This window comes from Scomber japonicus, chromosome 2 (genome assembly GCF_027409825.1).
Source record: "Scomber japonicus isolate fScoJap1 chromosome 2, fScoJap1.pri, whole genome shotgun sequence".
NCBI lineage: Eukaryota > Metazoa > Chordata > Actinopteri > Scombriformes > Scombridae > Scomber > Scomber japonicus.
Window position 1 is genome coordinate 28,536,741 of NC_070579.1, and position 59,311 is coordinate 28,596,051.

General features: G+C 39.4%; 4 protein-coding genes across 5 annotated transcripts; 1 reads left to right on the plus strand and 3 right to left on the minus strand.

The window, feature by feature from the left end:
- Positions 1 to 1,820: 1,820 nt before the first annotated feature.
- On the minus strand, positions 1,821 to 17,977 carry wu:fb80c09 (translation initiation factor IF-2). Its single transcript, XM_053326873.1, has 9 exons — positions 17,848 to 17,977; positions 8,084 to 9,424; positions 7,347 to 7,409; positions 6,876 to 6,971; positions 6,111 to 6,206; positions 4,842 to 4,958; positions 4,166 to 4,399; positions 3,203 to 3,552; positions 1,821 to 2,838 (listed from the first exon to the last, which is right to left on the minus strand). Exons 1-9 carry the CDS (start codon positions 17,975 to 17,977, stop codon positions 2,338 to 2,340), a joined length of 2,928 nt encoding a protein of 975 aa, XP_053182848.1. The 3' UTR covers positions 1,821 to 2,337.
- A 799-nt stretch (positions 17,978 to 18,776) lies between these two features.
- LOC128380938 (transcription factor AP-4-like) lies at positions 18,777 to 27,919 on the minus strand. The gene is made up of 7 exons (XM_053340833.1): positions 27,780 to 27,919; positions 24,769 to 24,934; positions 24,416 to 24,514; positions 22,808 to 22,978; positions 22,154 to 22,300; positions 21,856 to 22,023; positions 18,777 to 21,742 (listed from the first exon to the last, which is right to left on the minus strand). The coding sequence occupies exons 1-7, from the start codon at positions 27,866 to 27,868 to the stop codon at positions 21,587 to 21,589; spliced, it is 996 nt and encodes a 331-aa protein (XP_053196808.1). The 5' UTR covers positions 27,869 to 27,919; the 3' UTR covers positions 18,777 to 21,586.
- Positions 27,920 to 30,096: 2,177 nt separating this feature from the next.
- Positions 30,097 to 37,364, minus strand: mvb12a (multivesicular body subunit 12A). Of its 2 annotated transcripts, none has more exons than XM_053340855.1 (10): positions 37,248 to 37,364; positions 35,460 to 35,549; positions 34,251 to 34,334; positions 33,932 to 34,031; positions 33,709 to 33,838; positions 33,381 to 33,521; positions 31,664 to 31,773; positions 31,525 to 31,583; positions 31,350 to 31,415; positions 30,097 to 31,238 (listed from the first exon to the last, which is right to left on the minus strand). In XM_053340855.1, the coding sequence occupies exons 2-10, from the start codon at positions 35,547 to 35,549 to the stop codon at positions 31,203 to 31,205; spliced, it is 816 nt and encodes a 271-aa protein (XP_053196830.1). In that variant the 5' UTR covers positions 37,248 to 37,364; the 3' UTR covers positions 30,097 to 31,202. The 2 variants fall into 2 exon arrangements, with proteins under 2 accessions (XP_053196830.1, XP_053196820.1); XM_053340845.1 differs by having other exon boundaries at positions 30,097 to 31,260.
- Positions 37,365 to 41,864: 4,500 nt separating this feature from the next.
- LOC128380927 (basement membrane-specific heparan sulfate proteoglycan core protein-like) lies at positions 41,865 to 45,530 on the plus strand. The gene is made up of 8 exons (XM_053340821.1): positions 41,865 to 42,004; positions 42,724 to 42,867; positions 42,960 to 43,094; positions 43,833 to 44,005; positions 44,090 to 44,276; positions 44,398 to 44,577; positions 44,670 to 44,936; positions 45,020 to 45,530. Exons 1-8 carry the CDS (start codon positions 41,956 to 41,958, stop codon positions 45,022 to 45,024), a joined length of 1,140 nt encoding a protein of 379 aa, XP_053196796.1. The 5' UTR covers positions 41,865 to 41,955; the 3' UTR covers positions 45,025 to 45,530.
- The last annotated feature ends 13,781 nt before the right edge of the window (positions 45,531 to 59,311 follow it).

The window sequence follows — 59,311 nt, forward strand, 5'->3', positions numbered from 1 at the left end:
AAGAAGGTAATGCTCTTTTTCTTTCATTACAAACTACTGCGTGCAAATACAGATTTAGATCATTTGATTTATAATTCTAATGAGATTTTTATCTACTGTCTACTGTCCTGGAATGTCTTGGGGCCATTTTTAAAAATATATTTTGTGATCAGTATGACATTCCAATCATGTGACCAAGACAAAATCCTGTGTATGTACTTTATTTGGTACTTTAAAGTAGACCTTGGTGAGTCCTTGTCACAGTCATACTGGCTCTGCCATGTCACTAGGTGACTGTTTTTATGATTCAATACCAAACTGACTTCAGACACACTGTTGGGTTTCACATACATACACTTCTCTTGACAAACAAAAAGTATTCACTGCTTTGAATGAACACATTTTTAACTCAATAATACAGGAATTATAACAAGATTCAGCCATGACAAACAATCAGCAGAGATCAGTTTAGGAATATTCACATGCTACCTAACTAGATTATCACTGAATGGATTAAAGACAGAACTGTGTCCTGTTTTGATAAAATACCAAGTAAGAAAGTACGGTAAAGTTGATTAAAACTTTGGTAATGTTTACTTTCTTTTTTTTCTTTCCAATTAGCAATTGTCTCCCTTGAGTGTCCCTGCATTAAAGGTGAAGCTTTAGCAGCTGATAAAAAGACATCAAGCTTCTTTTTACCCTTCTCTCTGTGAAGGAGTCAGTCGATTAACACACTGAATGGAGGCGCCTCCTGGTGGCTTTTTTCAGTCACTGCATGGATAATTAACCAGCAGCTATCAAAAAACAGCATTTTTATTTTATTGTTAATGGGGTTTGGGGCTGATGTGTGCTCACCCAGCTGCTACATAGTTCCATTCCATACAATGTGTGTGCTTGCTATGTGTGAACAAATAAGTGTGACATATTTTACTCTAAGGTCCAAACTGCTGAATGTTGTCACGATAAGAGTTGATGTTTGTTGCTTGTCTTTGGCTCATATTTCCCAAACTTTCCTTAATTGCATTTTGCAGTTAAACAACAAAATGGTACGAATAATAAAAATTTCAGTGGATGTGCTCTTATCAGTAATGTCTGTGTACCCTCACAAAGGAAACAAGCCTGAAAATGTTTTCGCAGTTTACTTGAAAGAAATCACACAAAAGAGGAACAATTACAAACAGACCCAAAAGAACACGGAAGATTACATTTTTAAAGAAAATGCCCTATATGGCATGTAGCCAGGTTGAGGTAAAACTAGCAATAGTTCAGAGGGCTGAAAAGGCCACACTGGCATTAAGTTTACTTGAATAGAAATCTCCAAATAAATGATGGAGTTTTGAGGAGAACACAAGCACTGATATGGCAAAATGTGACTTATTTCAATGATGAAAAGAGTATAGAACAATACAAAGAAAAATTACAGTACAGTATAGTGACACATTGGCTGAATGTGTTTGAACTACTGCTAAAATAAACACAAGAGCACCATTCTGTCCTGCACTGATTTTGAGGATATTAACATGGCGATTAGGTGGATAGAGAGTAAAAACACAGCACAGCAGATTTGACTGAATCAGACATAAGAGTGGCATGCATTTAGTTTCTCTGGAAGAGGAGTCACTGCCAGCATCTTTCTCTGAAGATGTGAATAAATAATGTACAAACTTGAAAACTGGGAGAAACAAGAAAAACAACTGTGCTCTGATTTCACTTATCATAAGAGATTATGTAGAAAAGAGAGGTCTTTTTATACTAATTTCCATCTTTTGGAAATATTTTCTGCTGCAGACTCATAGCAAGTTTAGTCAGACAGCAATGCTTCTGATGGAAGTTGACAACACAACTTTTTATTTACACTTTCTAGCAAACTGCAGTCAAATATGCAACTCATTTTTATTGTTATTTTTTAGAGGACTTAAGTAACAGATACTGAGGGTGTCATTCAGGACCATGTGTAGTAATAAGTTGTTATAGATTAATTTACTATCTGAAAATCAATTGAAAATCAATATTTCAGTGTTTTACAACTTTAGTCTGAGACTATTTGAACTATTCTGATGGAGTAAATTATTTCCATTTTGTACTTCATGCAGAAAAAAACAGGCACTATGAATAGTATTGGTTCGGTTGGATAGTATTTTTTAAGTACAATCCGACCCAGGTCTGCCTGGTACATCTTTGAACATTTTCTATTCTCTTTATCTCTCAGTTCCCCCACATCACAGTCCTGAGAATAACAGCAGTGGGGATTATTTTAGGAACGCCTCTGGCTGCTGCTGCTGCTGCTGCTGTCGCCGCCATCTGCCTCCTCTGTTCTTCCTCCTCCACCATTCCCCTCTCACTGCCTCCTCCTCCAGCTCACTGCTTCCTCCAACGGTTTTTGGGTTTCTCCTCACACCCAGGACCCTCGCAGGTGCCAGGGAGTGGGGGTGGAGGTGTAGGGGCAGCCTTCGCAGGGGCAGGTGTGCCCACGGCCTTGCTGACACTGCTGAGCAGAGCTGGCAGCTCATGTGAGATGGCCTTCTCTATCCTGTCCAGCAGGCAGCCACCGGACCAGCTGCAGTGGTGGGAGAGCTGCTTGAAGCTGGACACTGGGTTCACTCCGAAGAAGTCCTGATAGGCCTCCTTGTCAGGCAGATCGAACTTGCTGACGTTGGTCTTGGCCAGAATGGATTTGAAGATGTAGTACTTGTCCGGGTCAGTGACAATGTCGTGGAACACCTCGTAGGGGTCGCTAAACCAGCCCAGCTTGTCATAGTAGGTCTGGAGGTAGCGGTCCACAAGGAGGGCATGGATGCGCACACGGATACCATGCTGGCGGATGAAAGCAATCTTGTTCTCTATCTGGTTCTCGATCACCTGCAGGGGAGAAGACAGAGAAATAAGAAAGGAGAGAAAAAAGATAAATACACAGAAGAGGGAGACAGAAAATCTGAATGATGGGAATATAGAGAGGTTTACTGTTTCTCTGGCTCTGAAAATTAGACATTAAGACTTGGCTAGCATCCTTACATCAAGTGCTTCTTACACAAAGATAAATCAGAGATGTGTATTGCAAGCAATTCATGACTTTAGTCACAATAAAGCCTCTCAAATCTTAAGAATTATTGTCAGTCATTTGAAAATGTGGTGAGAGTGAACATAACAGGTGCTTAATGGAGCAATTACCACATAGAGTGTGTCTAAACTCAAGGAATCATATTGTCAATGAAAATAAGTTTACCTGGTTGAGGTCCTCCAGCAGAGAAGTCTCCTCCTTCATGAACAGTTGTCGACTTGTGTCTGCAGTGTAGTCCTGAGGCCAGAAGGAGCTGACGTACACGCGAGGAGGCTCTGTGACATTGATCAGGGGTGCCATGCTCCAGAACAGGGCTCCATAGACCCTCATCAGGTTCTGGGTGGAGAGACTGTCAGCCTTGTTGAGAATGAGGCGGATCTGGGACTCACGGCCCTTCATCTGCCTGAAGAGCATCTCCAGCTCTCCACCCACATCCAGTTTGGTGGGGTCGAACACCAGGAAGATCAGATCAGCCCGATCGATGAACCACTGGCACACCTCGCTGTAGGGGTAACCTGAGAGAGGGAGGGGATTCATTTTATGAAAAGGTTCCTGCCCTGTGATATGTCCCAAAGCAACATGATGGGCTCAAAAATACTGAACTTTTCATGCAAGTATTATTGTAACAGAAGCACGGGTTAGCTCATGGTTAACATTAGTTTCACTGTTCATTACCCTACAATGAAACCTTCCCTTTTAAAGTAAATTTCTCACATATAGTGTTGTAACTCAACAGACACAACTCTGTTAAAATGCATAGTAAATAAACCTGACTCACTGTGCAACTAAAATATTTCATTGATTCCTTATTGCCGTTGTGGTATGTGTGTTTTTGTCTGTGTGTGTGTATTTATGAGTGCCTATGATAATGACGCCAATCAAACAAGCTAATCTAATATGGTACTTATGTCTGTTGCTGATGTCTGTTGCCTCCACAGATTTCAGTCATTGATTGATTAATTGAGCTTCCACTCTGATCACAGCTACATAAATGTCTGTGTAAGCCTGTGGGAAATCTTGGTATAACATGGTAGAGAACAATTTTGGCAAGACAGTGGGAAAAAAAGTCAAATTAGTATTTTGTACCTGCAGCTGTGATATGAACTTAATTCCATTAGTAATGCTCACCCCTCTCCTGCTGCTTGCGGTTCTCGATGACACCAGGCGTATCCACAAAGGTGACCCTCTCCAGCAGCTTGTGGGGCATCTCGATGCCCACCAGCCGCTCCAAAAAGCCTTGGCCAAACTTCTCCAGTGGGGACAAGGACCGTGAGCTGTCAGCTGCCATAACAATGCCTTCTATGGACCGAAACTTCTCGCCATGCATTATGACGGTGTACTCAGAGGTGGTTGGTTCAGCACCTGGTGGAGGGATGAGGATGGAACGATTTAACAGGGAACAATTTATGGACTTTTTTTATTGCATGTCTTTGTGATTGTAAAGCAGCACTTTAGATTTTGCATTAAAAATAATCCTCAATTCACATGTTAGCTAATTTATAGTTAATGTTAATATTAATAAATGCGTACAGTTTATGACAATGAAGATATAAATCATGATTAGTGTTTTAGATTATGTTATAGATCATTATTACATATTTCTAGATTAACAAACACATTTATTGCAATATTTCACTTAAGTAGTAGTCATCACAGAAGAGTGGGTAACCCTACTGTATATAAACCTTATATATAACTGTATTTGGATTGTTATCACTACTTTCGATTATTATGACTACTTTTGAATAATGGCTTTGTCACTTATAAGCTACCTCACAAACAATCAAATTTTTTCAGCATGAACCTGTGTAGAGTTCTTGCGAGGTGCCGTGAAGACCCAGCAGGTAGTTGATCATGGAGGACTTGCCGACACTCCAGGGTCCAAGGAACAAAACCATTGGTTTAGAGGTGACCTCCCCATCTGCAGTGGGGACATAGCATGAGGGATTGAGAGAGGAGGAACACAGAAAATCTGCTTCACAAAAATAAAATTGTGATCATTAAGCTTTTTTTTGGTTTATATTATTTAAGGAGGATGTGTTTTTTTAATCTCTTTGTCCATTCAATACTTTTGTACAGAGCAAAATATCTGTAAAAGGGATGGATAGAATGATACATTTTTTTGCATGAACATTCATACTCTGCTGAGGATGATCACTAAAAATGTCTTCTGATCTCTTGATCAAAGTTTGTTCTTGTACACAGGAAATATCAAATCAAATGTGCAGGCTGACATTAAATGTGCAAATCGACTACACAACTACATAGATCCATTAGCTCTCCGTTAGTGCCACCCTCAGGACACAATATCAAACTTACATACAAGAAAAGGCATTATTTAATGGATGGAAACTGCAATGTTATTGTTAAGAACATTCATGGTCCAAAAAAGAGCATGTCCTTTTGGATTTAATGAAGCACACAGTGATGCATATATTGATGTTAAAAAGACACCAAAATTAAACATTCTTATTGTGTACATGTCCTTCTATTCTGCACCACAAGGGGTCCCAGAGTCACATGGCACAGCATGAAGTCTTCATCCGGCTTCTTAGCATAAATTATACTCCCTGCCCTCAAGTGCCATGGAACAAAGTTGTAGGGAGGCTGGCCCACACAATGTTTCCCTTAATTATCAACAGACAGAGTTCTTATTGTGCTTCTCTGAGAGGTTTGAACAACTTCAAGTCGGGCTTCGTTTCATCTGAACTGGGACTTAAGTTACGTCTTATTCTTTCTGTGCAGCTACAGTTTCATAAAACATGTGCCACTACATGTGCTGTGCGGTTAACTGTGGTGAACTGATACAGGTGGTTAAAACTAGTGAGTGGATATGGTGCCTTTCTGTTGGATTTCCAATGAGTCAGTTATGGTTTTAGGTATATCAGATGATTAATGCCATTGGTGCCAAAGTTGTGGTGTCTTACTCACGTGCCCAACAAGATGCATCATTACAGTCTACTTTATGCAAACTGAATTGCAGTTGAAGTCATAAACAGATGATTTTGTGGTTGCTGGGGTCTGTAGAGCCTATTTCAGACAGTGCATGTGATACAAATGCAAATGTTTTTACCTGTGACTTCATGCTGCCTGAGCTCATTGTACTTGTAGGCTTGCTCCACCGGCTTGATGGCCTTGTGGTAGATGTTCAACAGCTTCTTCATTGCAGCTAGAGAAAGAAAGAGAGAGAGTGTGTAATGGCGCCATTTTGGACAGGATTTTTATTAATGCTCTTGCTATCATTACTGATTGCAACAATTGCTTTGGCAGTGTGTGATGAATTGCCTTCGTAAAGTTTATTGAATTGAGCCGAGGTGATTAAGAGACCGGCTTCTCTGCAGAACTTTTCTGAAATGAACCAGTCTGATTTAAGAGAACAAAGAGGCCTTCATGCAGAGGACAGAGTTATACATTTAAACTGATTAATCACCTGCCTCGAGACATGTCTGCACGCACACGCACACTCAGTTCATGCACTCACACAGTACACACACTCGCACATGAAAGCCCCAGGATCTAGACATCATGAAACAATTTTGAGAATAGTTTCAGCCCCCAAAATTGACTCAAACTTCCTTTAGTTCACATGCAAACACATCTGTTTTTCTTTTTCCATTGACAAAGTAGCTGTAAACAGTGTGCTGTATTTTCATTTCAAGCTCTCCACACAGAACTTCAACAGCAAAGACCCAGTTTTTGATCAAGAGGATTCACTGTCAGGAATGTGTATGCATGTTTGGATATATATGTGCTGTGGTACTGGTGGTTGGTGGGTTTAAATTTTACCCTTTCACTGCAAGCATGATGTCAGTAATTTTGAGATGTCTTTGTCCCTTACCTGAGTACTCTTCTGAGGGTTCGGCAGAACCCAGTCTCAGTGTGTCCTCAATGTGGGAGCGGTCTCTCAGTGTCTGGCCCTTTGCCTCATCCCCACCTGCTGATTGGAAGAACAGACTCTCAGTCGACTGGTGAGTTATAAACCTTAACACTGCCAAATGTATTAAATTACTCTTAATGCTCTGACAAATAAGGCATTGGAAACCAATTTGCAGTTTTCTATAGTGTGCAATAACTGATACTGATCATGTTTTATCTCTGAAGTCAACCACATTCTCTTATCTGTTGACAAAGACAATTCATGAAAATTCAATTGACATGGTTACAGAGAAAAATGTAATCGCCAGGTGGATGACTTCCTGAGCTGTGAGTGACCAGACCATCTGAGCTGAGTACACTGTTATATCATGCTGTTGTCCTATGTATCTGTCTATTCCTTTCCTCTGCTATTTTGGTCTGTTTATTTCTGTACCAGAGGTTGTTGCTAATTCCCCTTTAGCTACACTCAGTGTCATATTCAGGGGGCTTGGCATGCCTGAGAGAGAAAGAGAGGAAACGAGAAAGATAAAGATCTTTGCTGTCATTTTATGACCCATCTGAGCAAAATCCCCACCGCATTGCCAAATATATTTTTCCATAAGGTTCCATAAGGCATACTTTATGTAGATTTTATAAGTTGTAAGTAATGTTTTTAAAACATCTTTTGTGAAACTCTCTCCTTATAAATGACCAATAAATGACCAACATTAAGCATTAAATGTTTAATTGATCATTAATAAAGCTGTCTCTTTTCAAATAGAAGAATGTTCTGTGATCACAAAAAAGCTGATATTGAACCAGATGGAATTCAGCAGATCACAAAATAACAAAACTACCATTTTAACACAAGCTTTTTGTATCCTACTTGTCAATATACAAAATATGTGTGTGTGTGTCTCAGCCATCACCTTTTATAGCAGGTGTCAACACGCGGTCACCAGATAGTGGCATGCTTCTTTAATTACTGAAGCTGTGACCATGGAGAGAGGTTTACTCTAATATTATCCCAACCTTCTCTAGGTGTAGATGCTCAGGCTGTCAGCTAGGCAAGATATAGGCCTCCAACGACAGGAAGAATTAAGTTACCTCCCGGGTACAGCTTTACTCTACTACTTAAGATGAAAGGAGATGCACAAGTACTTCATAGTATTGGTATTTTTCTTTCTGTACCTTTGGACTGTGCAGGCTCCTCTGCTGCCACCTCCTCCACTGTCGCTTCCTCAACATCATCAGGTGTCTCTTCCACCACAGGAGCCTCCTCCACTGTTTTTACCATGGGTACGTCTTCCACAGCCACCACCTCAACAGACTCTGATGTGTCTGCCTTTATCTCAGCCTCTGGAATCACCTCTGGCTGTGAAATGACTTCAGGTTCTGATTCTAGTTCTGCAATCTCTTCTATCTCAGGCTCTGCAGCCAGCTCTGGTTCTGAAATCACCTGTGGTTCAGCCTCAGGTTCTGCCTCAGGCTCTGCAGCCACCTGTGGTTCAGCCTCAGGTTCTGCTTCATGCTCTGCAGCCACCTCTGGTTCAGCCTCAGGCTCTGCTTCAGGCTCTGCAGCCACATCTGGTTCAGCCTCAGGTTCTGCTTCATGCTCTGCAGCCACCTCTGGTTCAGCCTCAGGTTCTGCTTCAAGCTCTGCAGCCACCTCTGGTTCAGCCTCAGGTTCTGCTTCATGCTCTGCGACCACCTTTGGTTCAGCCTCAGGTTCTGCCTCATGCTCTGCAGCCACCTCCGGTTCAGCCTCAGGTTCTGCCTCATGCTCTGCTTCATGCTCTGCAGCCACCTCTGGTTCAGCCTCAGATTCTGCAGTGACCTCTGCCTCCACAGGGTCAGATTCAGTTTTAGGAACCTCTGCTTGTTCTGCTTCTAATTCTGTTTCGACCACTGCAGCCTCTTCCTCCTCTGCATCTTCAGCAATGTTAGCGTCCTCCTCAACAGCAGGTTCTTCCTCATCTCCCTGAGGTATGTCCTCTTCTTCTTCCTCCTCATGAGTCAATTCCTCATTTGCTTCCTCTCCTCCTTCCTTTATGTTCTCCTCCTCTACCTCTGCCTCTGCTACCTTCTCCTCGTCTTCAGATGATGCAACCTCCTCAGCTACTTCCTCCTCCTCTACACTTTGACCCTCCTCCACAGGCTCTGCATCAGCTACTTCATCAGAAATCTCCTCTCCTTCTACATTCTTCTCCTGGGGGACTGCCTCTTCCTGTTCTTCTTCACTTGTCACCTCAACAGTGGGAGCATCCTCTTCAGCAGCGGCTGCTTCCTCCTCCGCCTCCTCTTCATGCTCTGAACGCAATGCTGGCTCTTCAGTGGCAGCACCTAAAGCTGACGGGGGTGTGCAGGGCTGACACATGGTCCTCTCTGGGGCCGGGGTGTCGTTGGAGGAGCTCTGGCTCGCGTTCTCCTCTGTTGTGTCACATCCACAGGAGAAGAGGTCTCCCTCTGGCTGCTGAAGCTGCAGGCGCACCAAAGGCTCATCATCATGGATGGAGGACTCTGCCAAGAGATCTATGAGGTGAGGAGAGGAGAGAATGCATTTAGATGAGGGTGAGGTCAGAGGATGCAAATTGTAATACACAAAAGTGACAATCAACTGACATCATACATTCATCTCATACATGCTAATATAGCGTACACCGTACAGCATAATATGTTCTGCCTTGTTATCAGGTGGAGCTCTTATTTGGCTTATTGTGAGGCCGTTGATGGTTGTCTTAAAAGCAATATGCATAATCATCTGTATATTCCCTATAGAAATGCTATTCTGACCAATCAGATTACATGTAGCCAAATTAACATTTGGTTACAAATGTTAATTTGTAACCAAATGTAACCAAATAATTCAACTACACTTCTGCTGACCAGTCACTTTTGTGTTTTATGTCAGTGCGCGACCAGTGCTTAGTCAATGATTAAGTACAGAGCAGGTCAAATGTTCAGCACCTTCCAGATTTAAGACTCAGATTTCATCTCCTTGAATGGTGACAAGAGGACTATTTGAGGCACTCATATAGTGGACAGTTGCAGTGGGTTAGTTGTTTAGAGAATCTAAAAGAAGAAGCTGAGTGGACAGGATGGACTGCATCTATTTACTGTCATTGTATACAGTACATTAATTACTGTAGTCACGTTTCTGTTTAGTCCATAGTAATTTTATTCATGTAATAATTACACATAAGATTTAGAACTTCCTTTATTAGTTTATTGCTATTTTGATTTGAGAACTTGGTGTCATCTTCATGTCTATTAATATGGTAGGTCTTCTCAAGAGCAAAGCCAAAGATTGTTTGAGTGTTTCTCTCAGATCAATTAAAGACAGTAGCAGACATTTTCATGAACAAATTGCTAGCACTCAGCATTATATAGTAAACAATAGTTAGTATGACTTCAAAACAATCACATCTAAGCTGGGGACTCCCTCTCTGTTACACCTCCCACCACATGCTTGTACATGAGATACTCCACAATGTACAAAGAGCACAAGGCCATGACCTCTATTTAATTATAACTGCCTGTAAGGTCGTCAGACTGAGGAACACACAGTGGTACACAGTGTGATATTAGTAGGGCAGCTAAATGTATGTCTACAGTTCATATTACATGATGGGGGTTAGTGTGGAGGAGGAGGACTAATGGCTGACAGCAGCTGTCGTTTACATGTTCGTAAGGCTTCTGGATATTTGCCCATAATGAGGAACCAGGCTAATGCTAAAGGAAGAAGCTGACATATGTGATGGTAGTTTTAATGTATTATAGGAGTTTTACTTTGTAAAGTGTTCAACCTGCCACGTCTACATCAATTAGCAGTAAAAGCACAGCTGATGGCTCCTTGTTACTGTGCTACAGTGTTACAGTAACAGCATTACAGTTCTAGGGTCCTGTGGGAGAACTGTGCCATTGTTAATGTCATTAGTAGCACCTGCTGATTTTCATGCTATGACAGTTCAAAATACCTGTGGTAAAAGGATCCATAGCGGGAGCATAAAAACTGACGATCATGCCATTAAAGGATAGGCTCACAATTTTTCAAGTTTGTTTTAAAATAACAGTCAGGTGCCTATATGAACATTGAAACAGGATTTGGTAGCTGTAATCATTCCTCTGTTCTATACTGGCCATTTAAAGGTCCCTTCCTAATCCGCTTTTAAATTTATGAAATGATTGGGAGATAAAATCCCCCATCAAGTCCTCCAAATTAAACAACCACATAGGTCGTTTGACTATACACTACCGAATGAACCATAGGAGTATTTAATCACTGTTAAAAAATAATGGTGTTTTATGGTGTGATAATGTGGTTAAGGTCTGGTTAGGTTTAGACACAATAACACTCCTTCCTTAAAGGTTAGGCAACCTTTGTCATCATATCAACACCATGACAATGCTAGGTTCATTTAAAAATAAAAAACTGTACTAACTTGTGATTAGAAACAGGAGGCGAACAGCAGTGTCCTGTAGCAACATCCACTAAGACCACTTTTGGCAAGTAAGGATCTAGCCATCCACCCAAATTCGTGGCCTATATATATACTCAAAAGTGACTGTTGGTCAGTTTTGGCAACTAATGTTACATCCCTATGTGTCGTCTTTCTCAGGAGTCTCAAATCCACAGTCTTTATTTTGTGAAAAAATATATTTAAACTTTATTTGAAGCTCATGTATTTTAGTAGTCTAAGTTAGGCAAATCAAGTGGATAGCTTAAAGATTATCCTCTTTTTAGTGCAAAATTCCCTTTTTTTGTTACTATCCCTCCACTGCAGCTCAACAAGGGAACTCTGTCTAGGGAAACAGAAGACTGTTACACTTGATTTGATTTCGTCACACTGCTGAAGCCTCATATTATCTTCAAACTTTGGAACTTGATCTAATAACATGTTAGCATGATCTCATATTGTCTGAAGTGCCCAAAACAACTAACTGGACAAAAAGAGTATCACTCAACTGCAGTCTGTTTTAAAAGTGGATGTGAAAGTGTAAATTCTTGGAGGTGAGATGAAGGTAAGATCAGCTGCCTGTGAATCAGTCTAGTCAAATCACAAGTTGGTAGTGGTGAATAGGTCAGTGCCCATCCTAAACACTGACTACAGTCAGTGGTCCTAAATGATGCAAGCAGGACTTCATGTTCTCTCCCTCTCCATCACTGATCCATGACAATTTCATGTTCCTATTTTAACACCCTGAATCACATTTAGTGCTCATGATGTCGCTTGTCACCTCTTGTATCTGGAAGCTTTGTGCACTTATCACCTGCTGAGGGGGATTGTCAGCATTAGTGACCAGAGAACATCAAGCTCATATATTCAGAGCAACCACACTGCATGCAATCATATGTGAATTCAATTTTGGTCAACAGTGTTTTCTGCATTGTGCTATTAGCTGTTATCTGCCAACAGTGACAATCTTTTTGCAAGTTTTGTCTGGCAGATAATTGGGTATAATAATACAAACCAGTGGATTTCCAGTGTTTGGCCTGGCCATCACTGATTACAATGGTAATGCATTCTAATTGGTTAAAATACAGTGGCCCTGAGGTGTAAAACACTTGACGAAATGAAAAAACCCCCCACAAAAACAAAACTGAAAACACATCTCATTGGTTGATTTGTTTTCTAAAATGTTATGCTTTTACATTTCTCAATGGTTTTGTTATGTTTTCGGATTTGTCAGTGTTTACAAGAAGGTTGCTATGTATTTTGATTTTTTTTAATGCGTTTTCTGAAATGTTGTGTTTTGCACTTCAGCACCCCCATGTGGTGGTAAAGATTCACCTGACTTCAGCTGATTGGGAAGAAGCCTGAAATGAGAACCAGTTCCCAACCACCTAAAATTACAAAATACATTTACTTGGAAAAACAAATCTCCCAGCTTCCTTCACAATGACAAATTTATCCTTAATAATAATGGCCTTTGACACTAAGGAAATAAAAACAAGTATATAAGGCTGGATTCAATTAAAATAAACAAAATAAAGCCAGCAGGTTATCATTAGGCAAGCAAACATTTTTGTACGAATAGCACTAGATCTAACCAAATGCAAGTAACCATATTGAAAGGTGTGTCACTGTATTCATTCAAACTGGGCCCCAGAATACAGCAAAATACAGCAAAAAGTCTCAAAAAGGCCTAAAACACAGACAAGTTTCTGGCTGACAATATCTGCTAAATCAAGGTCTGCAGGAAGTTGGGGAAGGATAAAAAAGTCACGTGTGGGCAATTCCCAACCTCTCTTTAGCCCCAAAGAGAGAGCGTTGTCACAACCCTAACCCTAACTCAAGAGGGGAATGCCCCGGCCCTGCTTTCAGTTATTATTTAGCCAATCCCAACACCCTTCACCACAGGTGATCTGAATAACTCTTCAATTAGCTCAGAGGAATGTCTACATTCAACTACAATGAATTGGGAAAGAGAAATACCAGCAAATACCTAAGAATGGGTGACTGCTACAAGCAGTCTAATAACATTTGGTCCAAGCCCCAAATCAAAATCCTGCAAAGGTCTACTGATATTTATTAAACAAGATTTGTTCTTTGTGGTAACTTTTTAACAGCAGTTTCAGGGCGATAGTGAGTTGATGTGAGAAAGAGAAGCTACCACTGACGATTAAATAACAGTCACATATTCCCTCACTGTCACTGACAAAGGTCGAGGTATGAGGCTTGCCTGTCCAACCTCTGGCATTCAGTGTGGACCAGGATGTGTAAAACATGTCTTGGCCAGACTTAAGTGTACCGTAGGTGTCAGTAATTGAGTGAAACAAATAAGTGAGGGAGGAGGGGCAGGGTGGTGGGGTAGCGAGGGGTAACCTGAGGAGGGTGCTTGGATGCTGCCCTGATGGAACCACAGAGGTTTGGACACTGCCCACAGACAGTGCTGAAGCATTGTCTGTCGTGACATGAACAGCAGCAGTAGCCAAGATCCTGAAGTGCCAAAGGTACTTGACATTACATAACAAGGTCAGTTCCAAATGACCATAGACTGGTTTGTTTATGTTATATTGAATATAGGGTATGTAAAAGATAATAAAGTAAAAAGAGCATGCAACACATATATACAGCTGTTTGCATGTATGATGTAAACCCATGTAAAGGCCTCTGCTGAGTTTGTGGGCCACTTCATGCTGCATGCCTTTAAGAGAGTTATGAAGATAAAGTGGAAAGATCATTTTCTGCTGCTGAGCTGGTCTGCAGCAGTGGTCAAATTGAATTAAAGTTAACATAGTTAGGACGATGGTGGAACATATTAGTGACAGAAGACATGTGAAAATAATAAAGTCAGATCATATTTTCTTCAAATTACCATTATGCAGAGGGAACATGTTAGTTCGGGGGAATCAAAGAGTTTTCTGTTTTTAGCTTTTTCCCACAAGGCTATGCATACCAGTCAAACTGTTCCCTTGTCATTCTTGGACACTCAAGGATGCACATTCATAGCAGGTGTACTATGCACATTCATAGAAGTGAAGTATAACCTGGACCCCAGTGGATTCCCTGTGGACGCCCAGATGTATAGTCACTAACCTGGTGACAACTTTTAGTGATTTATTCAGCATGATGGTATGCATGTATTTGCAGGCACAGACTGAAATGTCTCAACAGTTACTGGATGGAATGCCATTAAATTTTGTCACACATGGTCCTCAGAAGATACATCCTAATGACCATTGTGATACCATGACTCTCTCTGTACTGCTACCATGAAACTGTTAGTTTTGCTTTAAATAATATGACCTCCGAAAGGATTTCTATTAAAGCTGATATGAATATGCATCCAAGATGAACTGTAATAACTTTGAGCATCCCTTAATTTTTCATGTATTGTCATCTTCAGATTCAATTTTCATTTTAGCTGATGACCATATATCTGCAAATCATTTTCATTAGCCTCAGTTGTATGTTTCTGTTTTGTCCTAATTAGTGTGCTAACATGTTAAACTAAGATGGTGAACATGGTAAACATGCTGCCTGCTACATTTGAGCATTTTAGCAGCGATTCTGGTACATTCAATACATATTGACACAAAATGAACCTCTGGACTGAATGCTTGTAGATTGTTCTTTTGCTTCCCTACGGAGCAAATTTAAAACACAACACTCATATATTATCATTTTATAAAGTTAATATGTTGAATATGCCATGATGCCAAAATACAGAGTAATGTTAGCAATCATTTTTGGGAATTACGTTTCTTTCCACCTGATGAATATAACTCAAATAATACTCTCTTTTTAGTTCTGTTTTGGTCTCCACAAACTCTTGAGAAAAGAATCTGGGTCTTTAGCAGTTAAATGCATCACTGTATTCACTAGTGCATTGCTAACTGTCTGTCTGTCTGCTGTCTGGTGCTGGGAAGGTAGCATACAGTGTTTTCTGTAAAGCCGCCCGCTGTGAATGGAGACAGACTGGATGAGAATAATGAGACTGAGCCAATAAAATATGAGTCAATCTGAGTCTCTTTTGCACATCACACATAGTCATTGTCATGTTATAAATAATTATATGGATTGGAGCAACTTTAAAATGAGATATTTGATGGTATTGCAATGCTCCTATTATCATGTTGCCTCAAGAACATTCAAGAACCAGTGTGCTACAGTGTATAGTTGCTACAACTGAGTGCGCCGCTTTGTGCCACTATGTACTGGTCATTTCCAGGATTTCCTTACTCACAGGATCCTTCCGCTGCTGCACTGAAGCCTGAGCAGAGCACAGTGCCATGGGGATAGAGAGCGACAGGTGCCTGGGTGCTGTATGGTACCTCCCAGAGACAGAAATAGTCCCACAATGAGTCAGAGGGTGAAAAGAAGGAGGGATAATTCCATTCCTATTTTCAGGAAGTGTGACACTCTTTTCTTCCCTGTGATTGTCATGAGGCTGGCCTACAAGTCCACTGCACTGTTGCTCACACTCCCCACAACAGTGCGCAGGTGGCAGAGCATGACTCAGACTCTTTTCAAAGACCAAAGACCAAATAAATGCATCAGCGGTACTAATGTGAGCATAAAAAGCACAATGAATGATCAGTTAATTCAGCAGCATTTTTAGACATCAGTGGCAAAAACTAAAGTGCCCAGGAACAGGAACATGCAACTAGTGATAGTTTTGATCATTTTAAAAACATTCTGAATCTTTCTCAGCATGATGATGATATGAATTCTATTGTTGAATTTCTCCATCTACACAACTGGTTTGAACCTTTCTTTTACCACTTCCTCAGCACTACTTCTTTGTTGGTACAGCATGGAAAAGAATGTTCAGTGCACTGTGTCAACAGTACTTTACATAGGCAGACATGACGACAATAAATAATAATCCTGACAGGCAATAAAGGGCTGCATGTAACACAATGCAAGATGCAGGAATGACAATCACCTTGCTGAGAAGCCATATTCCCCTATTTTATCTCATTATGCCATTTGTGTCAAATCTCACCTTTCATTAAAAAGTAATCACTAATAATAATAATACAGAGAGGAAGGACACTGCCATGTCAGCGTTGTTGCTACTACTTAACTTTTCATAGAACTCTTATTATCTAGTCATGTAACTCTAAACAGCTCAACTGTTCGACTACTGCACTATGGTCCTAGAACGCACTCTGCTCTACTCTCTTATGTCTCTTTTAGCTGGGACATCCCCTGGACCTGGACCCTGATGCCTGGAATGACAGATTATCAGCTCTGCAGACAGATCAGAGCAGAGACATACAGGAGTGAAGAGGCTTTAATGAGACATTAAACACACTGCGCTGATTTTAGATGCAGACATGGAGTCTATCTGCACTCATGGATGTCTTTTTTAGATTATTTTGTTTGCATGTAACATCAAGCAGGGAATCTGTATCCATACGTATGTGATAAAGATATGTGTGCTTGCCCAGGAGTGTTAAAGAGATGCGTATCAGTCTGGGGTGACCACAGTATCTGGTGACGACTTTGTCTGACTGATGCCTGACACCTGACTACGGCTGCATGTGGAGGCCAAAATGAACCAGTGCAAGGACAGACAAGGGTATCCTATGCCTCGACGTCAACTGTGCATGACAAGTCAGCAACTGCAAAACTTGAATAAAACAAGTAAAGTAATGTATAAACCACAATAGTTCATAGTGGATTTCTGATTTGCTCATTTAAAAAAAACAACATAAATTTGATGAAGAATGAGGGTAAAACATCAAGTGTCTCTAAAATGTCAAACTCATCACTTAAGCACTGACTGGCCAAACAACATGTGACCAGCTGTGAAAAGACAATCAAACTGAAATAGATCCAGTAGGGGAAACTAATAATTTCAGCCAGTTTTTTTCTTTGGCTGCAGTAGAGAATGCGACTCTTTGTAGTGAGTCCAAGTCACTCAGTCAGTGCTGTCACTGTGTTTCTCTCCAGAGTGGTGGGAATAAGCAGCCGGCAGGACAGTTTCCATCAGCTGGTGTCACACCTCAGCCCTGACATTTCCATGTGCAACCGCAAAGCTCCACACTGCACCACGTAACATACTGCAACACTTTTCCTGCCTGATTAACTGAGTTTACATATACTGTGGTTTACACAGATGTGCGTTAAAATTAGATACAAATTTCCAATGGGAAACAGAGAAGAGGGAGTTTTGTGTGAGGGAATGCAAGCTGTATGACACACCTAAAAGACTTAATCAGCATTTCTTACTGCCTCACACCAGTAGAAAGCTTGAGAAATGTAGTGACAGTTAAAATGTGCAACCACTTTCAATCATAAAAGCATTTAGTTGTGCATTTACACACATTATGTAAAAAAACTTGAGAAATGGAGCTTTCATTTTTACCTTTGTTACTGAACTAAGAAGTCATTGTCACATCCACTCTAAGTCTCATCAATACTTGCTTAAATAACTCCCAGAGAATCCAAATGCATCCAACAACAAACTGAAATGTTTTACACCAAAACCGTCGGCCATACCTGCAGCAGACAGAGCCAGCAGAGACAGCAAACAGCACACAGACACCAGAGACTTCATTTTGGCTGCCAGGGGCCTTCTCCTCATCCCCCCCAGATATATATACTGCTCCGGCTGAAGGTCAGAGGGCATGCCAGGGGAGGCGGGGCGCAGCAACGGCAACTGCACCCATATCAGCCATTGTGTGTCTGAACAGCTGCCTAGTCCAATCGGAAATGTTGAGAGGAGATTGAAGTGGGAAGAGATTGGCTGGTCATGCTGCGTTCTTGTAGTTTTAACATTAATCCCATAATAAGTGCTTCAGTTAAGAGTATTCAGAAACCTTTTAACTCCTAAAACCATGAATGCACTTAGTGCTAGAGCTGCAATGATTAGTCATTTGAGAGACAATAGACTATTTAGACTATAATCAATTGGCAAGTACTTCAATTAGTGAACAGAAATTCTAATCATTTGATGTGTGTGTGTGTTCTTATACATTGTAAGTTGAATATTTGAAGGTTTTCACTGTTGGTCAGAGTAAGACCTTTAAAGATGTCACATTGGGCTGTGGAAGATGACACTAGGGATTTTTCACTTTTACGTGATTGATAAAACAATGAAATCGATAATGAAAATAATTAGCATTAGCCCTACTAATTTCTACTGTAGAGCATGTATGTTACACCTGAAGGTCTCAAGTAACTGCATGCCAACTAAAAAGATCAAAATGAGGCCTGTGTGCCACCTGTGTTTATCAAAAATGTGATCAGGCTGCAGAGCAACTCCTCTGCTGCTGCCAAAGTTGGAGTTGCTCAATATCACCACCTGGTGGACAGAAGGGGTCATATGATGTACAATTGAACAGCAGGCAACGGGGTGTAATAAAAAAAGTACAAATTTTATTTTTTTACTCTTTACAAAGGCCTGTTTACCCAAGTTTTTTATAAACAAAATATAACAGCTTCTCATCGACCTGGACTGATGAAAAAAAAACAAAAAAAACATAATTCACACAAAAATATAAAAAAGATGCTTGTCACCAAAAATGGAAAACAGAACAAGAAAGACAGATGAAAAGACAGGAAAGCAGAACACAATAAACAGTTGTTAATTGTGTCACAGCAAAAAGAGCTTACAAAATATAATAAATGGAGAAAAAAAATCTTCCTCATCATTGATTCAGGCAGTACAGAACAGCAAGTGCTTCATATCAAATATCTCAAAATCCACCAAAAGACAACAGTGCTGCAACACAATGTACAGAAACATTATGGGGGGGGAAGTTTCTCCTTGACCAATAAAAAAAACCTCCGCCAAAGTACAGATCAATTAGTTTGACTTCAGGCTGTGGTTTTAACATTTGCCAGTAAAAACACCCGACCCTTCAACAAAGTTTCACAAACAAACTATGACAATCTGCCCCTCCCCAACCCTCCCCCCTTGTTTGGCATGAAATACTAGTCTAACCAGATATAAAACTGATGTCAGTGAGTGAAAAGTGTCCACACATCTCACACAAGATAGTTTCACACTGAACCCATTAGTCACGTATTCATGAAGAAGAAAAAAAGAAACCATAAAAAAATAAACAAACTGTCAAAATGAAAGCCTGCTTTAGACAAGAGAAAACAGTAATTAGTAAAATGCATTCAATTGGCAACAGAACATATAAGTTCAAAAGATACAAATCCAAAGACATGGAATGTTTACAGCATCAAGTCAGCATATCCAATCGAGTATGACAGGAGAGAGGCTCGGAGGAGGGATTTCCAGTCAAATTCCCGAGACAAATGTAAGCATCGTAACATGAGGTGGACAGACTCGGTGTGTTTTATTGAGACGGGCGGAGATCTGCAATTCAGTTTGGAGCATTTCATCTGAGTTCCAGAGTACTGATTTAGCACTTTTTGTAGCATTTGATGAATGGAAAATGTACAGCAATGTCAGCTTACTTTTTCAACTAAATCCACTCATCCTTCTGAAAAATGTCTTTATCCAACCATTTTTTTTAACATTAAGTTTGGGTTCAAAGTAATGAGTATGTTCTGAGGGTCATTTATAGCAAGTATCACAATATGAAATGGCAGAAATATCACTGCCACGTGTAACCAAACAGAACTACTCCCTGCTCCCCTACACTCAAAGCAATTCCAACATGTGGAAATGACTCATTTCATTTCCCTGAAAAAAATTTCAGACGCACGTAAGAAACGTGATCAACTGTGAAGTCACGTCCAGAGTTTTGGCCTCGGCCCACTGCTCGTCAGCAGAGTGCCAGGTTGACAAAGAGCACCTTGCAAGTAGACACTACATTCTTTGATACAAGCATGTCAAGTTTCATACATATACTGTAGGTGTAATGTACACACCTATCAACGGTGCATAGATAACTTCACCTCATGTATAAATGACGCCAACATATGTTCTGAAGATGGAATTGCATAAATACCAAAAACTCTAGTGCATAGTCACTAAAATCAACAAAGCAAGACCAGAAGATAGACCGGAAGTCTTAGGAGGAAAACCGGAAGCCTTTGTGTTAACTGTCAATCATCTCAATCTGTTTCAGATTTGCACATCAGCCAAACTTCTTGACTTTTTTTTGGCAATGATTAATTTTGATTGGCTCAAAATGTCTAAGATTGATAAAAAATGAACATCAGCCATTAACAACGTGCTGATAAATGTTTGATTTCAGGTAATGAACCAACATTTGGTTCTTTTAAGTTAACAGTGGATTAAAAAAAAACATAAAAGGAGTCTACTTTAGTTGCCTTAAATCCACCTCAAGGCCTCCGGTTCCTTGTGAAAACCTGACAAACCTCTGATTTTAAGTTGCTAATCTCAATAGAAGAAAATGTTCACCTTCAACATTCAGTAACCCTGACAGAAAGTATGACAAAAAAAAAAAAAAAAAAAACTAAACAAAAACATGAAAAACATTGAAGCTAAAAGTTAAATGTCAATTGTTCAACAGCATATTTTTAAGGGCTTTATCAGATGTAAGGAAACAACCTTTCAAGTAAAATCAGACATTGTTTCAATCAATGTCAATACTCAGATTAACTAAGTTTGAATTTTTTCCAAACTTTTTAATTTAGGAATGCGCTTCAGTTGTAGTTTTAGTTGGGTTTCATGGCTATTTCTTGCCCATAGAACATCACCTGGCTAACTGAAGGACATAAAAAAACAAACAAACAAAAAAAAGAAATTAAGACTGGGGAAGAAATAACTGCAACTCCATTTCCCTTTTCAGAACCAAAAAGTCAAGAGCTGCTTGCTTATTGTGTTGTTACATTCAAACTCTCCATTAAACTGACATCTACGAATTTATAGCACAAATAATACTGTCAGCGCGCCAGTGACGACAGGTAACTGTGATACTGTGACTGTATGTAGCACTTATAAACATGCATGAGGGACGCATGAAGGACGGACTGATGCGGATAGCTTTTACGTGAGAAAACCCCTCAAGTTTTCAAGTAGTCACGGACATTGAAAACCAGCCTCTAGGAATCCTGCTGGGTTTCTTCTGCACGCTGACCATCCTATGTTTTCGATCTTCGGAGATTTTTTTTTTTTTTTTACAGTACAAGACTGACAGAGCTTAACTACTGGATTTAGGAGTTTGGATAATGCCAAAGAAAGGTTTTTAGTTTTTTTTGTTTTTTTTAAAAAGTAGTCAAGCTCCTGGAGGGAATCTTACAGTGAGTAGGTGTTTTAAGTGTTTGTGTGTGTGTATGTGAGTTCATGGGACGATCAGTTCATTGAGCAGTCCTCTCCCTCCGTGTCTGTGTCTGTGTCTGAGCAGGCGGTGTCCATGGCGACGTGGGCGGGGCTGACGATGACGGCTCGTCTCTGCTCCTCCTCGGCACTTGCTCTCCTCTCCTGAGTGCGTTCGATGTGCTGGATTGCCTGAAGAGGAGAGGATGAAAAAAAACTCTTGAGGGCTGCTGCAAATATTTGGCCGACTCAGGAGCTCGATCTCAGTGAGGATTCTGTACATGAAGTAAAACAAACACACATACCTGCACAATGGTGTCCAGGTTCTGTCTGGACGTGGACACGGTGCTGGTGTGGACAGACGGGCTCATGGTCACCACAGTGACGTGGTGGGGCTGCTGGGTTAGTGTCGGAGCCGGGACGATGACTGTTGGGTGGTGTGTTGGTGCAGGGGGAGTGGGAGGAGCCAGCACCTGGAGGACAGACAAAATATTATTAAAATACAAACAGAGACGTGTTTTATCATTTTCAAGGCTGCTGTGTATATCAGCATATGACTACGATAAGAGAGAGAGTGTGTGTGTGTGTGTGTGTGTTTCTGACCTGTGGACTGTGTGTCTGCCTGTCAGCAGCGTGGATCTGCTGCAGCCTTAACAACGTCTTGCTCTGGATGAGCGCCTGTTCCTCCTCCACCTGCTGGGTGATCACCTTCAGACGCTCTGGGTGCAGTTGACCGTCCAGAGAGCGCACCTACACACAACCAGAAGACAGAAAATTCTAATTAAACAACAACGAATTACTGCCTCACTCAGTTCACATTATTTAGAAATATCTAACTCCTGCATATCCCCTGATGTTTACTTTCTTTCAGTCGACTGTTTGAGTTCCTGTTTGTCTTAACCTGCTGTTCAGGTAGATCCAGGATGTGAGCTTATCAGAAAATGACTGCTGTACAGGTAACTTTCATCACCACCAGCCACCCCCCACGTTAGATGACTGATAGTGTGGAGGACATTAAATGGTAGGTAAAACATAAAAGTTAGTTCTCAGTATTTTGTTATTTAGTATCCACTGTGACAAGAAGACCATTGCAGTCTAGTGTGGAGATCTGGATAACTTTTTTTAGTGTAGGAAGGACAATTACTTATAATAGCATTTCCATTAGAGACTGAGAGGCTTGAATGTCTGAGAATCATACAGCCAGCTATTGTCAGATCAGGTGAAGAAAGACTATTTTCACAAGCGCTGACGCCTCACCTGCTCCTCCAGCTGCATACGAGCAGAACGCTCCCTGTCCAGTTGCTGCCGCAGCTCTAACATCTCCCTTCGCACCTCCTCCACCTTCTCCTCCTCCAGGTTGTCTGGAGACCCAATCCCTTCGTCCTTCTCTTCTGCCCGCCTCCTCTTTGGTGACGACCCACTGAACTCCTGCATTGACATGGGGATGCCGCGGAAAGTTAAACATACAACAGTGAATGTGCATATTACTGTCCTGTTCCAGAAACAAACTTTCATGAACTCTGACTTCAAACCGGAACTCTGAGTTAACTCAGATGAGAGAAACTGAAGCCCAGATGATTTGAGTTAGATCATCAACTCTGGGTGAAATGTGTGTAGTGAACGACAAAAAAAAGCAAGATGAAGTCTAATACTATAGTATAATTCACCATGGCAACGGGAAAATAAAGGCAGATCCTCAGAATGCCAACTATGCATATTTAAGTTTGAAAACAAAGCAGTGACAGAGCCTGAGTTTTATTTAGTGTAGTCCCATTATTCATCATTTACCAGACCTGTCAAAACAAGTTCAGACTACATGCAGACTATATTCCAAAAACTCACTTTTGAACTGCACTTAGTTCAGCTGTAATATATTTAGCGTCTAACATATAAGTATAAAAATATGCATAGCACATGTTTCACTCTGAGCTGAAACTACTGTGTGTAATATATGAATGTGAGAGCAGAGATCACTGTTCAGAGAAATGACAGACCGTGCATAAAATGTGTAGCATTAACAAAAGGTAATTCTCAGGTAACAAACTGATATTCAGCAGGGATTTGGATCGCTCCCTCTAGATATAAACCTCTGCAGATATATGTGTTTCCAGCTCGACTGTCAACTGTAGCTTTTCAAAGAGGAAATGAAACAGTGTGTTCAACAGCAGCGTCAGGCTCGGCAGGAGGGGAAGAGATGGAGAATAAAACCTGCCATCAAGCAGGTTAAGTTTACAAAGCCAGTTAAAGGGATCTCTGTTTCTGGCACACAACACCCAGGATTTCCTGTGACTAAATGCTTAAAAAAAAAACCTCAAAGGTTTTCACGAAGTCAGTTTTCTGGAACAAACGACTGGCGTGGCAAGAAAATGAACAACATCATGACAAACAGATCATTGGCATACATCGATTGAGACGGTACTGCACTTTCTCTGCCAACACTTGCAAGCTGTTCAAATATTAAAATTAAGCTGTATTGATACTTGCATAGGTTGCAGCAGATCTCAACAAGAAGCCTCTAACACATTACCTGCTGCTGTCTGATAATCAAACCTGTGACCTGAACCCTTCAGAACAGGTAGCACAGCGGCATGGCAAAATGAGGGACAGCCACTGGAAAGCAACTTTTCCATCAAACTACCACTGCCTTCTCTAGTTGTTGTTTTGCATCATAACTTCTGAACTATCCATCACATAAAGTAAATGCCTGTATTAGCTTATGTCTAAGTTATGTCAAAGCATGGAAAAGTGTATTTGTATGATAGGCTCAAACAACCATTATGGTCCTTTAAGCAACTTTAAAGAGTGACTAGAAAAACTTCTGCTAATGACTTTATTCATGAGTTGAAAAGAGACATTCAGGTATACCTGGATAAAGCGTTTGAGCTGGTTGTTCTGTGCCAGAAGCTGTGTCTTTTCTTGCTCCAAGGCGAAGATGTAGTCCGCTGTCTGCTGCAAAATGGCCGCCTGGTAAGGATCGATAGATAATAGATCAATATGAGACCAGCACATGGACTAATAGTGAAACAATCTGACAGAACTGTTGCTGAAGCAGAGAAAACTGCAACACACACCATGGAACACAAATTAAAATTTCTGCTGTACAATTTAACAACTGTGCCAAACCATTTCTAATCTTGATTATCAAAACAGAGATCATCCAAAAAAAAAAACTGAATAAAAAGCAGCTGTATGTGTCAGTGTTTGCGTGCTCACTGCACCTTGCTGAGTTTCTCTCCATCTGTGTGGGGCAGGAGTGTTTTGAGGGACTGGAAACCCGCATTGATGCTCTGCATGCGCCGGCGTTCATTGCTGTTGGCGATCTCGCGGCGGATTCGTCTCTCCTGGTCTTGGGCTGTCTCTGGACTGAGGGGGATATTAGCCAGGCTGAGGGAGAGAGGACAGAGATGGTTATTTTTCTGTCCATGCGGGCTCTGTGAGCAGTAATACAGTATTAGGTGCTCTCTGGTGCACATTTCATCCCCCTCTCCTATTCTGAGTTTAAGTTAGAAAAGTTCTTCTTACTAACTACTTTAATAAACAATTAGCATCACATGCATCTAGATACGATCTCAAAGACAAATCTGAAACTCTGGGCTGGATAAATAAAACCAACACACAGCCACAGTAAACACTGCAATCGGCTCCAATCTCTGACCCTTTAAACAGGGGAACTTTCAACCTAGGAGACATAACCAGGCTTTAGTCTTGACCTCTTTGCATTCCAGTCTAAATGGCTGGAGGTCTTTGAGTTTGACTGAACTCTGTTTCCCCACCTCACACACCTTCAACCCATGAGTGTCGATGTTATGGTGGCAAAATCTTCTTGGTCATATTTACTCAGGGGGAGAAATATGTGACCCATTAAGACTAAAGATGACCACAGTGCCAAGAAGACAAACTAGAGGAACCAGATAGGGGATGTTTACGAAAGTGAAAAAAAGGTCAGGCAGAGGACCTCGCTCGCATAGCTCTAAACAGATTTCTTTTATTCTATAAAAGACGAGGAGTATAGTTGTGAGTTTGCTGCTACAATTTAACAATCTTACATTATTTTAAACTTTGCAGTTACAAGCCAGCAATGTCAGCTAAAGTAAAAAGAGAGAAAAGATGCCTTTAAAAAAAGAGCATAAATACACCCTCATTAATTCATGCATCTGGTGTATGTAAAATAAAGTTCTGAGCACTTAAAGTACTGAATTGCACACCACAAGTTTATCCCTACATAAATGAAAGATGTGTAAGGGGGCTTTAAGAAATAATGTTCTCTTGAGCTATTTAAATACGAAATCATGTATTAAAAACAGTGGTCCACTTCGGTCCATCATCATTATCAAGTAATATAAGTATTTGCTGGTTACATCTAACTTTAAACATGGACTTGTCACTATTGCTGAGATTATAGAGTAAATTGAAGTACAGAGAAACTAACATCTGTTGCACCATACCATGTGATCAATGATAATCAAATGAAATGAAAGTATGTTTGGGGGATAAATGTTTCGCAGAGGAGTAATGATGCGCCCGAGAAGAATTTCCCTATGGGTACAAGTTGCCTTATCTTAGTTTGCCATCACAGTGATTCACTCTGAATCTGTGGTTTCTTTTTTGTTTCAGTAATCCAAATTTGTGACCCTATCTAAATACTATGTAGGTGCCTGAAAGTCAGTATCATGAATTATATTGGATATTTGTATTCTTGCACTTAACCTACGCCCCTCCACTATATATAGTAACAAATACACCTTTTAGGTTAAATGCTTGTTATTTTGAACACTCATTTGCAGCTCCATTCGTTTACTTTTTCCTGCTTTAGTTTTTATTTTATTCTGTGTTATTTATTAAGTATATGTGCATAAAAATCTACAACATTACAACTAAATAGGTTAACTGTTCTCTTACCAAACTGGACTTTACAGTTCACATCTCTGGTCACTTTAATACATTTCATAACACTGGACTGCACATTGTACATTATCTATTTATTGTCACATTTAATTGTCGCACTTGTCACCACTCCTTTGTCAGTAGTGCAGTCCGTATTTAATATCCATTTTCAAAACGTGTATTATTTCATTATATAAAGAGAGTTTACGTTATCCATTTGATTTTACTATTATTTTGTTTATTTTATTTCATTACTTTATTCGTGTTGTTTTTATTCTTCTATATTGTGTTTGTGTGCACAAACAGACAACAAAGACACATTCGTTGTATGCTGCACACTTGGCTAATAAACAGACGCTATTCTGTTTTATTATGAATGTGTATATATAGTTGTTATATTAATACTACACATTTCTACCACTGTGTACATTTGTGCGTCTTGTGCGCAATTGTTTACTTATTCTCACAACACTGCTAGCCGAGGAAAATCTATAGTATATTGGACCAGAAACAGCAGAGAGTCACGCTGCTGAAGCGTGTCGGTGTTGTTGAAGAGATGAAATCAGCTGTTCGGACCTCCAACATGGCCGCCGGAGGCAGCAGCAGGGCCAGAGAACAATGCTTTCACATGTTAGCATGCGGCTAACACGCCCCACATCTGCATTATAACAACCCCCGCAATTATTATGCACGTGTACGACGTGTTTAACTTACAGAAGCTAATGTATGTAAATCCAGATAGGTCAAAACAATCACAGCGCTGCAACTAAACGAGTGCGTTGTGATAAGCTAAGTTAGCCAGGCTAAGCTAACTGTAGCACGGCACGGGTTGTTATTAAGCACGCGGACGCTGTACCCATGACGCCGTTTTAAATACTCATATTTAATACACATACGAGCAAGCTATACATTTATAATAAGCATGTGCCACGGAAAGGGTGTGTTAGAAAGTGCGTGTTTGCAAACATGTGATTTGGTGTGTAACTAACAGCGAGGCGGAGAGCACGTTAACTACCACGTGGTTGGTGCTCTACTGGACCGATTTTACCTCACAGATTTACATATATCAGAGCTGAACGGCTGTAAAACAAGCCGTGTGTGTTCACACGTGAAATTCAGTCGGCGAATGTAACAACAGGGGTCAGACCGTCCGTCTATATCCTCCTATCCTAAAAAAGCAGCAGCTGGCACTACAAGCTGCTAATTTCTACAACCACGCTCTCGCTGCCAACAGCTAGCAATGCTAACTGAAGTGAGGCACCGTCACGCACACACTCAGCACACACACATGAAGAAAAGATTGGTGAAAGCAGTTTCTTATCTGCACAGGTAGCTAGTTACACACCTGCAGAGACCCCCGATAACATCCTTCTCCGTCTTCTTGAACTGCTGTAAAGACGGTATCTTCTCAGTCGGCATCATGAAATATTCCATGCTTTCAAAGCCACCTTGTGAAGTCCCGTGTTTTTTGTTTTTTTTCCTCCCTCCACTGGCTCTCCTTGATACGTTTTTTTCCTTTACCGCAGAGTTTCTCGTTATTGTGCTCCTTAATGTCGCATATCCAGTAAACAGCTTCCAAATCGGTTAATATCAAAGATAGAGTAGGAAAAATAAAAAGTTGAGGCTGTGTTGCTTTCCACAGCTGATGGGGTTCCCTCCAATGTATGTGTGTGTGTGTGTGTGTGTGGCTTCTTGCCTCCGCCTACTACTACGTGTGTGTGTGTGTGTGTCTCTGCTACCTCCGCCTACTGTGTGTGTGTGTGTGTGTGTGCAGCTGATCCGTCTGAGGCGGGAAACAGCTGGTAGGAATCAGAGCCCCCCTTTTCCGGAAAGAAGAACAAACAGAGCAGCAAGTCACTACTGTGTAAACGCAGCGCTTTAAACCAAGAGGCTCCTACAGAAAATGAACATGAAACCCAGTAGAGAACAGAAATAGTAATGAGTATAGTTATGTAAGAACTAACTATCACCCAGAGGAAGAAAACAGGAGGAAAACATACTAGAACTAGACACATTAATGGATGTAATAACATCAAGTCTTCATAATAATGTGTCAGTAAGGTGACACCTATTCGCTGAAATACACACATGGTTTACTGTAGTCACAGTTAATACATACGGTTATTGTCCGTATCATGATTTATTAATTCCAATGACTGACTTGGGCTGCAATTAACAATTATTTTAATTAATAATTAATTTTTTTGTCTATGAAGTGTCTAAAAAATCCCTTTAAAATTTCCCAAAGCCGAAGTTTATGTCTTCATAGTTTGTTTTGTTTGATCAGCTGTCCATAACCCATAAACTAAAGATAAACTATTCCAACTGAGAATTACAAGTACAAGGAAGTATTTGGTATGTTGGCTTAAAAACAGACTAAAATTATTTTTTAAAATCTTTTAGCAGTTATGGTTTTACAACGTAAGTGATCCCTTTATTTTTCTATTACCTTATTCCTGTGGGCATCATTGTATTTTGTTTTAATGCTTTAATTAAAAAATCATTGAGTTTCCACTCTTCAGCGTTCAATGCACTTTGAAAACAATGTTTTAAAATTATTATTATTATTATTAAAAATAAGTAGGCTAGTTGGCAATTAAGTCTTAGAGTGGTGCTGAGTTGAATATTGAGTTTATATGAGGCCCTTTACAAGTAAACTTGTGCTTAATAGTAAACACATCTCTGTAAGGATATATTTTACCATACTTGCAAAGACACCAACTCCACCAAGTGTGAAAAGTGGCAATATAAATTGTCTCACACATTATAATGTATGTTAAAGGATTATGGATCATAGTCCATTAAATAAGTTATCTGTGTTAAGTCAGCTAATTAGTTTTTGTATTGTAAATGTGTTTCCAGTCAGTGTTTTGAGTATGGTTCAGAGGAAATGAGCAATTTTAATACAATGCCTGATATCTGTCATTTGTTTTGTAAAATATATAATTGATTGATAACAGATAATTAAAGTAATATACAGTCTTAAATATGCAACATTTTCTGCCGCTGCAGTTTATTTTTGTATGACAAAAGTTTCAAACTGAAAAGTAAAAAAAAAAAGAAAAGAATCACAATAAATGTCTAAGATTCCACCTGACAGGTTGTGCAACAACTCACTGTGTAAGGAGTTATATAAAAGTCAATGCATACATAACTTCCCCAGAACAGCAGGTGGCAGTAATGCACCATGAAATTGGTTTCCAGTACACTATCAAACACAGCTGGATCATCTACCTGAGCTGTCACATTTATAAGGAAAGTAAGTAACAGTAAGTAACACAAAAACAGTCAGGCTGTTGTGCATCCATGTGTGAAATGTAATGGCACAAAAATGTCCTGTTTACCAAGACATTAGCCTCCACATACTGGAGCTCCTCTTTGTTCCTAAATAGAATATTGTGAATTGAGTTTTGTAAAACTATAGCAATTCAATGCAAGGCATAGCCAAAAAAAAAAAAAAAAAAGAAAAGAAAAAGAAAAGAAAAGAAAAAGTACTTCCAAAACTATCACCGCTCTCCGATAAACAAATTCATGTTCAGACTATAAATATTGCTTCCTTAACACCACATATCCAGTACCTCCTGTACTATATGTGTACTCAACTTATATCCTTGAGCTCGGTGCATGTCACTGTAATGAAACTCCAATCTACAATCTGTCATATAGGATAGTTTATTCTTTAATATAGTCCAATATCTAAAAACAACGTAGTGTTTCCTTAAGTTGTTTGGGTTTTTTCCATGCAGTAATAGTTTAATACAGACCATAAAAGCAACAAAAGCAAAACATATCTTTATATATTGTACAATGACATAGATAAATATTTGGTCCTTACAACACCAGGCAGTTAAAAAAAAAGATTCTTATTCCCACATAACTAATCTTTCTTTGAGTAACAAACAGAGCAAAATATACAACCTTCCTCCATTGACCTTAAAATAGGATATATTATCTTTTGGAAAAATACCAACCTGATAATGGGCTACTCTTAATACATGACCTAAACTATATCCTACATTTAGATATATGATTGTATGTACTGAGTTCAGCTTACAACTTCTCAATGATCCAAACAATTCAAGATGCTTAGCACTCAATATTAGATGACATACAAACACCATACAGAGCAAGTAGCAGGCAACGTTCAACTGCAAGTGCATCTTCATGATATATCAAAGCATTGTTTAACACATAATTCGTCTACAATTTGAAATTAAGCGCACAAAATAAAAAATGATGGGATTAATGCTGCAGATGAGCAGTCCCTAAAACAGCAGACTCTCTAAAGATTCAATGTATCTTTAACCCTGTTATGCCTTTATTCTCACAAAAGGTGAGCCATATAAAAGACATGTGAAAAAAACATAATTACATATATGATCCCACTTAAACCGACCTTTACTTTGGCAAATAGAAATGTGGAATGCTTTAAGATCATAATTTTAAATGCAAATAAGATTAATAGAGAAATAGGATTGAAAAAAAAAAAAGTGTAACATGACATCCAGCTCTGAGGCATGATTATCAGTCTCATATAGAGGGGGAGCGCTTCGAGGATGAGCTTTTCAGTGACCATGTTATTATAAAACCTTTCCACCTGGAGCTTCATATTATAAACCTACATGCAGGTATGATCATCCTTCATCTGTACCATCATGTGAGATGTCGTTCTAAACGCCTTCTTGGGACAGAATGAAAAAACTGAGGTCTGATACGTTTGTTCTGGCAAAGTGCAAAGATTACTGAGCTGACGAAGCAGCTCCTGTTGTCATTGTTGGCCTGGTCCTCTTGGCAGCAGATTCCTCTACAATGAAAGGGTAGTTATACTGGGGAAAAAAAGAGATAAAATTCAGATATTCATTATTCAAAAAATGTTTATGTACCCAGTACTTAAATAACAATGATGTGACCCTACCTCATTTTCAATGTCCTGGAGAGACTTGATTCGAATATTGCTTAACTGAGAGTTCAGCTGAGGAGCCTACGAGAGACACAAAGACACTGAAATCTTAATACATGTTTTTTTGTGGATGTTTGGAATGCAAAGGGTGTAGCTGCGTGTTGCTGTGAATGGAATCCATCGAACATACCGCGCCGTTTGCCTGGGCATCAAACTTTGGGTGAAGGCTGAAGGGAACTCCATCTAGAGCTGAAGAGAATGAAGGTAGAGATAGGTGAGCAGAAAGTGACACCTCAGTGATACTGTGTATGAGGAGAGACTTGGAGTACCTGTGATTCCCTGCATACTGCTGTCAGCAGGTTTGTCCAGGTTGTCCTTGCTGTGGAGGCTGCTGCGTCTCTGACTGAGCTTGCTATGTTGTAAAGGAGGAGGAGGGTTGCTGCAGGAACAAACAGTAAGACATTTCAACTTAAGGTTCTACATTTTCAGGTTATATTCTTCCTCATTTTGACTAGTTTTGAATAGTTTTAACCACAGAGACATAAAATGATGATGATGGTGTACCAATGTATAATTAGCCACAACTGTCAGTTAGGGATGTCACGATTAACCGGTTTATGATTAACCGTGATTATAAATGTCACGGTAAATTAACCACAAGGATTTGATAAATTAATTGGCTACTTAAAAATAAGTTATAATGGTTCATATAAGTCTAATCATTATTTAACTGTATTAAGATTATATCTATATATATATATACACACACAAATATATAACTACAATTCCAGTGCGTTACAGTCTAATTCAAAATGTGCCTAATATTCAACCATCCAACTGTATTTTTTTATTTTCTATAGTGATTTAAAAATATATATATTTATTTACTATAAAGTAGGCTTAAAGTCTTTTATTTGCAGGACCAAAAGAAAGTGTGTGAATAAAACATTTAAAAATTAGCTGTGTTTCCTTCCATGGTGTAAATAATCGTGATAATCGTATAATTGTGATTTTTTAATCTCACAATAATCGTGACACTAAAATCTGACATCATGACATCTTGACAGTGTCAGTTGAATCACCTGTATCCCCTCACTGTAAATGGTATAAAAAGATCTGGGGCGAGATGCATAAAACTCTGTAGATTCAAGCCAGAAATATGCATACATATTCTTTTCATCAGACTTATAAAGCCTTGTGTATGCATGGTTCTGTTTTATAAGTCAGTCATTGTGGAACTAGATGCATGTGCACGAGCCTCATTATCACAATGAGCCATAAACAGATGGAGACACGGCCTGAACCCGCCATTTTTAATCAGTATGCTGCCTGCGCCACCAGTCTGTGTACCTGTTTAATAGATTGAGTTGGACCAGCAGCGTTCTCCAGCCACAGCAGCTGTCATTACACACAATTTCACACAGCTGTGTGGCTATTTATTGAGTTCATAATATTAATTCAGCATCCATCCAATCATCATCAACTGTGATATCTCAGTTTTCATTATTGAATGTCAGAATATAATCAGGGATTAGTTTGTAGCACTCATATAGAAATGGACTTTACATGAGTGTCACAATAAAGAATAAATAATTATTAAACTAGAAATAATGTTAACAGCAAAACAAAATTACACCTGAATGTGATCAAATTGATCATACAAAAGTAATTTAACAATCAAGCCTTTGACTGGTATTTAAGAGATCACTGTGTAGACTGACTAAACAATGTTTGTCAGTTGAGATCCTGTCTTTTGACCTATTTTTCCATCTCCACCACATCATATTACCCACTGACTCACTGCTGGCTCTGGAAAAACATGTGTATGCCTGGTCTGAAAAATGTGTGAAATGCACATTCTGCTTTCATAAATACCAGTTTATGTGTGGGAAATGACATAAGCATTATTGTGTGAACCCATCATTTATAAATCTGTCCACAGGAGTCTGAATATGTCTACTAATCCACTAATACATGAGGTGAATTATTAGAATGCACACATGTCAGGATGTCTTCTCTACGTTAGATATTAAATGAGGGCTGTACCTGGGTCTGAGAGGCAGAGGACCTGACGGCTGCTCCAATGAGAGTTTGCGGAGGTCCAGGCTCACACTGCGGGGCTTGGCCATGGGCATGGGGTTGGAAAAATGTCCCTTTCTGCACCACAGCACAAAGCCATGGACGTCTCTACCAAAAAAGACACATTTAATGACACTTTAATTGCATGATGAAGTACAGAATGCACAGTTGTGCAAATGGTCTTTAACGGACTCATCTCTGAATACTGACCACTGCATTTAGATTATGGGATTTGGGTCATGCATTGATAAAAACAGGTGCAAGTGAAATGTTTGCAGGTGTGAATGCTACCAACCCCACATATGTGTAGTGCTGCAACATCATTTTGCTTTTGGCTGTCAGTTTGATATCCAACACAGCTGTGTCCACACTGCCCACTGGGGCGACGCGTACACACACGCGTTTCTTCTTTGAAACAGAGGCCTCTGGACACACAAACACACATATCCACCAGCAGGAAGTCAATAAGACACATACTCCCAAAACATGCATCACATATAAGGGATGTGTGTACTTACTTGGTTCAAGATGCTCTGATATATAGCAGTAACCATGAGGAATAGAGTCCTTGTCTGTCAAGAGCTGAATGTCTGTCACTACCATACCACCAGACACGTCCTACACACAGAGACAGAGACAGAGACAGACAGAGAGAGAGAGAGAGAGAGAGAGAGAGAGAGAAAGAGAGACACAGACACAGTCCATGGATGGAAGACAAGTGCAGAGAATAAAAGCTGGTGGAGCAAACATAATGATATATTGCGCTAATGCTAACACACAAGTTAAGGTAGTTATTAAAACTCTGGAGGTGTCTCTCTGGTCTGCTCTGTCTGTTACCTTGTTGTAACAGAGGTAATATCCAGACTTCATCCCAAAGCTGCGTGTAAAGTTCGCTGTTGCTCCGTCTTCTGTGATGCTGATCTGCAGGAGATGGAAAAGGAAACAGTAGATGGTTAAATATACAGTACCAAGCTAGAAAGAATTAAGGATTTGGAAATTAAAAGCAAAAAAACTGGTTGTTGTTAGTAGTGGCTTAAAAGTTGGCTTTGTGATTTGGTGGGAAGTGATTACTTTGTATATTCCATTAACAATCTCCTACTCTTTAACAAGGTACACCTCACTTCCACTGTATAGCTCAAGCAATACTAGATTTTAAAGATCAATAGTAAAATGTATATATAAAAAACTCTGATAACATATTGGCCGGTCTTTTGAAAATAAATAATCCCCATGCCCTCAGATTATTAGATAGTGAACAAGATACATATTAAAATAAATTTTAGTCAAATTTTGAATTTAAATTTAAGAAGTAATGGCTACAATTACGTCTGTAACTATTACTAAATGTCTGGCCATGGTTCTCTTAGTTGCTCAAGTCACTAAACTTTTAGACATTCAGTGTCTAAACAACATCTCTTTCTGTCCAGATATTGATAGATGGTAGTTTATAGTCAGTTGACGTCACTTTTAAACAACCACTTGGTTTCTAAAGGTCAGATTTGCAGCTGTCCTGCTTAAAGTTTCCAACATTTGACATACTGTGTATTATAACTGAACTCCATCTATGGGCCCCATCCATTTTTCACTGTGTGTGTTGCCACTTTGACTTTTCCCTCTACTTTCATATCAATGACGCACATTGTAAGGAAGGTCAAAGACAAAACAAATTTTCTCTTCATCTTAATCTTAAAGTTCCAAAGTCATTTCTGTGTTCTGAAAACACATTTTTAACAAGGAGTAACAATTATTGCAACATTAAATTGTTTATAATTATAATAATATAACTAAGTAAAGCTGATCTACAAACTCATCATATTTTACACTTACTAAACCCTAGTAAAGAGATGATATCACCTCTCCACTGATTGCCAGTGAGTTTTTTTAATGTCATGACATTATTTTTTTTTCTTTTTAAAAACTTTTTTCCACTTTCACAAATGTGATAATGCTCTAGAGAACATTAAAGAGAGAGGGCCTTTAAGCTTGTCAGGTGCTACATAATGAGAGGGAAGATTTCATAATCACACACTGTGTCTTTGTCCCTACCAGGCTGAAGTCTTTGGGGCAGGTGCTGCTGTTGGAGGTCCACGCCACGGCAGTAATTGGCCGGACTACGACATGTTCCATCAACGACATCTGAAGAAGAAAAAAATAAGAGGAAATGAGGAAGGTATTGCACATCTTTAATAGTGGATGCAAAGATAATTGAAGGATCCAAATAAGAAAATAATAATATCTTGTCTGTCTTCTCATTGCTGGAGGAGGTTTGTATTTACATTGTAGCTGATTCAATAATCACATCTTAAAACCACATTCGTCACAATGATTAAACCAGCTAAACCACGACTGACTCCAAACTAGTTATGATGTCACCAATCCTGCACAGAAGTACACACCTTAAGAGAAACTGTCCACCGTCAGACGCATGTGATAACAACCCTCGAGTGTCAAACTAACATCATTCCACCCACTGAAACTCAAACATCCAACTGAAGTAACAACAAGCAAAACACATTGTGAAGTGGAGGAAGACTTTGAGTGTGTGTGTGTGTGTGTGTGTGTGTGTGTGTGAGAAAGAGTGTGTTCTCTCTGGAAATTATTGACATATTGAGAGACAATTTGTTGTGTCCATGTGACAAATACCCTAATATAATGGAGACAATGGACACAACACATTGTCTCTTATCATTATGAAGGTAAACAGCCTCCCATTCAGCCCGAGAATTCAGGTCTTCTCAGGGCTTATATTGTTTAGAACAGGGTGATCCTATTCAGTCTAAATAGCCATGCTATGACTTTATGTGCAATAACAGAAAGGAACTGTTCAGGCGAGAATCAATCTGAGAAAGTGGCAATTCATTCTGGGAAGTTGTTGCATTGCCTGGTGTTACATTTGGTTATATTGCCTATGTCTAGTAGAAACGTATGGCTTTAAACATGTTTGGTTTGTGACTCCTATTTGAATATAATAACTACTAATGTAATCTAATACCTACAGTACACGATCTAATAACTACTTAGTGTTATATCCCTCATGTACGCACTGATGTTGGCAGAACTGTTTTCAGGTACCATGCAGTGTCTTATACTTGAGTCTTCCATTCCTTTTACAAGCTTTAATATTTGATGTTTTTTGTAATTCTTGTCACTGTTTTTATTCATTCCTTGTTCATTATAGCCTATAGTCAGTTGTTTGTGTCTGCTGACTGTGTTCTCAATCTAAATGACTGTCTGATTAAAAGAATGAATACAATAGATTCCTGATGGTGAGCCTGCTAGCAAGCTTTATGCTACAGTAGTAAAAGGTTTTATGCAAATAATCAGTAAAAATATGAATATGAAAAACATGATTACATAACACAACAAAGATAAATACATGTTAAACTAACAAGATATCACACTGCCACAAACTAATAAATGAAACCCGTTACGTGTATAATATTGATTCATTACCATATTATATTCTCTAAAACGTGTGAACTTGTTTCTTATCAGGCTGGGGAATCAATAAATCACCATCCAGACATCCAGACATAGGTAGGCTAAATAATAGAGGCTTTGTTAGTTTAACTGCTCTGACATCAGTGTTAATACACTTTTGTATGTCCTCACTAATTCACTTGTTTTATAATAGAGTTATTCATAAATCAAAGCCACAGTCCATTGTAAGTAAAGACTGGTTTGAAGTTATGAAGATATTCAATATACACACGACACTCACCTTAACAACAATAGCGAGTGTTGACAAAACTTCGCTGCTTCTTGTTAAAAAAATAACCTTAAATGTTTATGTATCATGAATTAACTCAGATAATCATAAAAGGGCCTACTTACTCTGCCTCCGTGTTCACTTCTGTCAGCTCGAGGTGTTGTGGTCGGTCAGGCGAATAACTTTTTACTTATCAAACGAAATGTCTTGTTCTTCCTTCTTTAAGCAGGAAGTACTGGTTCCGTGTCGACTACAACTCCCATGAAGCCACGAGGCAAAGACGTCAGCATGAACTGCCGACTCTATGGACTCGACCATAGACTGTATAAAAGAAGAAGAAGACTCGACCCAAGTCTGAACGCAAGATGGCGGCATTACATCGCTGTGACAACATAGCCATGACACTTCCAAAAAATATTAAAGTTTTATCATGTGACAAATTTCACACCCTTATAAATCACAGTTTTCAAATCTACCCAATAACATCCAATTTTCTTTGTGTGAATCATCTTGATACAAAAGGTCAAGTTTTGCCAAGCATCACAAAAAGTACAATTTAAATTTGTAAGCACCTTACTGTCTTTATTTTATGATGTCTGAGTTTTGCCTGATATAGGCCTATCTATCTATCTATCTATCTATCTATCTATCTATCTATCTATCTATCTATCTATCTATCTTTGCACTGGTTGACATATTCCTTTGGTAAACGAAGTGTGTACTCATTGTAGTTAATTTTCACTTAATCCAACATATTTTTATACACTGTAGGCTATGTATTAATCCACAGCTGGAAATAGGCTGTTCTGCACATAAAATCATGTAGGCTATAATATTTTGTAAGCTGCACCAGGCATTGTAGGCCTTTTCTTACTGTTTCTTACTCAGAAAGTAAATTCTCAGACTGCATTCTTGACCCCTCTACTTTGTGCGCAAGGCCAAAAACAAGTGCTGATGTGATGTAGCCTAAGTCCATTTTTTTTGGGGGGGGGGGGGGGGGGGGGGGGGTTTGTATAACCTTTTCTTGAAAGTTCAGGATATTACCTAAAATGTGATGCTCTTGAATAAGGCAATCCTCTATGTAGTCAACCCACACTCCTGTCTCTCAGTTCACTCTGAGCGCTATATTGGAGATATTGGGGATCAAACCTGCCTGATCCTGGGTCATACTGGACTCTCATATGAGGATGTAGATTATCCTGATAATATAAGGAAACACCTCAGTCAGCTGGAGAAGGACATTAGTGACAATCTTCCAGCAGATCATGACCATTTTTCATATATTTAAAACTGTAATATAATGCAAAGGTGGGTTTAGGTTTATCCATTATTACATCCCTGTCCAACACATGCACGTGCAAACACACCTACAGTATTCTGCCATCGATTTTCACCCTACATCCCTTTTAAATAGCCCCTGGGACACAGACAATTTCGACCTGGCTGCTGTGTGTGTATTGATCTCGTGTTCACGGGGTGTGTAACCTACACACAATCTTTTTTCTGTAAGAGAAAAAATGCTTTAAAGTGTCACCACATGAAGTCTGCACAATAACAAGTGAAAAGAGGTTTATTGTTGATATGGATGAGCAATTTATGCTCTTTCAGTCGTGTGTGCTCAGATTATTTTTGATCACAGTAGCTGATGAAAACAAAGAGAATTTCATGACTGTGAATATATCATTTATTGTTGTTTATATATTTGATAGTGAGTTATATGATGACACATCTGTGAAAGAGACAGAGAGATTGGAGACTGCAAAGACAATAGATTGTGTGTGAGTCCAGCTAGCTTTTCTTGTTAGGCTATGTGTCTCTGTCCCTCTCTTGCTATTACGCTAAGTGTGTCGCACTATTGCACCTTCAGTTTTTGACAGGATTTTTCTAAAGCTCATTCTAAATTCACACTAAAGGATCAAATACCAGTCAAAACAGGAAATATTTACACCAGCTTTAAGTGAAGACCTCTCCCACACAAAGCACAGAAACGTGTCAGCTACACAACATTCACTGTTAATACTTCATATCATTCATTGATTTTGGAAACGGGAAACCTGAGGGTGACAGCAGGAGGGATGCAGGGTTTCCAAGGCAACTAGTTGTCCTACCTATTCATTCATTCAGCTGAAGCCTGAATTTCCAGTACTGGTCATGGTGGAAAGACACAATGGTGGCAAAGAAGGAATTTAACATATGTTACTCTGCTCTGACCAAGTCCTTGGCTTATAAGAAGCTCAGGCACTGCTTAACTTTGGTATGAACCTGGACTGCTACCTCTTTCTGCCATAAATTTACCAATTTATATTATTCCTCTGAACAATATATAGAGCTTCATTATTGTGACAATGATTAAAAATGTATTTGTGTGTCATCCATGGCCCCAACTCAGCTGTTTACGCCATGCTGTGTCACTGTCTTGTCTTTCCCTGCTCCTACTCTTTCTTTTATAGCTTAGTTTATATTTTCAGGTGCCAATTTATGCGCACCTAGCAGAACACTAATTCTGTATAATAGAACAGCCCTGCAATTACCTTCCAGATAGTGTGGAGGTGTAACTTCTATGATAAAACAAAGACAAATTGTCAGAGGAGTGTTCCGAAAGAGAGAAATTGAAATTAAGAGTTGGTGAGAAAGGGAACGAGAGGGATTGAGATGTTGAAACTATGAATATATAAATGAAAGACAAAGAGAAATGGTATTATCTGTGAAATATGATCTGGTAAATCCCTCTCTTTCTCCATAATTCTGTGAAAAAGGGAAGAAATCCTTTTTACACTCTGTGATTTGCAGCCATGGGAGACACTGATAATCTGGTTAATCTGCACAGATCTGTCCAATTTTAAATACGTTTTAGTGTGCTCATACTCCAATTTGATAATGATGATGTGGTGAATGTACTGTAATATGATTTTGGGTGTCATTGGATGACAGATAGATGGATACAATTAGAGGTATGGCTAAATAAATGTCAGAGGATCCCAGGAAGTACTTTATAATTGCTACCTCATTTGCATAACAGCTAAATTACCCTCTCTTATTAACTTTAATTTTTCACAAGGTTTTTATTCGATAAAAAGCTGCTCTTAATTAACAGCTGTGTGTGTGCGAGCAGGCTTGTGTGTGGTTTTTCATTATTTACACCGCTGTCCTCTAGGTGTTTTTTGTCTTTGACCCAGCCTTTCTCTTCTTCTCTCCATGAACAGCACTAACTGATTTTTATAATTTGAACAGTATTTTACTGTAATATGTACAGTAAGATGCTGTAAAACATACATGCAGTAACATTCTGTTACTGATGTAATTCTTCTGTATTGTAAATCCATTCATAGTAATTAAGCAGCTCATGAAAAACTGACCCATGGCATGGGAGATTGCTTTTCAAGTTTTTTTCATTAGTTCTGTGAAACTGGCGGTAAAAGGACAAAGGAGCTGATAGATGTTATAGTAACCATATCGTGATGGTATATTTTCTGCGCTAAACAAAATTGGGAAGTATAATTGCGCCTCTGTCATATGTTCTCCTCTCTTGCTTCTGAGGACTATAAGGCCTATTCAGATATACCACTCTTTCTTTTTCAGTCGTGTTGACCTTAGTGCTGTGTTAAAATGTGCCTATTTACACATCCAACACAGAACAACATTATCATTCATTTAAATGAATGGGTCTACTCCACGAATCAATTCCAATATTCACTATCTTTTTAGCTTTCAGTTTCCCCTCTGGGGATTAATGAAAGTATCTATTTTGGTCCAATTTCAGAGAAAACATCTGCTCAATAGGGCCTTCATACTGTTTATTGCTCGGGCCCTAATAATGTTAAATTTTGTGTACATAGTTCCTTTATTTTCCGTGCGTATGATGGTGGTGGCAGGAGACTTTTGCACAGTACTGTATATCTCAGAACTTCTCAAACCTTACAACACCACCAGACCCCTCAGATCCTCCCACTTTATTATGTTGGTAGTGCCCTATTCATGGAAAAAAAGAGAATGCATCTGTTGATACTTTTAACTTGCATCTAAAGATTCACTTTTATTTTCTGGATTTTAACTGTGTTTAATCTGTTTTTATTTCTTATCTGAATTCTTTGGGTTTAAATCTATGCTGGTTCTTTTTTAATCTTGCTCTTCTTCATAATCATCTGCTATGCACATAAATGTCCTTATGCTTGTGTGTGCATACATATGTCTGCCTTTTTCACTTTTGGCTAACCCTAACCCTTCAAGTGACTTAATTCTATCAGATTTTTTTGCCAAAAAATGTACAAAACCAAGAACAACAGTGTTTTGAGTCCTCTGAATTCTGTTTCATCATCCTTTTATCACTGCAGGCTCCCTCAATACAAACAGACAGCGAGCTCATTTTCTTGGAAAGCAGAATAATACTCTGAAGACTGTGGTAATGAAATCAGTGCACTCTCCCCTACCCCCCTGTAGTTTGACAATGTTAAAAATTACTGCAAAGTCCAGTTTTTTACTTTTCACTGTCTGTCCCACAAGTTCTGTTCATATAGTATCTGTGATTCTTCATTGGTCAGTCAGTTAAAAAGCAAAGCATGTGTAATAAACTCTTATACAGATGTCCTTCAACATAAATCACACACAAAATGTTTTTATTATTAGCTTATAAACAGGACAAAAATGCAATAGAGCAGTTGATGCATCATACGTGACTGGCACTGTGAACAGTGTTTGAGTAGGGGAAGGGGTTAAAGGTTGAAAGTGATTGTATGAGAAAGAAACTGACGGGCAGGAGATAGAGAGAGAGAGAGAGAGAGAGAGAGAGAGAGAGATCATACACAGGAGGGAGAGTGGGACTGTTCTCTTTTCATCATGGATTTCTCGAACGCGGCTCTGATCCTTTGTTCCCTGTTATGTTCAGGTAATGAAGATGATTTGATCTTTACAGACAAATGTTAACAGAAACTTAACAGATTTCACAGATGTGACTGTCATTTTGAAAGCTCTTATGTAATTTGCATGACTGTCATTAGAAATATATAAAGACATTGTATATTTAAAGGCTCAAAAATATATAGTCTTTTTTAGAAATAGTTACTCTGAATTAGAATCCATTGCTCTGAATAATCCATAGACCTAACTTATCATTGAAACTACTCTCTTCTTAAGAAAATAGTCCCAGTTAACAGCATGTTCTGTGGATTATCAAGAATGAGATAGAGATATATCATATTTCAATACTGTAAGAACTACAAATGAAATTCCATTTGCCTCCCTTGTACCGAAACAATGCATGGCCACCATCAATTTGTGTTTTTAAGTGAATCAACCCTTAAAACCTGTAAGAAGTTATATAAAGTTTAAGCACAGTGAAAATATTGAAATATTCCTTTATGTCACACTGTGTTTGCCATTTCTTCATGAGGAATATATATAATTTTTGTGCATTTTTGCTTAGACATCAAAAGTACTTGTGTTCAGTCTGTATTTGCTCAGCTTGTTTGCTTCGGGTGGTGTTTGTTTGTGTTCCGCTCAGACCTGTCTAAAGGTTCACAGAGTTGCATTGTGTATGCATGTGTTCTTGCATGTGTGTGTGTGTGTGTGTGTGGTATCACTAGTTCTGTATCTCTCCTTCTGCAGTGGTTGGCCAAGCTCCTGTTGTCACAGTGGAGCCCCGCACTGCTACTGTGCGCCAAGGGGAGTCTGTAAGCTTCAGGTGCCAAGTGGGGAGGGGTACACAGCCAAAGCTAGAGTGGAAGAGAGCCAATAATCAAGCATTACCAGGTCAGATCAGGTGTTTCAGCCTGTAAGCATAAGCATTCTTCAAACAATATTATCATCTGTAAAGTTTCACAGAATTCTGCTTTTACCTCCAGACAATGCTAAGACTGGTCCTGATGGCTCTGTGCTGACTGTTGTTAATGCCCGACCTGCAAACCAGGGACAGTACCGCTGTGTGGCGACCAGCCCTGCAGGCCGCGGCACTGCCATGGTTGTACTGAATGTCAAACGTAAGCTTCACACTCGTTGTTTACCAGTGGCAAAGATAGAAACTTTCTTTTACTCCACCCTGTAGATAGACTCCACCTTTTATTAAAAGCAAAATAGTAGTATTGTTTTTTTTTCTTATGTTGGCCTCTATAATCCTCACCACCAGCTATAGGCCCCTGAGGTCTGCATTATCATTTACCCTCTATTGACTGCACTGTGTTTGTGTGTGTAATGTATAGCATGCAATTCTTTGCTCATTGTAATCATTCCTTCATTTTATACTCACCATTAGAAGATCACAATGAGGATAAAATGTGTTCAGAAGTTTATCTGGAGATAATATGAGGCTTCAATCATCTGAGTTAGTCAGATAGAGTGGATATCTTCCATAGTTACAGTATATTTAGCAAGAAATTCCCTCTTCATGTATGTCTTGACAGTGAGTGTTTTTGCTGTTGAGCTGCAGCAGAAGGATTGTAACAAAAAGAGGGAATTTGGCACTGAAGTTTTTGAAAGATACTGACTTGATCTGAGTAATATGGACAGCTGAATATTAGCTTCAAATAAAAAATCTAAAACAACATTTTTGGACAGAATCACTTATATTCTAATGGTCAGCATGAAAAGGAAGAATGATTACAGCAAGAAAAATCTGTCAGTGTTCATTTGGGCAACTAACTGTTGCTTAAGGACAGATTTGAAAAACGGTGAACCTATGCTTTAATGTGTCAATCATATTTACATGTCCTCTCCCTCAGATGCTCCTAAAGTGCGGCTGGTACCAGCAGGGCCCCTGCGGGTCAGGGTCGGTGACCCAGTGTCGATTGAGTGTCGTGCCACAGGCAGGCCACGCCCGACATTGACATGGAAACGCCAAGGCTCCACCCTGCAGCTGGTTACCGTGGAGACAAGTGATGTCAACACCATACAGGCAAGATATAAATACATGCACAAATAATACTTGATTTGTGTTTTTGTTTTGAAATAGCATCATCATCATCATGTGTTTTCTCAGTGGCCCGCAGTGCGTCCAGAGGACTCAGGCATGTATGTTTGCCAAGCTGAGAACAATGAAGGGATGACAGAGGTCAAAGTGGCAATTACTGTTGAAAGTGGTCCTGGTGCACCCGTGGCTTCAGTGAGTTCTACAGAGATGACGGTGGTGGAGGGACAGACAGTCATCATGGAGTGTCAGGCCACTGGTAAGATGTTCGTATGCTTGTGTGTGTGTCTATGTGTGTGTGTGTGTGTGTGTGTGTGTGTGTGTGTGTAAATGTCTCTCTTTCATGTCCTCTTAATGTTCTTTCTTTCTGTTTCTTACAGGTTCCCCCCCTCCCGTCATCTCCTGGTCCAAGCTACGAGCACCCTTGCCATGGAAACACACAGTGGATGGCAGTGTTCTGACATTGACCAGTGTGGGGCGCCAAGACTCTGGTCAATACATCTGTAATGCAACCAATGTACACGGCTTCAGTGAGGCATACACACAGATGGAAGTGGACTGTGAGTGGACAAAGCAGGTCATAAACACAAATACTGTGCATACACATTATTTCTTCATGATGACAATACGTTGTCTCTTTTTCTTTATGCAGCTCCTCCATATGCCACCTGCCTGCCTGACCAAGTGAAGCTCCGTCCTGGTGATGCCCTGCGCCTGCAGTGCCTTGCCCATGGCTCACATCCTATTCAGTTCCAGTGGAGTCGGGTGGGCAGAGGGAACCTACCTGCAGGATCAGAGACAACCAAGGATGGAATCCTTCTCATCCCCAGCGTGAAATTGGCTGACAGTGGAACATACAAATGTGTTGCCACCAACTACATTGGCACCAGTGAGGCCCAGGCTAAAGTCATCATAAAAGGTAAGCTGCCCCTTTTTAACCTCATATTTAAGATTTTATTTTCCTTTTTATTCACCTTTCTCTCATTTTGCTCATTTTTACAGCTTAAGCCAACACTGCCACACTGTTTACCATTGCTAACAATTCCTGCAAGCCTGGATTGTTGCCATCAAGACGGTCAAATGGATAGCAACAAAGCAACATAGAGGATTATACTTAAAAGATTCCTATATTTCAACATATGAATGTGAAAGATATCACTGCCTTTGAAACTTCGGAAGTTATTGTGCATATGGGGTTAATTTTGTACTTTTATAGAAAATTGACATGTCATGTCTTTGGAAAGCTTTTCTCTGGAATCCTAAAATTAATTGATGGCCTACAGTATGTGTGGGGGTTGTTTCTTCCGCTGGAATGCCTCACTACCCTGTTCTTCCTCCCTTCACGTCAACTGCTAAGTCTACAATGTTTCACTTTCAACAGTGAAAAGATGGCAAAATCCTGGTCGCACATAAAAGCCTTTGTTATATCCAATACAATAAAGACCAAATAAAAAAAACGTTAATAGTTTTAGTAATTTCAATAAAAAATGATGTCTTGAAAACATTTATTAAAGTTGTTGTCTGAAAAGTATCCAAATTAGGGACTATATAAAAATGAGAAATGGTTTCTTTTGGCAACAGGAAAGCTAGTATGACTTTTCTTTAAGAGCAGACAATAACCTTTTATTTTTTTCTTACTCTAGTTTTATGTTTTATTCCAGCCTTCCCTTCTGTTGATATAATCTTAATCTTTACATGAATAGTTACATATAAATAGATATCTTTCATGTTGGCGAAGGTTCATAAAGATGAGCTTTACTTTAGCCTATAAGGACAGCAGTCCTGTGTCTATCAGCGTTTTATTTTTCCCATCACCATCAATTACAAGCTAATATAAAGTTGCTAACCCCAATGATAAGGAACACAAAATACACCTGGATCTGTTTAGTTATTAGCGACTGAATATGTCCTTCCAAACAGCATGCCATTTTAGGGGGTAGGGTATTTAATCTAAATCAAGAGGGGGCTTGTTTTGTTGTTCTACCTGGTGGGAGGGTGAAAGCTATCGTGGGGATAACACTTCTAACAGTAACACTGTTATATATATTTTTTAAAATATTGTTGGGAAGTACTGCACTTTTTCCAGGAGACGGTCCAAAGAAAATTACAGGGCCAGTCAGTGCCCTCTTCCCCCCCAAGTAATTTCTATACAGTCCCTTAATGTTTACATTTTCATTTTGCTTATGCAACTGCCTTTGAATCTGACACAATATATGACTGATGTCAAATCTAAACATTACTTCACGGCCTTTCTTTAACCACATGGTGGCAATGTGTCACCTCAAGGCACAGACATTGATGATCAATCTTAGCCTTCGTTCCCTTAACAACTGAAGAGACAGATGCAATGCACAGTCAAAGTATTGTTATCCAAATGACTACAAGTTATCTGTAAGTTAAAAAAAGGAGTAAGGTTGGACTGATGAGGTCAGCTCAGTGAGTAAATATGGACTGTAAACTCCTCTTGAACAGCCAAAGTTCAGTTTGATCAGACAAATGTCTTGCAAAATAATACACCAGCCATGCTGTTGCACAAAATTTATAGCAGGTCTGCCTAAGTAAAGTATTTCCTTGCCATTTAGGGTTGGTGGCAGCAGCAGCAAGTTGGAAAGAGAGCTACCATTTCCAGTGCTTGCTGCCAGAGCGAAGCCTGTATCTGTATGTGATTGTGGCCTCCCTCATAAACCACCAGACCTCCACAGAGAAACGAGCTTTACCCTTTCCACTTTTCTTCCTTCCATCTTTACAAGCATCTTCAAAGCTGAGGAGGAAACATCTGCCCTCTGTCACCTCACTCCACCCCCTCACTTCACAGACAGACCGAGGGAGGGAGAGGCAACATGGAGAAACTAAATAAATGCGCAACAAATGATAGTACAGGAGGGACATCTATATTCTACATTATTCATTTAGAATGAAAGCCATTGAGGTTAAAAAAGGCATCAGTGGCAGACAGGAAACTAATTCTTTAAGTCTGAGTCTCTCAGTTGTTTACATATTAACTAGACATGGACATATGCCCTCTAATGGAGTCTGATATAAACACTAAGGCTCACAAGAGACTTCCCAGAAAAAGGATGTTCGCACACAGACACACAGACACACACAAACACACACACACACACACACACACATACACACACACACACACACACACACACACACACACACACACACACACACACACACACACACACACACACACACACACACAAACACAATTTCAGAAGCATTACATTAGTTTATATTACAGTAGAAGTACATAGCAGTGCTACATTTATGCTGGACCACACATTGCTTATGTTAGCCTTAAGAGAAGAAGAAAATACAAAAAACAAGCAATCAGTCTTGTGGATGTATTGGCACACAAGGAGGGAAACTTTCCCAAAATCAAAATATTCCTTTTTCTTACACAACATATATCAGTAAACAATAAAAAAATGACAATGCTGATAGATAAAATGGAGTAATAATGTGGGGAAAACCAGATCATTAAGGAAGGAACCAATGATGTGAGAATTTCCTCACACGGGAAGTGATAGGTGGAAGGGGGGCGCCCGTCAAGTCTGTTGCTATGGTTTCCACCTGGTGAACTTGGATAAACTGTGGTAGGACCGTTTGTAGAAACAACAGTTTTGTCTGGACATAGGAAGGCAGGCTGATGGGGTCATAGGGAAAGGAGTTCCTGTATTGTGTTGACTGCAAAGCTGAATACCAGAGTGCATAATGTCACACCCTGCATTAAATCTTATCTATCATTGTGTCAATGTCAAAATGTTTCTGTTCCTAACGGGTGCAACAGGAAGCCATAACAAATCATCTCATATAAATCAGCTGAAATGTTGTCATGTACAAAAAGAGGAGTGACTCAGTTATCCCTCTGTGAAAATAGAGTTTAACTGCTGACAGGAAGGGCTATGCCCTGGGCTAAATGGGTCACTGTGGAAGGAAATATAGGCTAAATAACATTCCATTAAATTGTTATTTTTTTCCTGCCTTCTCTCAGATGTGAATAAATAATATAGATAGATATATATGTATTCGATCATCATTAATCATGTATACAATGACTATGCCAATATTCTCTAAGGTAGTGGTTTCTGATTTGGGGTTTGGGCCCCTTCAGGGGGTTCCAAGATAAATTGGAGGGGTCACAAGATAATTAAAGAGATAAGAAAAAAAGATATACTTCTTTTACACAAAATTGTTAATTGTTAAAGCTACATAAATAAATGTGTTATATCAATGGAAAAATGAAATGGTATGTGTTATGTTCTCAGTCCATAGTGACAAAATCACACACATCCCCCCCATTATTAGTTTAGTTTATACAGTCCACAGCTGTGCTGTTTTAGTCCACTCTCACAGCTCTCATCAACATTAGTTCCAGGGGCAGGCAGCTGATTTCTCCCTAAAAAAAATCAGATGAGGACACAAAGCCTTCCAAATACGTCAGCAGTGTGTCTGCATCACTGTACTGCTGCCGCTGTCAAGCTTGCAGTGGTCACTCAGGCTGTGTTGCTGCTGTGTAACCGCTGCAGTGCTGTAGCTGCCAGCGCTGTCTCTCTACATAGAGTTTGACTTTGATAATGGCCATCAATAGTAGAATGTTTCATATCATTTCATTATAAATTTATATCTGTATTAAGTTGAGACAAAATGAGGTTAAGCAGCAAGTGGCTAATTGAGAAAAATAATATATGAGGTGAAAGCAGCTTTCTTTCTGATTGACATGTTTCTGGTTGGGTCTACTTCTGTGTCAGCCACACACATTTCTCACACAGGACATGTTTGATTATATGAATTATTCTGCTAGTTAAACCCCTGCTGTCACCGCTCTAAGTGAAGAAAAATCCCTCCAAGTGAGCCCAGTTTCTCAAACGAGCCAAGTGCACAATAAATCTCTGATAAGAAAAATAACAGCACCAAATATCTGTCCTCCTCTCATCTCATAACATGGACACCAAAATGAAAACTAAGAGGTTCCATGACACATCACACTGCTCATGCTTCCTGTGTGTCCCATTCATGAGCAACCTCAGGATAGAATACATACAATATATAAAAGTTACACAAGGGGAAGGGTAAAAGAAGAGAGGCTTGCAGCCCATACCCTGGATATCCATGACACAGTCCATCTCAAGTCAAGGTTATATAATAACAACATGTTTCTTTCAAGGCATTCTGTAAAAGTCCTTTAAAGGTATTCGATGAAGGGAGTGCTTCTAAGGTAATGGCATTTTGTAGCTCATTCCATGCCCATGTTGCATAAAAGGAGAATGCAATTTCATCATGCTTAGAAGGATATTTCAAAGAATCTGATGAGTAAATCTAGTGTGATATTTGCTAGGATAAAAGGCTGTAGATATTAGTAGATAGTTTACCTAATAATGTCCTGACAATCAATAGCAATTGTGCACCACTACTGTTATATAGAGTAAAATACTATTTTTTTCTAGCTTCAAATGGAAATCATTAAAAAAAAAACAATAGCAACTACAAAAAAAATCAGTTCAGGCCTAAGCTTTTTCAATTGACTGTCAATATGTACATTAAAAAAAAACTTTTGATCAAGCCATATGCCAAATAAAAAGCAACTCCATACAGTATATCTTCTAATGCCAAGATATTGGGATCAGCTCCTTTAGAGTTTGACGGTCATACTAAAAATAAATAAAACTATATTTAATTTTAACAGTGAAAACTACAGTGTTTTAAGAGCATTCCATAAGAGCTCTATAGCTTGGTTCAAAGAGGGTACACACAGATGATTGTGTCATCACAGTACACGTACACAGGATTTATTCCATGACCTAGAAGTTATTCATAAAAAATAAGATAGAGGCTAAAATACATAACACTTCATTTTAATGATCACATTTTTAATTTGTTGACAACCTTGGTTTGATACGAGATATATTTGAGTATGCAATGCTTCTGCTTTTCCTGTGCTCAGCTGTTTCGATATCACACATTTACAGTCATTACAAAAAAATCTAGATGCAACACGGAGGAGATATACTGGTCATGTTTTACTGGCTTTAACAGTAAAACAAATGGCACAGAGGAGTGTTAAAGCATGGCTCCAACAGGGGTTTGTGGAGCCCAGCACCATGACATGATCCCATGAAATCCCTAACAAACTGAGGAACAAAAGTCAGTTCCTCATTCAGTTCACCTTCACTTTCCTGAGACAAACCTTGATTTTTCTGCTTTAACAGCACCATGCCATGGTTGACATTAAAATGCAGCCAGCTTCATCTGACTGTTAAGGTGCTGCTGCTAGTTGTTGCTAGCACCATAAATACTTGTGATCATGGCCTTCGCTTCTTTATTTGAAACTCAAAACACATCTCAATTATACCTAGCACACGCCATAGACTTGCACACGCTTACTTTCATTACCCTCCTCCACTTCCTGTCTTTCATAAACTTGTACTCTACATGTTTGGAAATGATCTCTGAGAATCTAAACCACAACTGTTTATGTGTAAGATTGTGTATGTGTAACACGCCTTCAAAGAGTATGTTACTGTCGTCACAAGAGAAAAAAAAGCGCATCACCTCTGGTTAAAAATATGCGGTATAAAAGCATAAGACAGAGTGAGGCAGGCAGACCGACTAGAAGCCACAGAAACAGAACATTTGGTGCATATAAGGAACTGAAATATACATGTATATTTTAAAATGATTAAAAAGTGCTTTAAACAATACGTGCTATAATTTGTTTTCATAAAACAACAGGAGACCTACTGTAAAATTAGAACAGTCTGTTCAGTCAGTTATTTTCTTTGCAATTTTTGTTATTATCATTATAGGGATATAAATGATTAAACTAATGGTTTTGCAGTGACCTATCATTAATAATGATGACATATTATTATTTGCTTACAACACACCATTTACAGTAATTAAACTAGAACAAATATTCTACATATTTTCATGATAAGCAATAATGTGCAGAACCTGCTATCCATAACCTGGATATCCTACTATTTTTGGTTATGTTTGGAGCCTCCACTCTAATTTTAGAGGGGTCAAACCCAAAAATTGCTTACAGGAGTTGAATTTAAAGGGAAAAAAGTGACGAAAAGAATTAATGATACCATTGAGACCACTGAGAAGGAGTGTCTAAAAAGGATGTGAAAGTGCAAGGGAGAGGATGTGGTAACTTAGAGGAACAGTCACAGAGATAGTAAACCTCTTTATATATCAGAGATAAAATAAATGAATTTCATGGTTGGAGAAAAAAATTGTGAAAAGATTTGTTCCTGCCAAAAATCAATGCTCAGGTTTCATGTTTTTCTGACTGAGCCTCAGGATGTCAACAGCAACTGCAACGGTGTGATTATGATCCATTTACTCTGCTCTGTTTCCATATGGAAAGATTGTGTGTGTGTGTGTGTGTGTGTGTGTGTGTCTGTGTGTGTGTGCCAGCTGCTCTATGTAATAACATTTGGTCATCTGTTTTATCCACAACATTTATAACACTATACAGAAATTCAACACTACCACTGTGATGCAACAGAGAGGTAACTTTTACATTTAGCATGCCATGCCATTATTTATTTCTTGTAGACTAGAGCACGAGCCATGAATAAAGTATGCCTCTATTTCTTGGTAACTGGGGTATTGCAAAAAATATATTTTACTGCGAGCGTCTGTAGTTGACAACAATTAATCAATATATCATTATTGATGAGCCCTTTGGGACCTTTCCGACTCTCTCATGCTCCAAATCTCAAAATTTAGTAATTTAAAATGGCATAAGAATGTTGAATAAAATTATAACATTTTTTGCTCTGGAAAATATTTGCTCAAGAGGTTTTCATGCAATCCTCTGGTGTTAGTCTTTCACTTGTGAAATCGGTCACAAAGTAAAACCACAAACAAATGCTTTGTGGTGTATAAACAGACAAAGCCGTGACATTCTTTTCTTGGGAATTTATCCAAACCCTAAGTCTAACCACTACTTACCTAACCATAACTTTAAACCACCTTAAAGATGCAGTATGTAAAATTTAGTGGCATTTAGTAGAACAAATTTGGCAGAAATGCAATATAATATTCATATATATGTTTTAATTAGTAGCAGCTGTGGCTCAGGAGGTGGAGCGGCCAAAATCGAAGATTTGCAGTTCGATTCCCGGCTCTCCCTCTAGATAGGATAACAGTGTTTCCCATAGATTATATAGACTGTGGCGGCCCGCTATAGTTTAATTTGTGCCGTCACAGTGTTACAGTGAGCTGAACACATCTGTCTCAACTCTCCAAAATGTTACGTTGTTTTAGGGCTGAGCGGTATATTGAGTTTTTAAGATATATCAACGTATTATCAAACCAGATGTAGGACGAGACGTTATCTTATTTTGTGCGGATTATATTGATGAATTACTGAATGAAGCTGTGGCAATTTTCCATCGTCTCTGACTCTGCTGCATGGAGGTCTCTGCTCTACCCCGCTGAGACAGAGTGGAGGAACAGTTTACATTAGGCTCTGCTGACCCCATAGAGGGTAGGACTGAGACCACCACCACCTACCACCAAATCTGATATTTGTCCCCAGAAGTAGTCTATGACAGACTACATGTACACACACACACACTTTCCAAGTAAACCATAAGAATATGTTTAGTTTGGCAGCTGTGGCTCATGATTATCACTGTTGTCTTGTGACTGACTTCAATTCAGGCAGGACACACACTCAGAATGGTGTTAATCTGATCAAATCTTCCAAATTTAGTTTCATAGTGTGACTCTACTCCATCTGATAAACCCATGATGACAAAACCACATCAAGAAACACTTGAGCAACACTTCAACAGCCACTCTGCAACAATGTAGCTGGCCTCTTTTGGCCGTTTTGTAGCTTAGCAGCTTAAAGGTTGAATATGTAGAATATTTATTAAAAGCTATATATTTTTTTAAATAATATAGCCAGGGGGCGTTTTGAGGGGTACAGAATGAAAGTATTGCTTTTCCATAAAAAAAAAAATTTAGTCTGAATTAATCATTTTTAAATTTTTTGACGGGTTCGACAATGACGTTCTGACACGTTCTGTGTACATTGTACCAGCCAATTAGCGGCCGGAATTGCGGGTTGCCAGGGTTGTCTGTTGTTCCGGTGCAGCTACTGTAGGCTGCCACTGGGTGAAATGGAGTTGTAAACAAGCAGAGTCGTGTTGGACTTACTGAAACCAGCGTTTTTTGCTCTCAAGTACAACTTTTCATCACAAAACTTCGAAGGTAAGACAGAATATCTGTTAGTCACTGTAAATAAGTGGTTGTTTACCTTTGTATTCTTTGACTGCTGGTTCACTGAGTTTTTAGCGCAATAATAGTGGTACTGTTGAACTCACCAGGGTCTTAGCTTTCATATGAGCTGCTATTTGTTTGTGTACCATGAAGTATCAAAACGGTAGCAATGGAAATGTGGAGAGTGGGTTGACTTTCTGACGCTATTCGGATTTTGATATTTGATCATTAAGATGCTTGGTGTTTGAGTTGTGTTTGGTGTGTGTAAAAATTACGTGCTTGTAGCGGAGTTTCTCCTATTTAATTTGATGTGCAGTATGACTGTATTGCTACATAATTAGGGGATCATCCCTATGTTCCCCGGGTCCTATGTCCCTATATCCTACGCTTTGTATGTGACTGGGGAACATAGGGATGATCCCGTCTACAGTTAACCAGTTAGCTGAGTTATTCGCTGAGTTAGCAGATGAGTTAGCTACCGAGTTAGCAGCCGAGCTAGCAGCTGAATTAGCAGCCAAGTTAGCCGCCTACTAGCAACCGAGTTAGCCAACAATGAATCGACCAAGTTGACCCATCTCCTGAACAGCAATAGTCCAATCATAACGTAGTAACTGGGTAGCCTACATCAGGCTTTTGAGACCACCACCACCTACCACCAAATCTGATATTTGTCCCCAGAAGTAGTCTATGACAGACTACATGTACACACACACACACTTTCCAAGTAAACCATAAGAATATGTTTAGTTTGGCAGCTGTGGCTCATGATTATCACTGTTGTCTTGTGACTGACTTCAGTTCAGACAGGACACACACTCAGAATGGTGTTAATCTGATCAAATCTTCCAAATTTAGTTTCATAGTGTGACTCTACTCCATCTGATAAACCCATGATGACAAAACCACATCAAGAAACACTTGAGCAACACTTCAACAGCCACTCTGCAACTCTTTTGGCCGTTTTGTAGCTTAGCAGCTTAAGGTATGAACACCTTATTATGTCATGTTTCGGAAAGATGAATCTGCACGTTACATGTCTGTAGTGTTGTAGGTAGTTGCCTACAGAAGGACCCATTTAGATTAAAATGTCATCAGCCTTATTTGCATACTGCAAAGGAGATCAGTGTAGTGTTTCAGTTCACCTATTTTGAGTTAAGTGAAACTGTACACTAACAAAGTAAACTGACATGTTATTGGGCTTCCAGTAACTATGATTTGTTAGTCTTGTTTAAAAAACATGCTCCTTCTGATTTTTCTCATGCAGTGTCTCTTTTGGGCACATGTCCATTAAATAACTGTGGGATTGATGTTCACAGGCTCTCTCATAAGCCACACACACACACACACACACACACTAACACTTCATCAGCAAGATGTGCCAGCTATTATTTAGCCTCTTGTTTACTAAAGATGCTGAAGGGATATGAACTTGAATCCTCTCATCCTCTCATCCTCTTCCTGTCTACATGTGCGGGTGATTTGTCTGCTGTCTCCATGAGTCTGCTCGTTTGTCACCATTTGTCTGGCTCTCTGTCTGCAGTAATATAATGAAAAACGATGACTGAGAGAGTCGAGATGATACATAAGAGAAGTAGGACAAGATAAGACAATGACAGACTGAAAGGAATAAAGAAGAAGTCATATCAGCAGACTTTTACCTCACAGCGTATGAGAGAAATATGTAGTATGAAGTATGTTAAGAAAAGTGAAGAATACACACACACTGCGTCTGAGATGGAGTTACTGACACAGTGAAACAGCTTCAGTGTGTTGTGCAATCATTCCACTCACTAGCAACAGAGACGAGTTGTTGACCAGTTCCTTCCTTTCAACCACAGCGTACAACCTGTAATCAGCGTAAATCGTATGTGGTAAAAAGGTTTGTTTTTTTTGTATTGCACTGTTACTATGACGACTCTTCTTTCCCCACTCTTAGTTACATCTGATTACATTCTAGTTAGCACACATAGAAACATACTGTACTCATGCTTAAACTGACTTTTTTTATTTCTCACAATATCCGTCCTCGTTTCTATCTTCCCCTTCACAGCTGCTGTATTTTGCATGTTTGTTTTTGTGTATCCTTGCATCAGAAGTGGAACGGAACAGAACTGTAGTGGTTAAAGGTGCTGCATGTGAAATCTTTTCTTTCTATGCAGTGAAACCGCAAGTACTAAACCAAAATACCAAACCAAAATACCAAAAGTACTCACACCAAAGTGTCTTCACATACAGATTTTTCTTCTTTTATTAAAAGATAAGGCTGCCAATATTCTTTATTTTTCTTAATGTTAACACATCCAATGAATAGATCAAAACCAACAATGAATCGATCAAGTTGACCCATCTCCTGAACAGCAATAGTCCAATCATAACATTGTAACTGGGTAGTCTACATCAGGCTTTTCTCCATATGGTGTATTATGGGGCTTTTCCACTATACAGTTCCAGCACTACTGGGCTCGACTCGACTCGACTCGACTCGGTTCCAGGAACAACCTTTTCCATTGCAAAAAGGTACCTACTCAACGTGGGCGGGGTCGTCATAGCACGGCTCTTCGAAACTGCCATGACTTCATTTTATACACGACACAAACACATACACAATGGAGGACATGGAGGCGATGGTGTACTTGCTGCTCTTCCTGTGCCTTTTTGTCACACACAAAGCAAGAAAATTGAGCCGTATGGCTGTAAAGCTGTTGCTGGTATTTAAAAATGGCGGGTTTGATTCTTGTGTGGGACGGCTCATGACTCTTCCAGCGACAACTCTTCTGACCAATCAGAGGTCGGCAGTCTGTTGACGTCACATTTAGCATCGGCTCGGCTCGCTTGGAACCTCGGCAGAGCAGGTACTAAAAAAGTACCAGGTACCAGGTACTATCCCTAGTGGAAACGCAAAAAAAACCTAGTCGAGTCGAGCCGAGCCGAGTCAAGTCGTGCTGGAACTGTGTAGTGGAAAAGAGAGAGTTTTCACAGAACCATATGAGAATGGAATAATGATGAGTTTCTATGCCTGGTGGATCTCTCTAACATTTTAGAGTGCCATTACCTTATTAATAGCATATCAACCTAAACAAAAAAAATTGTGAAAATGTAACAAAGGTAAGGGTCTCTTTAACATTGGCCAACATCATAAACTAACTGCATTCATTTAAAGGGTTACATGCCTAAACTGTGTTAATGCCTAACATATCCAATGTGTTCTATTTTCTGAATGCTATCAGAGTTTAGGCGAGCGTTAGCAGCTGTGTATTTTATGTTGTGTTGTACACTTCCTGTTTTATTTTGAAAGTCTAGTCTTCCCCTGTGCTGTCAGTTTTACTTCCCGTCTTTGTTCTTTTTCCCGCCTTAGTTGATTACCTATTTGTTTCACCTGTGTCTTGCCTCCCTGTGTATATAACCCTGCCCCACCATGTCTGATTGCCAGATTGTCTTTGTTACCCTGTGTACCAGTTTGTTTTTTGACCTCAGATTTTCTGCCTGCTCCTTGCCTGTTTTGTTTGCCTGATTCCCGCTAGCCTTTTTGTGTATGACCACCTGCCTCCTCTTTGGATTAAAGAACTTGCCTTACTGGACTTTGTACCTCTGCCTCGCTTCCCCTTCTTGCAACTGGGTCCACACTCACCAGCTGTTACAAATTTAGACTGCAGCAACCCCTGCCAACCAACGTTACCCAAGATAGCAACAGTCAGCTCTCCTAGCCCTTATGTTGTGTTCTGGTCAAATCTGACCGATTTTAAAGTTTTATCTCTGGAAAATGTAGTTAATTTGATCAGACTGACCTAAGATTCCATGACTTTGTTTCCAAAGAGGATTTCAACACACAAAATAAATTGTATTAATTTGCATACAACTGTGTGTGTTGTATTCATTTTGTACACTCTTGGTGTTCCCGGTCAAAAATGACCGGTCATTAGAAATGAATGGGGGAGACTGCAATTAGTGTAAAAAATGAGCTCAGTTACATCCTCATTTGTCAGATGGACACACACTCACACACATATGCACGCACACATGCACACACACACACACACACACACATTGGGTTCCCTGGCAACCACTGCCCGGTAGAGTCTCTCTCTCTCTCGCTCTCTCTCTCTCTCTCTCTCTCTCTCTCTCTCTCTCTCTCTCTCGACACCTGTTGGGAGTTCTCGCAGACAGTTGCAACATTGTTTCAATAATATTGAACTTTTCTCGTAGTTTTGGTAGCCTATATAATGTGTTTTTGAGGCCTTGCTCACAGTTCATTGTGTGGCAGCACCATGGCAGATGGATATACCGTAAGTGAGGCTCTTGTTTATATATTTGATCACCACAATGGTGAGGAGGAGAGAGGCCAGGAAACTGACAGTGAGGATGGATTAGAGGAAGAAGTGTCCGAAGATGAAGACGACACAGAATCCAGACCAAGAAATAACTAATGGGGAGGAATCCAGTGATGAAGAGGATGGCCATGCTGTGGGTACTGTCACATTCAAGTCAAAGAGTAGGTACTTATCCTGGTCTTCATCCCCATCCTGCTTTGAACTGTTCCTGACTGAGTCCATCGAAACCGTGGTGGTAAACCTGACCAACTTGGAGGGGAAACAGATTTACAAAGACAATTGGAAGGAGGTAATGCAGACAGACATGAAAGCATACATGGGTGTTTTTATTAAGGGCTGGTGTGTACAGATCCAGAAATGAATCTACCAACAATTTATGGTCGGCAGTGGTCGGAAGAAGCAAGATCACTTGCTGCAAGAGAGGTGACAAAAAGAGATGTGAAAACAAGCATAATGTGTCATAAATGCAATGCATATGTTTGCAAGGCACATGCAACAACCTGCACATATTGTCAATATGTAAATGAGAAAAAACACCTTTGAAGTTTGAGTAAAGCCCCCTCCACCAAGTTTAGAAACTTGGTTTTTTGTCATCAGTTATCAGTTGTTTTCTTTTATCAGGCAAAAACACATCTGATAGACTGCTGAATATGGTAATGTTATTGTTCTTGTTAGTTGTTGTACACAATAAAATCACTGTATAAAATTTTAAAATGATTTCAAAACAAATGTCCTTGGTAACTTTGACCCAAAGTAGGCTGTGATAAACTGTGTACTATGTATGAAATTATGCTTTTTAGAACTCAAATTCAAGATGTATAAGCAGGAAATAACAGATTGGACAATAACCTGAGGGAAATGCTAAAAAGCTTCTTTTTATTGTTCAAATGAACAAATTTAATAACTGTAAAAAAGATAATATCTTTAACAATATAGGGATAATCCAGTGGTTTTGTCAACTTTGAAAATATGGACACAGTTTCGCAAACACAGATTATGCAATCTTACTCGCTTTGGCCCATTATACAATAACCACACATTTTTGCCTTCCAAGCTTGACTCTGCATTTATACTTTGGAATGATAAAGAAGTATTACATGGTTAACCGTATCAAAGGTGAAAAGGTCATTGTAAATCAATGAAAATGGTAAAAACATAAAGACATTTTATTATTTAAAATGTGGTAAAATGTCTAAATATGTTTTGTCAAATTCAGTATGTATTACATCAAAATTGTGTGTTGTTGTTGTTTTGTTAAGAAAACCTTTAACGCTGATGTTGTTCAATAAATTACTGGAGACACAAAAGTCACTGAATTCCAAGAATGACCCAGTGGGAGCTGAATTGGATAGAATACAATGTCGCGTGACGCCATCAGGAGAATATTTGACCCCTTTTTCTTTCAAAACAAGTCAACTGAAGATGGTAAAAAGTCATCCAGATAAACAATTTTCAATCTTCATTTTCAATCATGGTGCCAACGTTAGCTAAGATGGCTAAAGCTGATAAAATCTACGAGTGACGAATTCTATTTCAGACTGTCACAGACTAGAAATGAGAAGCCTTGCATGTCTGTATCAAGGACCATTGCTTCAGAGATTACTGAAATCTTTGAGTGTTTGCGTTCAATCTGTCATCATTATCACTGTACATGCTTGACATGCTTAGCACTGTAGTTTAAGTGAGGGTGACAGGGCTTAGCTAATGTATA

What these genes read in the sequence shown, in the direction of transcription:
- wu:fb80c09 (XM_053326873.1), bottom strand. Translation starts at nt 17,977, where the DNA reads ATGCCCTCTGACCTTCAGCCGGAGCAGTATATATATCTGGGGGGGATG. An exon ending in CTCGCAAGAACTCTACACAG is followed by an intron (nt 4,400 to 4,841) that starts GTTCATGCTGAA and finishes TCCCTCCACCAG; the next exon opens with GTGCTGAACCAACCACCTCT. An exon ending in CCGCAAGCAGCAGGAGAGGG is followed by an intron (nt 3,553 to 4,165) that starts GTGAGCATTACT and finishes TCCCTCTCTCAG; the next exon opens with GTTACCCCTACAGCGAGGTG.
- LOC128380938 (XM_053340833.1), bottom strand. Translation starts at nt 27,868, where the DNA reads ATGGAATATTTCATGATGCCGACTGAGAAGATACCGTCTTTACAGCAG. An exon ending in AGCTCAAACGCTTTATCCAG is followed by an intron (nt 22,979 to 24,415) that starts GTATACCTGAAT and finishes ATGTCAATGCAG; the next exon opens with GAGTTCAGTGGGTCGTCACC. An exon ending in GTATGCAGCTGGAGGAGCAG is followed by an intron (nt 22,301 to 22,807) that starts GTGAGGCGTCAG and finishes GGTTGTGTGTAG; the next exon opens with GTGCGCTCTCTGGACGGTCA.
- mvb12a (XM_053340845.1), bottom strand. Translation starts at nt 35,549, where the DNA reads ATGTCGTTGATGGAACATGTCGTAGTCCGGCCAATTACTGCCGTGGCG. An exon ending in ATTACCTCTGTTACAACAAG is followed by an intron (nt 34,032 to 34,250) that starts GTAACAGACAGA and finishes CTCTGTGTGTAG; the next exon opens with GACGTGTCTGGTGGTATGGT. An exon ending in ATCAGAGCATCTTGAACCAA is followed by an intron (nt 33,839 to 33,931) that starts GTAAGTACACAC and finishes TTGTGTGTCCAG; the next exon opens with AGGCCTCTGTTTCAAAGAAG.
- LOC128380927 (XM_053340821.1), top strand. Translation starts at nt 41,956, where the DNA reads ATGGATTTCTCGAACGCGGCTCTGATCCTTTGTTCCCTGTTATGTTCA. An exon ending in CAATAATCAAGCATTACCAG is followed by an intron (nt 42,868 to 42,959) that starts GTCAGATCAGGT and finishes TTTTACCTCCAG; the next exon opens with ACAATGCTAAGACTGGTCCT. An exon ending in CACACAGATGGAAGTGGACT is followed by an intron (nt 44,578 to 44,669) that starts GTGAGTGGACAA and finishes TTCTTTATGCAG; the next exon opens with CTCCTCCATATGCCACCTGC.